We start from the raw sequence: 60,948 nt of genomic DNA on the forward strand, positions 1-60,948 counted from the left end.
ACCGCAGGTGCGAAGAAATCACCGCGGATGCGAAGACCGCAATCTAGTTTGTGATTCGGATTTGAGGACGAGATCCTCGCATTTTTATACGATGTGAATTATTTAAACCGGACTGCAAGCCGCGGTGGAAGTTATGTAAGGACGAGATCCTTGTGGTGAAATATTTATGAGTTTAAAATATCCCTTTGTGAAATTAATTTGTACAATAATATTAATAGGGAGTCATGCCTATTAGGCTTATTTGATAATTTTTGTGTATTTTTCTGTTTATATTCAGCCATTTTCGTGCTGTAAACATTGAGTTTTAGCCTATGAGATGAGTGCCCAGGTGGCGTTAAATGTGACTCATTAATCTGATTAAGTAATCATGAGGTCTTCATGCCTCACGTTATGTTGTCAGTGTTGTGAAAATTCGAAACGAGGTGGTGGTTAATATGAGATTAATTGATGATGCTGGAATTAATTATCAACAACTTTTAAGATGAGTGATGTGGTGATGAGTATACATATGATGTGCTTCATGTCATGATATCATTATGATAAGGCAATGCTGAGATTAATGTTATTGATATATACCCTGTGGTATTTTGTTGGGTTGTGGATATGTTGTTAGGAGTTATTTGGGTGTTACTCTGGCAGGTGGATAGGCCCACTTACAAGGGAGACTCTGCCGAAATTTCTGAAAAATTTGGGAGTTAGTAAAATTTGGAGGATTGAGAATTTGCAAAAAGAGAGTTAAATATGTTATGTATTTGAGGGCGAATGATCCTAAGCGGGGAATAATATAACACCCAGAGAAAGTTTTGAGTTGCTTCAACACTATTGAGAAAATTTATATGTGCATAGGCACGAGTTGCTATAGCCAGTTGAGACTAATATTGTGCATTGTTGTGAGAATTCAGGCATTTTTGGAAATGATTGGAGAATTAGAGATTTTTGCTTTAAAGCTTATAAGAATGGAGAAAAGAAATAATCTCAATTGAGATAGTGTTGTCGGACCCGTATTAAATTGCGGGAATGTAAAATCACTCACAAGTATATGTGCAAGAATATACTCAGTAATTTAAAGTCCTCAGAAAGATTCTTAGCACGTTCGAGGACGAACGTTTGTTTAAGAGGTGGAGAATGTAACGACCCGATTTATCGTTTTAAGAATTAACGCCCCGTTCAGTGACTTAAGGTCTCGAGCAGCTTCGCAATATGTATTATGACCCGCGGGTGTGGTCGAGTTTGATTTACTAAAGATTCGGAATTAAATTAAAAGAACAATCCTTATTTAGAAGCTTAAATGGAAAGAGTTGACTGGAGAGTTGACTTTTGAGTAAACGACTTCAGAATAGAATTTTGATGATGTCAATAGCTCCGTATGGTAATTTTGGACTTAGGAGCGTGTCCGAAAAGTTATTTGGAGATCCGTAGTGGAAGTAAGCTTGAAATGGCGAAAAAATTAAAATTTGGGAAGTTTGACCGGGGGGAGGTGACTTTTGATATTGGGGTCAAAATATTATTCTGAAAATTTGAATAGCTTCGTTATGTCATTTATGACTTGTGTGCAAAATTTAAAGTCATTCCGGATTGATTTGATATGTTTCGGCACAAGATATAGAATTTGAAAGTTCAAAGTTCATAGATTTTGATTTGAGGTGCGATTCATCGTTTTGATGTTGTTTGATATGATTTGAGGTCTCAAGTAGGTCCGTGTTATGTTATGGAACTTGTTGGTATATTCGGATGGGGTCCTGAGGGCCTCGGGTGAGTTTCGGATGCTTAACAGATCAAATTTGGATTTGGAGGAGGAGCTGAAGCAGCTGGGCTGCTGGTGTGAATGTGATCGCACCTGCGCGGAAAAGGGCTGCAGGTGCGAGCTCACGGATACGAGGAATGATTCGCAGAAGCGAAAATGCATGGGCTGTCCAGGCACCGCGGGTGCAAAAAAAAAAATCACCGCGGGTGCGAAGACCGCAAGTGCGAAGAAATCACCGCGGATGCGAAGACCGCAGGTGCGAAGAAATCACCGCGGATGCGAAGACTGCAGGTGCGAAGAAATCACCGCGGATGCGAAAATCCTGAACAGAATGTTAAAAATAGAGGGGGTTCCGAGTTTTGCCATTTTGGACCTTCAAGTACGATATTTGGGGCGATTTTGAGAGAGAATTCAAGTGAAACTTGAGGTAAGTCACTTGTGATCATTTCTACTCCATAATATTGAATTATCATCGACTAATCCGACTAGATTACATGTTTTTGAGGTGTAAATCTGGGGTTTGAACTTAGGGATTTGAAAATAAGATTTGAAGATTTGGAGGTCGAGTTGAGGTCGGATTTTGGTAAAAATGGTATGGTTAGACTCGTGGTTGAATGGGCTTTCGGATTTTGTAACTTTTGTCGGGTTCCGAGATGTGGGCCCCACGGTCGGTTTTTGAGCTAATTTCGGATTTTTTGTTTGAAAACTAGTATTTTCTTATGGAATTAATTCCAATAAATTTTATTGAATGAATCGAATTATTTGTGGCTAGATTCGAGATGTTTGGAAGTCAAATTCAAGCAAGAAGGCGATTATGGAATATTAGCATAACTTCAAAAAGGTAAGTGTCTTGCTTAACATCGAGTGGGGGAAATTCCCCTTAGGCATTGAGTTTTATGTGCAACTTGGGTAATTGAAAACCATGTACGCGAGGTGACGAGTACGTACTTGGTCTATATGTGCAAATTTTATTGGGTTAAAGTCTTGAGCATATTGTGTAGTAAATTGGATAATTGTTGGCATATATTTAATCATCTACTTGTCGTGCCTAAACCCTTGTTGTTGACTCTGTTGTTATATGACAATGTGATGTGATTGTTCTTTGATTATTTATGAAATTTTGTGAATTTGCTGGTTGATAATTATTGGAATTTAATTTCATTTTGGATTTTTCCCTCTGCAAATAATTAATTAAATGAGCTTAAGAAGAGGTATTTATATAATTATTGAAAATTTGAATTTACTGAAGACTTTGCTTTATGTCGAGTAATTTCTATCTCTATTGACTGTTTTTGGGTGTTGTGCACCTTATGGCCGAGCCATGGGCTCCTTATTGTGGGAAATAATGTATTGTTAATTTCTATGAAAAGTTATAATATTTGAGCACTTGATGTGCAATTTGTGATATGTTGTAAGATTTGACCACCTGATGTGTAATTTGTAATATGTTGTAAGATTTGAGCACTTGATATGCAATCTGTGATATGTTATAAGATTGAGCACTTGATGTGCAATCTGTGATATGTTGTAAGATTTGAGCACTTGATGTGCAATTTGTGAAATGATGTAATATTTGGCACTTGAGTACAAGCTATATTATGCTATGATATTTGGGCACTTGATGTGCGATTTGTGAAATATTGTGATATTGATACGCATGCGGTGAGATAAGGGTGGCTTGAAACGCGTGGCTAGTAAGGGAACCACTAGAAGTCATGCGGTAATATAAGGTCAGGGTGTTGAAACGCATGCGGTGAGATAAGGGTGGCTTCAAACGCGTGGCTAGTAGGGGAACTACTAGAAGCCATGCGGTGTGATAAGGGTGGCTAAAAATGCGGGATGCTATTTCGGAAAAAAAAATAATTTCTTTAAAATTAAATGTGAAGGCTCCCGCGGTGATATAAGGAAATGAGATATTGTGAATTTATTTATGATTTGGGACTACGAGGCGGTACCTCGGGAGTGTCCTTTTATTGATATTTCTCTATGGCTGCACTTGCCTTTGATTATTTTATTTTTCCGAAATTTATAAATTCTTGTGTTTTTCGTGATGTATTATTTCACCTAATATTAAGTATTTTTTATTTTTTGAGGTACTGTATTGACCTCGACTTTTTCGTACAAGATGTATTTTTGGGTTATACTTGTTTTGATGATTGACTTGTTTTTAAATAAAAGAAAAAATTCTAATATGTTTTAAATTTAATAAATTTTTTATCCAAATCAGTAGTTTATCTGATGTTTCATTTTATTTGAAATGTTATTTTCTCCACCCAAATGATTCTAAAATAAATTCATTCATTTATTGATTTCTTACTTGATTTAAAAATTTTCTAACCTTACTTTATTGTAAAATAAATTGATCATGTGGATCTTATATACATTGAGGTTATTGGCACGTGAGTTGTCCATGCAGTTGAGATATGAAATGAGGGCATGAGGTGCCGGAAAAATATGATGATTTAATTATGGGCACGAAGTGCCGTGGAGATATGAAAAATGGGCTGAGACCCGTGTTTATGAAAAACATGAAAATGGGAGACCCGTATTTTTATGATTTTGAAATAAGGTGTCACATGGTGACTTTTTAATCGAAAGAATTATATTTAAAATATTTATTTGAAATGATTTTTATTCGTAAGAATTATATGTGAAAGATAATTAATTGATGAACTTGATTTAACTGGGTGTAATTGTATTTATTAATTGTTGAGCGATATTAAATGGTAATCTTATTGTCTTACTGTGCATATCATTGTTTGTTTTATGTTGCCTTATTGTGATATCACTGGTTGAGTTGTTGTTATCATTGTTAGTTATTTTCCAGTACTATTGTATACTGCTATATTGCACAGAGTATTAGACTAGTGAGTGTCTTGATTGTAAATCGTCTTTACTACATTGAGGTTAGTCTTGATACTTACTAGGCACCGTTGTGGTGTGCTCACTCTACACTTCTGCATATTTTGTGCAGAGCCAGGTATTGAAGATAACGGACTTGAATAGAGTTAAAGCGACATCGTAAGGATTCAAGGTAGAGCTGCTTGGTCGTCACAGTCCCTTGGAGTCCTTTCATTCCATTGTACTGTTAACTTGTAATCAAACAGTATTTTATATTCGGTCCTCGTGATCATTCTATATATTCAGTTAGAGTTTGTGACTCAGTACTACCAGTCTTGGGAGGTTGTATATTGTAATTATTTCTGCTGTTAGTTTTGATTATTTATTTACTTAAAAAAAATGGCTTCAAAAATGCAATGGAAATCGGCTTACCTAGTTTTAGAGACTAGGTGCCATCACGACTCCTGTGGTGGGATTTTAGATCGTGACATGGATGGATTTGGTTTGTCTATGGCGTAGACGATTCGAATGTCCTCAAGTTGTGGTTGAACTATTTTGTGGTAAAACACCAAGATTTGTGTATAAACCTTGTATTCTCTTTACTTGCTATAATATTTTAAAATATCATGATATTTTATTTTTTTTGTCTTCAATTTATATCGTTGTATTCGTGTTATATCAAGTATTATAAGATATTCGCTAAATCGCCCAATCGTACGGATTTGCTTGATTATTTTGCCTTCTTGTTAGGACTTTGTCCTTCATATGGAAGTGACTTTTTCACTCATCTTGGCATGCCTCATGATTTGGATCTTTTGTCATCTTGACTTTAGATTTGTAGTTCGTCTTAAATTATGGAACTTGTCCATGTTAAATACGAACTAGGAAGCCATTTTTATTATGGTTCTTGATTCTCTTGACTATTGGGTTTTGACCCTACTTGATTTGGGACTTCAGTCCATCTTGATATCTGATTTTGCTTAGTGTGATGGCATGACGTACATATTGGGCGAAAAATGAATATTTGATAAGCTTTCTTGGATTGATAGTATATGCTTTCTCAACTCTTGAATCTTGAACATTGTTATTGATATTTGAAAACACTTCAAGGAGCAATATTTGATACTTTTGATATATTTATTTACTTGTTTTAAATTATGTTTTATTTGAGCTACCTATGACTGAAAATGAGAATTGGAGAAGTTAATAAATCCAAGCCTAAAGTTTGTACAACACTAAGCTTTATGCTTAGCAATAGTTGTTTTCTATCGTAGGTAATGTACGAGATGAAATTTGAAAATGGCCTTTTGAAGTAGTCTTTGTGGGAGCACTTATGGAGATCATATTTGCATATGCACCATGGTTTTGTATAGTTTTGGGACATGTACATGATATATATATGTCACACTTATGTATGTTATTTGGAGGTTTGGATATTAAGACCAAAATCTTGTAACTTGAATTTGGTAACTTATTTTGCTGTTTTAAGGTGTGTTAATAACTCAAGTCTTGTAATATATTGAATTTACACTTTGTCTTATATATATGTACAAAGGAGAAAACTAGTTTTCCTTTTTATACCCGATAGTTTGAAATTTATGTACAATACAAACTTGCAGTGATGTTGATTATTCAAGAAGGGTTATATCACCTTATGTTGATATTTTGACATTGTATTTTATTTTTAAAAATAAAATAAAATTATGAAGAGTGTTTTCAAAAAAATAAATTGCACTTTGGACCTCATCGCATGGGCCTATTTCCGCTACTAAATTATTCTGAATATTTTTTTTAATTAATGTCTTCTTAATGTTGTAAGTAATAAATTAGATTTGTTTCGTAAGTAGCACCCCCCTCCCCTCCAAATGGGTTGCTACAGCTGCGGTAGATGATTTCTTCGCATCTATCCATGCTTTAGTAGACAGAATCATTAGTACGAGTGCTGGTGTGAGTTAGAAAGTACATGAGCAGGGGCGGAGCTAGAGCTTCGAACGCGGGTTAGGCTAAACCCAGTAGCTTTGGTCTAAACTCTATATTTGTCTTTAAAATGTATTGAATATGTATGAATTATTAATTTAGAACTTAGTAACTTAGAAAGAAAAAAAATTCGAACCCATTACCTTCAAATCTTGGCCCCGCCTCTGTACCTGTAGTATTAGTCGAGGTGCGCTTTAGATGTCTCGAACGCACGGTTATAAAAAATACGTCATAAATATTTGTATGCTATAAATTATCCATTAAAGTTAAAACGAAAAGTTTAAAGTTTAGTTATTTTTAAATATAGTATCATTCTTTTTTAGATATACTAAAAAGGAAAACGCATCATATAAATTGAGACAACGTCACATTACACTAATGTTTAAACTGGCATTAGAATTATGGAAGAACTACACAATAGATCACTTCATAAGCTGACCTTGGAGTATTTTAGCATAGTTACAAATTTGTAAATGTGTAGCCAAATATCAATACACTCAGATCCGAAAAAAGTTTTTTTTATTCTCCAGATCTTCAGGCGTGAAATATCCTTGAGTTTTCATTTGCCTTTTTCCTCAAGTTTATACATACCTATTCAAGCTAAAAAAACGCAAAAACAGACACGAAAAACCTAAAATCTCATCTTCTTCAATGCTAATCTTGTTAAATTTTAAATATGATTTTGTGAGAAATTTGGAGTGGGTATTGTTTGAACTTATTAGAAATAGGTTAAGTAGGCTGTATACAAAGTTTGAAGTCGTTTGATGAAAATTTGGACTAGTTTTGAATAAGAGTTGCAAGTGAAAATCGTACAAGAAGTTCGTCAGAGATGCTTATATACTTTTATACAACGTTATACACTTTTATACAAAGAGGTACATTATGTATATAGTTATATAAAAGTGTATAAAGATGTATAAGCATTGTAAAAAATATTGGTGATATATATGTATATACGTGTAGAAGAAGAAGAATATGTGAGAAATTTACCAAATACATGTAAATAATATTTTATTGCGTATGAGAGTTGTTTATACACTATTATATACTATTTATACAATTTTATACATTATTATACACTATTATATAAATGAATCAGATCAATAGAGCTTCACAAATTTTTCTTCTTCCTTGGGGATCTTCTGAAAATTAACTCAAATTTAGCCTAAATCTACTCAAAATCACTTCAAATTTAAGTTTTGAACTTCTCTTGATGATTCCAATCAATTGGGACAATACCCAATCCAAAAAACTAACAAATCAGAAAAGGCAATTTCTGAAATCGAAGCTTTAATTTGAACGACCTTTAATGGAGACTTCTATTTTTAAGTTTTTAATCAACCACTAGGATTAAAATTATAAGTGGAATGAGGATAAGACTAGGACCATGCCAATACCTTTCTAGTTCGGTGATCCAACAACCTACCAAGTTAACTTCTTTAGTGCAAACATAATTCTTTCAATTCCAATGGAGGAAATGATCTTCATATGACTCCAAAAAACTAATTCTTTTACGTATTAGTTCTTCTTCTTCATCCAAATAGCGATTATTAGTTGAATCTGGAAGGAGAGTTGAAGGAAAATAATAATGATAGAGAAAGTTTGGGTGCAAAGTCGGGATACGAGGAGAAGAAGAATGAAGAAAAGGAAAAAATAATTAAAAGGGGTGGGCTAACGGGTGAAAAGTAATTTTCAGATTATATGTAACATGGATAATTTTGCGATGGGCTATTGAGCCACGTGATAAGGAATGTAATTCTCCCTTAGAATTATAGCCTAATGATTACAACTTCACACTTCACTAAGGTCGGGTTAACTTTGTAATTACTCAACTTTTATTTTATTACACCAAAGTTATTAAACTATATTTTGTAATAAAAAAGATTACTCAATATCACATAAGTATCACAAATATCACTAAACTATTTTGTTGTAGCCAAAAAGTCACTCAATTTTCCCTAAATATCACACGAAATTATTAAAAGGATACAAAGAAATATTTGACATATTCCCTCCGGTCCATAATAAGTGACCAATTTGCTTTTTTATTTTTGTCCAAAATAAGTGTCCATTTATGTAATCAAGAAAAAATTCAATTTGTTTTTACTCTTTTACCCTTACGTGCATATCCCTAAAAAGTTTTCTTACTCCTCACATTAATATTTAATTAAAGGTAGTTTAGTCGTACTGCATATATTTAAGCACAATTGAGTGACTTTTTACTGTAACAAATAGTTTAATAACTTTGATGCAATAAAATATAGGTTGAGTGATTATTGGTGAAATTACTCCTATCAAGGTGATGTCTCGTCGTTTTCTATTTTCTGGACAATGTGTTGTCTTCTAATCCCATAAAAAGTTCACTCAAACTCTATATTCTTATCTCCAACTATTTACTGGCTCATCCAACTTAAAAAATGCAAGAGAAAACTATTTTTTAGATTGAACAAGTTAATCATTTCTTTCTGATTTGAACGATAGCGTTGTCTATTTATACAATCTCCACATTAATATGTTAAAAATAAAACACAAACTGCATTGTAATGCGTTAAAAATCCTAACGAACTTTAACAAAGGTATTTTATGTTCGAGTTAAAAGTGTAATTATGACCAATATTTTCGCTAGTGAAATTCATCTCATAAGCTTATTTGTAAAGTAGACTTTGTTGGCAATATATTTTGGGACCCAAAAATATTACATTGTGTGGTGGATATCATTTGCACAAGTTGTATCTTTTCTTTTACAACTAAGAGACCAAGACTTTTTTGCCTATAAAAGGAAAGACCATTAATTCATTTTAAACACACCAACAAGACTTGAGTCTTCATTTCTTGTTTCTTCTCCTCCTTTAGTAATTGAGAGTATTTTGTAAGAGAGTTGAGTGTTGGGAAACACTTGTGTGATCCCCTTTCTTTGGAGTGATCTTGTGAGGTTATTCTCTCGGGGGATATTTGGGATTAATTAGAGTATTTACTCTAATTTTGTACGCTCTTTTGTACTCTTGTGTTGCTATAATGAATTTACTATCTCCGTTTGTAGACGTAGGTCACACTGACCGAACCACGTTAAATTGATGTCTTTTTTATATGCTTTAATTATCGTTGTTATCAACTTGTATTGTCTTTGTTATTATCATTATAACATTATTTGGTTAAATTCCGCACTACCCGAGTTCCCGATCCTAAGTATACAGATCGGCTAAGGTCTAAATGAAAGATATATTCGAATAAAAATTTCAAAAGCACGAATTGTGGGGTGCCTAAAAAGAATATTCTTCTGACTGCCAAAATACAAATTTTGTATTTGCGTCTCTACCAAATCTTCTTGTGGTCAATTCGACAATCGACTAATAAATATGTAAAAGACTTGTTAATGATTAAAGAATAGGAAAGAGGTTGCTTGGTACAAGTCGTCAAGAGACCTTTCGTTAGATATTGAAACTCGAAACAGAGTTGATGAAACTAGAAATGTCCTTAACTAAATCATTCAAATGAGATCTAAATTGTGATCTATTAACCACTGTAATTTGAATTATAATCTCTTAATTATTTGATTCGAATTATGGTTTTTTTATAGGGGCAGTGAGGAAGATAATTTAAAAGTTAATTTCGAAGCTAGTAAGTTTTGCTCTGTGTGCATGCGCTAAAAGATCCACAAAAAAGTATAAATAATAAATTTCAAACCTGATAAATAAAATAATGAAATAGATAGTAGTAGAATCTCAAATTCAAATACTTAATGTTCAAATTCTTGATCCGAAACTGAACCAGACAAAGGCCCTTCTCTCCGTGATCAACTTCCTTTCGTAGTACCTATACCCCCCAAGGGAATTCGAATCCCCGCCGCCGATCCTTGTGCCAGTGAAGATTGCTTCCAATGATCGGGAAATAAAAAATACAAAAAATATTGCTATATTTCCAACACTCCGGATAGGCGGAAGGTAGCTTCCAGAAAGATAGAGTTATCACACAAAGGCGAAATGACTAAGATCTTGCTTAATCAGAAGATAGAATCTTATTGTTGAACTGGGGAGGCAGAAGGAAAGACCAAGAGCCGAACGAGAATGTATACCACACAGAAGAGTCAAGACCAGGCTCCCTAATGGAATGTTTAACCGATCCATTCCGGATCGACCGAATTGATACGGAAGTTGTAACATGGGAAAACCACGGAAAACACGACTTATTTGAATAACCCGGTGACCTACCAATTGTAGAAGTAGGATTTTTGGCAAGCTTGACTGTGATGAATTGGGAGTGTGGGTTCTAAAACATATATGTTACTCTCCTATACTTGGTTCCCACACAAATACGCACACTTATCAGATTCTGGTACTCCATGACTTATTCTTTCGTTAGGCTATAGGGTGTTTTGCTTAGGCAGTTGTATATTCGTTGCCGACTATTTGCATTATACTGGGATAATATTCAACTGAATATGAATTATACATCTTAACAAAATAAAATAGAGGTGCTCTCACAAGTCTTCTTCTGCAACTAAGAGCAGAAGCGAAGACCAACACCTATATAACTCAATCCACCACAGAATTACAGCAAGGTGGTTTACTTTCTTGATGGAGCAAAGAGCAGCACCATAGCCACCAACACCAGCTTGAATAATAACCAAATCATAATCAAAAGCTTTTGAAGAAGCTCCTACATGCATAAAAAAAGAAAGTAAAAAGCTGCACAAAGTACTCATCCCATTTTACCTGTCAAAGATAACATAAACACTATGAAAAAATTTGGTGAACTTTACTATTTTTCTGTCTCTAACATCATATGCAAAAGGAAAAATATACATGCTTTTGACATTCATACCTCTTAGTTTTCTAACAAAATTCCAGATAGCACTATAACAAGTTAGAACTTATTTGAAACACTTAGATTTCCGTCGTGCTATGAATTGTATTTTACATAGAAAATTTTGGAGATATGGGGTTAAGCAAGAATCGACTTGACAAAGAGAATTTTCAGCAAGCACCAAGTTTTTTAATCACATCAACATCAACAAGCAAATGAACTTCATCGAGAAGAGAAGCACATGAAGAACTGGGAAGCAATCAGGGATTAAATGACTCCCATTATCTATATAATGTAAATGCACTTGCACCTTGAGGTCCGAAATCTATATCGAGTATTCTAACAATGTATACCATAGAGTAGTATGAACCAAGGAAACCTATATTGGAATTCCTTAAGGTCATGAAATAATACTTTTTTGTAGCCTAAACTCATATTAGTTACCATTAAATTACTTTCTAATGGGTTTTCCGGAAAGAGTTGTCAGTTTTGAATAGTTTTTGTAGATAAGCAGTATGACTACCTATACAATACAAATTTAAGGGAGGTTGCATGACTTGGCTTTTTAGGCGGTAGCTGATGATGTTGCAGTTGCTTTTGAAAGGTGTTGAAGCATTTTTGTAACTTCAACTATATCATTAAGATAATATTAGGCCATACTTGGTTTCTGATCAACATTGGATGCAAACACTTGTACTTTATCAAGCAAAAAGAGGTTTGATAGATGACTTGCAATTCTCTCAAACATGTCTTTGTCGGATATGCCATCGCTTATGCATAGAAAAAAGTGGTGGCTACCCTCTGCTCTTCATTGACGCCATTAGACTCCGAACAACTATGCCTCGGCTTAATCCTGCAATAAATGAATAAGGTTAGTATCCACTTTAGTTCATCGAGTTTGAAATATTATTCAACCATCATCCTTTTTCTCATACATGTGGTTTCACCTCCACCATGTGTTGACAAGCTCATTATCCAGTACACTCTCCAAATGATCAAGAAGCTCTTTTGCTTGCCATACACCAAAGTTAGGATCGGGTTCTTGATGATGCTTTGCCAGAGCACTTTCCTTTTGATCTATTGACTAACCATCTCTTGCTTCTGTATAAAGCTCCATAATAGGTAATGTTGCTCTTTTCAGTCCATGTCTGCAGCTGTTGGGCGTGATTCCCATTGTAAATCCTATTCCACATATATAAAGGATTAAATTAAAGAGATACAAACAGTTAGTTGAAAAAGACAGAAGAAGATAATAATCTAATCTGTGTTAATGAAACCAAAGTAGCAACAATGTCAAACCTTTTAAAATAACCATGTTCAGCTGATAGCCGAGTCTTGGACATGGAGATAACCAGTGGCTCAAAGAATCCTTACCCCTGCCACTCACTGTAAAATCCCTACCCACATCCACCAAATTATATGAAAACTATCTATTGTAGAAGCTCTAGGACCCATGGTACTGTACCAATTCCCATTATTTTTGCTTACTTTCGTGTTCTTTCAATAGTATACATTCCTCTTTAAGTATTGTAAAACCAGTTGCATTTGTTTTACATTTTTCAACGCTACAAAAACATAGGATGCTTTTGAAATATTTTCTGGAATCGAAATTAAACAAAATGACATAAAATTTGAAACTAATGGTAGAACGATATATTGTGTATAATAACCATTCAAAACTGAGATGAATTCTTTACCAAGGAATTTTTTCACCTTATCCTCAGGCATCTTAGTACCATCGTAGTCAAGAAAGATAGGCCTATTATTTGTCTTGTTATAAGCAAAGCAATGTGTTACACCCGAAAGCTTCCTGAAATTAGGACAAAAGGCAACAAGTATTTCTTAAATCTATCCCTTTCTAGAATTAATTCATTTCAATATTCCTAAGTAAGTTCAAGTGGATTAGCTTAATCTCTTCCTAACATAATGCTAAATATTTTGCGAATTGGCACGGTCTTCCAAGTTGTTCTTCCTCTTAGAAGTCTCATTACAACAACAACAACAACAACAACAACCCAGTATAATCCACTAGTGGGGTCTGTGGAGGGTAGTGTGTACGCAGACCTTACCCCTACCCTGGGGTAGAGAGGCTGTTTCCAATAGACCCTCGACATCCTTCCCTCCAAGAGCTCCCCACCTTGCTCTTGGGGTGACTCGAACTCACAACCTCTTGGTTGAAAGTGGAGGGTGCTTACCATCAGAGCAACCCACACAATCTATTAGAAGTTTCATTCTTTGGTTAATTTGCCCTTTCATTTGAAGCAGATCATTTATATAGCTAAATGCTTGTTGCTTTACTGACAAAGCAGTCCATCCAAGGGAAGACCGGTAAAACATAATCCATAATGATGTGAACCATTTGGAGAAGGTAGTTCAATAAGAAGATCTGAAGATAGTTAAGGCACATGTGGAACGCCAACAACAACAAAATATAATTCTCTTATAGCATGATTAGCGAAAGCCATCTCTTCCCCTGGCCCTATCAGATTTACTATTATGTTAACATGTGTCAATGTGCAATAACCAACAAAAGTGTTCATCACAGTAATCCAATTTTCCCTCCGTCTTGGAAATGAGTGCATTCTAAAGCTTCATTATTTAAAACTTAGATTTAGAGGTTTGCCCTACCAATGCATTACCACTAAAGTTGAAAAAATTGTACCAAAAATTAGAGATTGAAACACACTGTTTTAATGCAAATACCAGAAAATCTTCAACACACAGAGTCCTAAGAACGCAACTAACCTCCCCTCCTGACACAAAGAATAATAAAAACAATTTCTACATACCAATTTTCACAATAAAATTTATGTAAAAATCCTTAAATCCACACCAATATTCACAATAAATTTCCGTAAAAATACTAAAATTTAAAGCAAGCACCGTTGTGAATTCCCCCGCCCCCTTCTTCAGTTCCAACGAAGCAACAAAAACCCATTTATTCAGAGTTTCGACAACTATGCAAATTCAAAATAGGGGAAAGTCAAATAATTTTTTTCTCTAAAATGAAAATTCCTACCAGATGAAGAGCGGAGATGAAATAGTACAAATCAGTGAAGTAAATTGAAACGAAGTGATTACCTTGATGCAACAAAGTTAGAGCAGCGAAGAAGTCCAAACCCCAATTTATCTTGTGAAGAAGATGGTAGAGCATCCACAAATGGAAGTTGAATTAATTTAAGCTATGAATGCGAAAGTACGGCAAAATCCATGGAGGAACGGGGTTGCAACTTGTATCGCAGATAATAAGTTGAGAATACTGAAGAGAGAGAATCACATGAGCTGTGGAGCGGTGCTGTCAGGTTGTATAGGTATAAAATGACTATGTAACCCTCGTTAATTTAAGTAGCATGCGTTATAAGATATAAGGACATAGTAATAGAGAATTCAACACAAAATTAGACTAAAATGACTAAAATACCCCTTGGTCGGCAAGTAGGGATGTCGACGGAGAGCTGCTTCTGCGCTCTACTGTATAAGTATATACTAGATGGATGTGCGGACGCACTAAGCTAGATAAGATTAGAAATAAAATATTTAGGTGAAAGTTGTGACCACCTAATTTTTGATTATATTTGAATTTTTATCACCTTCTACTATATAAATATTTTCAAAAATTTAATATATATATATTTTTAGCTTTGTTTTACATTTTTTTTATATAGGATAAAAATTAATAATAATTTAAAAGGTCAATTATTACTATTAGTATTATTTTTATTATTATTTTTATCTTTATTTTTAAATAAAATGAATTAAAAATCGAAAATAAATAAAAATTAATTATTATTATTTTTTAAAATAAATTTCGGATGGGAATTAAAAAATAGGAAAAGTAGAAATATAAAATTAAAAAGTAAAAGTAAAAGTAGGTGGAAATTGTTTAATAAAAAAGTAAAAGAAAGTGAAAAATTAAAAAAATAAAAGTAAAAGAATGTGAAAATTTAAAAAAATGAAAAGTAAAATAAAGTTGAAATTAAAAAATAAAAGTAAGGGTATCTGATTTTTTTTTTAATAAAAGTAAAAGTAAGTAAAAGTTAAAAAAAAAAAGAAGTAAAATAAGTGGGAAATAAAAAAAGAAAAGTAAAAAAAGTGAGATTTTAAATATATTAAAAGTAAAAAAAAGTAAAAAATTAAAAAATAAAAGTAAATAACGGTGGAGAATTATTTTTTTAAAAAAATAAGAAAAATAGGAAGTGAAAATTCTTTTTAATTAAAAATAAAAAATAAATAAAAAATCTGAAAATTCCGATTTTTTTCTCTATAAATAGAAGAAAAATGTGAGGAAAAAAAGGAGGGAGAGAAAGGAGAAAAAAAGAGAGAGGAGGGAATTGAGAGAAATTTATTTTTCTTCTTCTACGTTAAGAGAATTTTTACTCGTGCCATTCTTTCTTCGTCTTTCTTTCGAAAAATTCAGCAATTCATCACCCAAAATCCAACAAAAATACTTCATAACATCCTTTTTTACACGCCAAACAGTAGAGTCAACAGTCGAGTTCGAGTTTGTCGGCGAGATCTTGGTTCGAAACTCCGATCGGGTCTTTGGTTTGAGTACTCATTACTACTGTACCGACAACTTTCAAATGTAAGGAGAAGATCTTTTTTACTAAATTCTTATGAGGTCCATTTCTATCCTCATTTTTTTTCGATTTATTCGAGTGAATTCAAACCGTGTTGTGTTGGTTCCTTATGAATGGTTCACTGTTACGATATATTTGGTCTATTTGAGCATATGTCATTGAGGTGTTATTTTTCTCATTAAATTTGTCTTGTTATTTTGTTTATTTTGTGTGAATAATCAGGAATAAAAACTGATGTTCGTTTGTTGATGATTAAGATTCTAGTACTGACATTACTGTTCCTCATTTAGTCATAGGAATTAATAGGTTTTTAAAAATGAAGTGATTATGGTTTTGAAATAATAGAAGCTACATTTATAATACAATAAAAATGGCCAAAATCAGAATTCTTAAGTCAGAGGACTTGCCTACTTTCTTAACAATAAATTGCCGATTTTTTTTAGAAGTGTAATTAGCCCAATTCTTATAACTAAGTGATATTAATATAATTTTGAGATATAGAATGATAATAATTTGGTCATTGTAAATAGTTTTCACAAGTTAGTAATAATTTGGCCTTGTAAATAATTTAAGTGGGAATCTTACACTCTTTCCACATTCTTTACTCCATAAATTCATGACGTTACGATAATCTCAAACCTTAGAAAAAATAAATAAACAAACATCGTGGCTTATTTTAGGCGCGGTTAATAATGAATGACTATGGGTACGGTTCTCGTGGCATGGTCACAATACATAAATCCTAACTCGAGTGCGCGTTTCACGCGATTTGACCATAACTTCAAATAATTAATAATAAACATGTTGTAAATCGCGGATGCGTTTCATGTGACGCGATTCGCAATGTGTACAAAAAACAATAAGTGCGCGACATCGCGGCTTATTTAAATAAATTCCATAAATTCTAAAAAGTAATTAAAATAAATTAAAAGCGGTTAGAAAGTAAAAAAATGCACAATAGGTTTTCAAACATATAATAAATCAGGTAATTAAGCCAAGTGTGATTATTAAGCGACCGTACTAAAATCACGGAATCCGGGAGTGCCTCATACCTTCTCCCGTGTTAACAGAATTCCTTACTCGGACTTCTGGTTTTCGCAGACCTTAAAACAGAGTCAAATTTTCTCGATTTGGGATTTAAAATAAATCGGTGACTTGGGACACAATAAATTATTCCAAGTGGCGACTCTGATTAATTAAATAATCCAATTTCGAACAATGTCCTTAAATTGGAAAAACTCCCTTATCCCTCGGAAAAAAGAAGGTGTGACAAAGGTAGGCGTGGCTCCCATGGAAGACAAGATGCGGGAAACTAGGCTTAGATGGTTCGGGCACGTGGGGAGGAGAAACCTGGACGCACTAGTAAGGAGGTGTGAACGACTGGCCTTGACGGGTATGAGAAGAGGTAGAGGGCGACCTAAGAAATATTGAGAAGAGGTGATCAGACAGGACATGATGCGGACGCAGATTTCCGAGGACATGGCCCTTGACAGGAAGTTATGGAGGTCAAGCATTACAGTTATAGGTTAGGAGATAAGAAGCTAGTATGTTAGTGTTTTGTTTTAAGCTGCTAGTGGCTCCAGTTATGTTCTTAATACTTCATTAAGGTCGTAAGTTAGGTTGTAGTATGTTTAGTGGCCCTTTGTGTACATATTATTCCTTGCGTTTGTAGTACTGTGCCTTTGTTACTGCTTAGTGTTACTATTTTGCTCTCTATTTTCTGATTATTGTGTCGCTGGTGTTATCTTTCTGGATTCCGTTGTTGTTACTGATACACTATCTCTTTCCTTCTTGTGTCGATGGTCTACCGGAAACAGCCTCTCTACTCCTCCGAAGTAGGGGTAAGATCTGCGTACACACTACTCTCCCCGAACCCCACTTGTGGGATCTCACTGGGTTGTTGTTGTTGTTGATATTTTTCCGCCTTAGATTTGAGTCCATAAGAACTATTCCCCCTCCTCCCCCCAATCCATAAATAAGAATGATGAAGTGTGGTATACATTCTAACATTGAAAACAATCTCAAGCATTCTTACCCTAGATAGTGATATGGACATACCGTGTATAGTTAATTAAGATTACGTCGTTAATTTGTCAAATAAATGTTCTTGAGTCAAGCGCTCACTTGAATATTTTGGCACCATTTTGGTGTATAACTAATGAAATAATATAGAAAATCGGTATTGAAGTGAGTGGTCACTTCAAAAGTGGTTAAGTCATCAAATGGCAGTACTCTCCTTCGAGGCATACATTATTCTCAACACTGTCATGACATGAACCTCAGACAAAAAGATATAGACCAGCCTTCATATACTATTTTTAAGAAGGGGAAAAAAGGACCAACCCATAATTAATGGTCATTGACCATTTCGTAAAGACATATAAATGATGCGTGTGGTCATATTGATGCATAACTCATGCTATCTTCAGAGTCATTTGAATAACAATCAAATTCTGCTTTGTTATCAGTGAGCAGATCCTATACAAAAAATCAAGACGCATCCGACCCCTGAAAAAATCACCGCTTTGTCAATTTTGACATCATGATAGTAATTCAAGGCCGCTCCTGTCATAATCAAAAGAAGAGTTCCAAATGAAACAAACTATGGTACTACGAATTACCTTTCACACAGGACAACTGTGACTTAGCTATTTCAAAAAAGTTTATAAACCTGTGAAGTTGAGTCTACTAACATCATAAAGATCAATCAGAACAAAGTACAACACAGTCTAATTTCTATCCATTCTCAAAGAGACTTTACATTAGCATGCAATGGAGGCAAGCAAATGCCTAAAAATTGAGCTTCGGCGAAATACAAACAGGCAGCCAACTTAGTATACATGTTTAAGGAAAAGGAAATCAAGAATCTTCTCTTGACTACATTTCCTGCTTTACAACTTACAACCAAACTAAATATTGACTAATAACTATAGTACTCCCAGTTGAATATGATGCAACAAAAAGAGTATACAACACAGATATTGAGCAATATATTGTGAGAAGCTGAAGGTTCTGCAGAGAAAAAGTATTAAGCAAGCAGAACTCAATATTGAGCACGAATTGAGTAAAATCCCGAGCTTTAACGGAAAACAGTAATTCAGTTATAATTTTAAAAATCAAATAAAGTTAAACCTATTTATGGTCTAACTTTATGCAAAGGAAAAAAGGAAATATTATATAGCACAATATCGGATTATACTTTCCTTTTCTCTTTTCGATACCATGGAATCAAAGGCCAGGATCACAAAATTTCCTCGACCTCAAAAAGGCTTACAAGAATTTTTTAAGATCGAAGTTTCTCAAACTTAGTGTCTAAATTCAAAGCTTTTCCCCAATCAAACTATTACGGTTTATGCGAAACAAATTTGCCATCGGTCATAAAAAGGAAAACAAATATGTATTTCGTGAAACCAGCATACAGTGTAAAGTGTAACCCTGGGTTAACAAACGCTTTGTTCCTCAGAGAAAGCAGCGGCAAAAACTAATCAAAATACCCAAAAAAGGACCTCTTTAAACCGGCAAACGTTGCAACCCTCGATTAGTTTTTTTACTTTGAGATTTTAGAAATCCAACTCTTTGAATTTTGCTGGAAAATAAAGTAAAAGGATAAAGCAAAATCTGAATCGGCAATCCCCAACGCGGGTAACTACAAATTACCATGACATCCATTTCTGAAGAGCAGAAATTATGCTTCACTCGATTTGCCACTTCTCATACAGTAGATAGGTGCACTTTTACCACACGGAATAATTAAAAAATGTGTCACCACCCAACTGATTCATTCAAGAATTTTCTCAAACACATAAAGAACAAAGTCTTAGAGTGCAGTAAAAGATGAAACAGAGAAATACAAGATGAGAAGAAGATAGCTGACAGGAAAACAAAGATCCGGATGGGAAAATTCACCAAAGTGTAAAGATAAGAATAGGAAAGTGAGGACAGAGAAGGTGAAACCGGAAATTTGCAGACGGTAAAGCTTTTCTGATATAACTCGGGTGTTAACATTTTGATCAGTGAACCTCCATCTGCCAGGTTTCTGAAAGACCTGTGTGCCTGGTACCGATAAGAACAAGAAGAGTGAGATGAGAGAAGTTAAAGTCCCTCTTATAAGATAGTAGAATATATATAGAATAGAAAATGAAACATATTTAGTATTACTATTATCTTGTTTATTTCCTTGCGCGGTTCGTCCATTAAGCTAACTCGATCGTTGGAAATGATATTCTTTCCGTAATCAATACGGAGGTTGTTGTGGAAGTTGTTTGACGTGCATAGGGTGGCACGTGGGCCGGTTAGGTCCGAGACCGGTCCAGGATCACAAGCCCAAATGGATGGTGGGCCTAAACGGTCCTAACCGGATAGGACCGAAACCGTGGTGAGGTGGGCTGGGTAGTGAGCCGGTCCTATAGGGGAGGCTCGCGAAACCTGGACCGTTTGGGACCGGGACCGGCTGAGAAGTGGGCCGGTTCAAGCGGTCCTAAACGGTCCTATCCGGGCCCAACGGATAATTTTTTTTTAAAAAAATTTAACCGTTTGGCCATTTAAAAACTAGCCGTTTGGTCTGCCAAAATAGTCGTTGGCTATTTGTAAAATAGCCATTTAACCCCCCAAATTTTTTATAATTATACTTTTTCCCTATTTTCAACTATAAATACCCCCTCATTCTTTCATTTTCCTCACAAAATCATCAATCTCTCTCTAATATTCTTCTATAATTGCTTACTTAATTATTACATTTTGTGCAAAATTGTGAATTTGGTGAATTGAAGTCTTCAACGATAATTAATTTTCAACAAGTTGTTCGTCAATTCGGTAAACTCGTTCTAACTCTTAAATTTTAATATTATAGTTTTGCTTGTTTTATTTACTTTGCTTGATTAATTAAGATGGCTTATTCCTTAAAAAAATGTTTAGTAAAAATAAGGAAAAATCCAAGAGTGGTGAATCTAGTGGCCAATCTGTTCCTCCTCCACTTCCCTCGGCTCCCCGACCCAAACCTGTTACCCGTCCTACGCCTCCTATTCTTGATAGCGATAATAGTTTATTACAATTTATCGAGAGTCAATTTTTCCATAATATTGCACCCGGTGAATAATTAAACCATGAATATATGAATGCTCTTTATGGTAATCCAACTATTGATGAAGAAATAGATTTTGATGAAACGCAACCGGATGACGATACACCAACTAGTCCTGCTCCTGAAGTTAACCCAACTAATAATAATCCAAATGATGCCCCGTCTGACCCTCTTGTTACTGCCCCTACTTTTTCTAGACAACCTTCTAAACGGGCAGAAACATCTCTTGTTTGGCCATTTTATACTCAGTTAAGAGAAAAAAAAGGGCTAAGTGTAAAACTTGTGGCAAAGAGTTAGTTTTTAAATATGTTGGAAGTCGGGGGGGAGTTTGACTAGACACATATTGCTAGACCCTCAAGATAAAGCTAGATCTTTTCGTATGAAAGCTTTGGCCGAGGGAACAAGTACACCTACTCAGGCTGACCTTAGTACCGGGTCAAATCAATTTCAACCGGGAATTAACACTGTTACCGGTGGTATTTTATATTATGATCCAAAAAAAGATCAGGAAGAATTGGCAAAAATGGTTACTGTTATGTGCTTACCCTATAGTTTTTCTTCTAACCCTCACTTTGTGCATCATATTAGAAAATTTTATAATCCTACTTATAAAGGTTTTCCTCGCACAACCGTAAAGAGCGATATTTATAAATATAAACATGAAAATGAACAATATTTGCGCTATTTATTTACTCATATAAATTGTCATGTTGCTCTTACAACTGATATTGGTAGAAGTGGTAATGACTGTGATTACCTTACTGTTACCAGTCATTGGATTGATGAGGATTGGATAATGCAAAAGCGCATTATTGCTTATAGAATAATTAATTCACGTCACACAAAGCAGTTTATTTCTAGCACGATTACAGATATTTGTAGATATTTTTGCATTAGTGATAAAATAATGTCAGTTTCAATGGATAATGCTACCAGTAACACAAATGTTGTAGCCTTGTTTACCACTACATTAAGTCCTGCATTTAGTAACATCTTTCATGTTAGATGTATTTGTCATATTTACCATTTAAATGTGGGTGATGGTATGCGAATTTTAAATGTTGAAATTGAAAAGGTTAAAATGGCTCTTAATTGGCTTTTTTATTCATACCGTAGAAGTAGACTTAGAGAATATTTTAAAAGATGAGATGAATTTGGCCTAAGAGAAAGAAAGGTTCCTAAACCTTGTCCAACTAGATAGAATTACATGTATGAAAGTTTAGTTATTGCATATGAATATAGAAACCCCATAAACTCAACGTTTAATGCTCATGTAAGTGATGATGATGAGCACCTTACAAATGCGGATTGGGCTAATGTTAAAATGCTTGTAGATTTTTTAGAAAAATTTTATATTGCTACAAATAAATTTTCTGGGCAATATTATCCTACTATTTCTAACTGTTTAGTTTATATTGCAGAACTTGCAAATTTATTTGATCATTTTTCAGAGGGTGGGGAAATTTATCAACTTGTTATTGATTTCCCCTATTTACGGTGTTGCTGTATTGTTAAATACTACTATGAAATTATGAGGTCCTCAATTTTGGTATGAAACTGTTTATAATGGTTTAGCACTTGAAGATGAGTTGTCTAAACTTCCGGACGCAATAACCTCAATTAAAATAAATGTTCAAACAATTTATAATGCTTATCAAGTTGCATTAGATCATGCTAGACCAAATGTTCCAACTCCTTCTTCTTCTGGATCTCAATCATCTAAAAGAACTGCGGGAGTAAGAGCACTTAGTGCTTGGGCAGGGTTCAGGGGTTCTCAAGGTTCTAGTACTAGTGATTTTTCACAACTAAATGAGCTTGAAGTTTATTTGTCACAGGGAATTGAGGAAGTGAATCCCGACGGCTCCTTTAATATTTTGGAATGGTGGAAGGACAAAGAAAAATACTTTCCGATTCTTTCAAGGATGGCCCGAGATATTTTAACTATTCAAGCTTCAACAGTGGCATCAGAGAGCGCTTTCAGTCAAGCAAGACTTCAACTCGGTGATTATAGAGCGTCTATGAGGGAGAGCTTGGAAAAATTAGTACTTTTCAGATATTGGATCCGTTCGGAAAGAAGAAATTTTGGACTTGCTGAATCACAACCAGAGGTAAACGAAACTTACAAAGAAATGCTAGTTGAACTTGCGGAGGATGACGCTTCGCCTGGAAGCGGTGATGACCAAGCTTCTTTTCCGCCACCACCAACGGAAATTCCTCCGGACCTTGAAGGATTTATGAAATTTGTAAGAGATACCATGTAAATTAATATGTAACTTGTATTTTGGTACATCTTGATTAGTTTCTTTTTCTTCTCAATGATGGTATTAGCACCTTGTTGTGCTCATTCCACAGGGGGGAGGAAGACTAAGAAAGATATTGCCATAATTTTTTAATGCTATAATAAAATTATAACGCATTGCTTTGAATATCTCTTTAAAATATTTTTGTCTTTTTTAATGCTAATTCTCAATGGTGATATAAATCGAATATAGCTTATGTTCTCGTGATTAAAATATCAGAAAGGAATTTATATATATATATATATATATATATATATATATATATATATATATCTTAAGATGTATATATAGTATATAAATTATGTGTGTGTGTGTGTGTGTGTGTGACAATTCTATAATATAATTTACAAATTGCCTTAGATATTTTTATTACCATTTTTTTCTCTAACTTGTATAAAAAAAAATTAAAAAATAGAAAGTATCCATTGGGCCCATTTAGGCCCGCTTGGTCTCGCTTGGTCCCGCTTAGGCCCGGAACCGGCCCACTTAACCCGGGACCGTTAGTTCGTGGTCCCGATCCCGGACCGGTTCCAACAAGAAGCCCGCGAATTTCGGAGCCGCTTAGTACCGGCTCGCCTAGGATCGGCCCACTTAGGACCGGGCCCGGCCCACATGCCACCCCTAGACATGCAACTTATCCCTTTGGACTTGGTCAAAGGCAGTTAGGGTGAATCGAGATGCGACTGGCAAGGCTGAGGCATGACCTGCGTGAGACTGACATGCGGGGTAGAAATGACACCATTTAGCCATTCTATAGGGTTGCTATTTAGGAATTAGATAGTGCGTCCTAAATTTCAGTTTTTAAGTTTAATTTTTCGGGACAAAAATATTTTGAATTGTCCTGAAATTGAGATTTTTAGTTTTAAATTTCAGAACAAAGTTGGTACTCTCCCCCGTTCCAATTTATGTGAACTTGTTTGACTGGGCATGGAATTTAAGAAAAAATGAAGACTTTTGGAATTTGTGGTCCTAAACAAGTCAAAAAAGGGGCTCAGAGTATTTGTGTAGTTATAAAAGCTTTTCATTAAGGGTAGAATTGTAAGTTTAAGCTAAATTATTACCAAATTTAGAAAAGGGGTCATTCTTTTTGGAATAGACCAAAAAGAAAATAGGTTCACATAAACTATAACAAAGTGAGTACTTGTTAATCTCTAAACAACATCCCTGAGAATGACTATCTGTGCACTTGCCCCACATGTGGGAGCAATGACCCGTGTACCACATTACTTAGGGCCAAATCGATCGCAGGGCAAATTAAGACCAAGGTAGGTATGGGTGTTCATAAAAACCCAAAAAATCGAACCAAACCGACCAAAAAAATCAATATTTTTTAGGTTCGGTTTTGGTTTTGAATTTTAAAAATCGATTAAATTTGGTTTGGTTTTGAGTTTAATAAAAAATAACCGAAAAAACCGAACCAAACCGACTCTAGAAATAGCTATTTAAATTTATTATTATACCTATATATGTATATTTTTATATAAAGTTATATCATATTTTATGGTACATATTAGTCGTTTATATTTTTAGTCTAATTCTTTGCCTTTACATTCTAGTTTGATTGGTAGTTTTCTTTTGCTAAGCACAAAAATTTATTCCATGTTAAAAATAATCGATTTTTAATTGAGTACTTAAATTATTCTTCACTATTTGATTCAATTATCATCAATATATCTTGGTAAATAATAGATTTCTCATATTGAGAAAAAAACCGATAAAAAACCGAAAAACTAACAAAAAATCGACAAAAATCGAATCGATAAAAAACTGACTTAATTAGTTTGATTTGGTTCCAATATTTGAAGAACCGACTTACTTGATTTGATTTCTTTTTAGGTAAAAATCGATCCAAACCGAACCATGAACACCTCTATAGGTAGGGCCGTGGGCTGGGGGTCGCTCTGCGTGTTAATTAGACGCGCCTATTCGTTATGGTCAATGGTTGCGGGAATTGAAGATGTACATGTGTTCCTGTTGTAGCTGCCTCTTGTTCATGGTAGCCTTAAATTTATAAAAAGCTCTGTTTATGTACTATTCAAACAGACTATATATTTATTTCATTCCGCTCTGTAAACTATATTCTTAGAAACTCATGATTTGTACTACCGGTTCTTGGGGAATGTATAAGATTAAGATTGTTCTTTACTTAAATTTCCTTAAAAATTGTTAATGGAACTGGATAGTGATAATTGGCTTACCTAGCGGGTTAGGTTAGGTGCCATCACGACTAGTTGGATTTTGGGTCGTGACAAGGTGGTAGTAGAGCTCTAGGTTCATAGGTTCTACAAGTCATGAGCAATTGTCTAGTAGAGTCTTGCGGATCGATATGATGACGTCAATACTTATCTTCGAGAGGCTACAGAGCATTTAGGATATATACTTCCCATCTTTCTTTCCTTAACGTGCGGGATTGATTCAACTTGAGACATAACTCTTTGAATTCCTTCCACGTATTCGTATGCGCACATGAGCACTCAGTATCAGTTGTGCATCGCCGGCTTGTGATTCTATGAACGAGGTTCGAGATGTATATTATGTGTTTTGGTGATGGGCCAGTCTGGAGGACTTGAGGCCAGGTTTAAATCGCAGCTTAAGCTCGGTAGCTTCAGTTGTAACTTGTACAATTACCCATATGTCCGGTGATGTCCCTACATGTGGAATTTGTAGATCGATGAGCGGTGGAATGGCCTTGTGATGAGTACGATGTAATGTGTTAAGACGCATTGAATGTGACGAGAAGTGTTTCCGTAAAATATAAAGGAAAGGCCATTGGGTGCTTGATTTTCGTTTTGATGTGACGTAGAGTCTCGAGTATGAATATTTTGAAGGATCTTTTACACTGTTAAATTTTGGGTAATCCTCAGAACATATTGACTCAATCTGTTAGAGAGATCTTGAATGTATTTATTTGAGAGTTCTGTATACCAATATATAAACCAGCAAAGCTAATGCTTCTTACAGTTCATTGACTAGCTAAACTTTCTACTCTCTTTTCTTACTATTAGTTCCAACTTCCAACAAGAATGACCCTTTTATATTTTTAAAACAACTAAATTTTAAGCTTTACAGTATATAAAATGGAAGAAACCCATTCTTTGCATTCTACTAGAAAAAATGTATTTAAAATGGAAGAAACCCATCCATCTGCTATGATTCTAATCTTGATTTAGACAACAGTTACATTTTTGTCAACCTTTAATAACAAAATATCACCAAACAAACACTAGAAATAATGCAGAAAATGTTATCCCAAAGTAATTATATTGTCAACGCAGAACATATATGGAGCTTGTTATCCATAAATACTTGAATATAAAATAATTCTGGGACAAAAAAACAGATTTAAAAATCACGTAGACGTTTGAAGAAGGAAAAGCTATTTGTATCTCCATGCTTGATCTTGTTCTTTTCAAATTCGTTAGGTACAATTCTCAGAGAAGCTCACGAGCTTTCAAAATAATCAGAGTAGCATTTTGAGGACTAAGGCCTCTTCCCAATAGGAAAAAGTCTAGCCAGTTTACACAAAAAGATGTTGTTTGTGAGGTACAAAAAGCAACTGACAGTCGTCAAAAGGAAGAGATTGGATTTGAATGACCTTATATACAATCTCAAATTTACACCCTAGAACAATATCGTTTATTGCAGAGGAAACCTTGAACGCAGTCCATGATGAACTAGATAGCAAGATTATCCTTGAGCAAACGAATAAGTGAAGTGCTGCCCTGAGTTCTGTTCTTACCAGAAGTTCCTTTCTTTTCTGCCTTGACTCCCTGCAATAAGTTGCTAAGTCAAATGTGTTTGTACAACAAAAGAGCTCGAGTGCAAATATTGAATCTCAAACCGGGGGAAAGGAATTCCGTCATGAGAATTTATACATCCTACCAAACATGGAGACACTAAGTCGAATTATTTAAAACTGGATACAGATAATGGTGAATAAAAGGAAAAGGAAAGCAATGACAACAGTGGCTGCAACAAAAACTGAAAATGATAAGCACCAGGAATTCACCTTTGGTTTCTCATTCTCGTCCTTGAAGTCTATATTGCCTATATCTTTTAATAAGATGGACGAAACTGGTAGAAGTCTCCTGGATAAATTATTGAATGAAGATGAATAAGCAAGCAGACAATACTATTAGGAGCTGATGTAAGCAAACTAAACGCGTGACATACCTTTTTGGCCTATCTGCATTCTGAAGTTTAGTGCAGGAACCATGTTTGGTAACTGCTTCAGGTGTGTTGTTATCATGGCATCCTAGAGCATGTACAACTTCCTCGGGCATTAACATTGTCGATGGACCCAATGGTTTCTGAATCATATAAGAAGATACCTATATTATTTCGGAAGAACTCTGGAAGATATAAACTTCAAAACAGTTCAGATGAAACAGGTGACGCTGCAGTATTTTACGCCACTTTGTAAAGGTGGCCCTTGCTTCCTCAAGAAATCATAGAATTAACGTATAGGCCTCTCTAAGTAAGACGAGTTGCAATAAGTAATTATCTCTATATATTTGTTGTACAGTAAACCAGTTTTCTTTAGAATAAACTATCTTATTCTCAAATTTATTCAGAAGGCTTATCTTAAACTAAGCTACCATGTTTTCGTACTGCTTAATTTAATATTAAAATATATATTTTAGATTCAGACAGAAGAGAAGCCTTGACGTAACTGGTAAAGTTGTTGTCATGTGACCAGGAGGTCATGGGTTCGAGCCGTGGAAACAACCTCTTGCAGAAATGCAGGGTAAGGTTACGTACAATAGACCCTTATGGTCCGGACCTTCCCCCAACCCCGCGCATAGCGTGAGCTTAGTGCACCGGACTGCCCAAAGAAATTCAGACAAAACTAATGTAGTTGATAATAGCTGAAGTTATAAACAAACATGGCGTTGATTATGAGCAAACATGGTGTTTGAATTTAAGGACATATCTATTGCAAACAAACATGATTTCTTGGTTTATTACAAGCCAGTTATTGAGCAGAAAAAAAATGTTATGGTCAATTGCAAGGTATGGGATTTGAATTCCACATCGGTATTATAATGTGCTGATGTGGGTTTTATATAGCTTTAGGCTCTCCATCTTAATGGCTAGCTTTTAGGGGTGTGGTTCTCCCCAGGTTGTATCAATTATACCAGAGCCACCCACCATCCTCCGTGCTCATCGTGTCATCGATGGTGACGCCGATATTGCGGTGTTCGCCAGGGGCTAGAAATGTCTAGCACACATCTAACCGTCGAGGACGATGGATGCCGAGCGTGATGGTTTGTTATGGTCCATTGCAAGGTATGAGACTTGAATTCCACATCGGTATTGTAATGTGCATGTGAGGTTTATATAGCCTTGAACTCTTCCAGCTCAATAGTTAGCTTTTGGGGTGTGGTTCTACTTGGGTTGTATCAAAAAACTAATGCAACGATCAGCTTCCTCCGCAATTCTTAAAAAAATTTTATACCAAAACCAATGATACAATAAAATTCTTTTGCGGGGTAGACACTTTGATCTTCTTGTCGGATGCTAAAAGTTCCTACTCCTATGTGCATAATATACTTAACTTTTGGGTTTTTATATCATAACACATTTTTGCAAAATTCTACTACACACTTCATGCAAATTGAGGCCGAATTTAGCCTTAATGAAAGACAGCTGTAACTTAGCGTGAAACACTTTTTCTTTCCTTAAGTAATTATTAGTAGTACTCACATCTCTCTACACTAACTGTTGAAGGGTCCCTCATCGGCTTTATAAGGGACAGGTGGACTCTTTATATGGTTGGACAATCCTCACCTCTTGAGCTAGCTTTTGGGGTTGAGCTACCCAAGGTCCATTTCTTTAACATGGTATCAGAGTAGAACCCATCCTAATTCTCGTTTCCCTATGTTGAGCCCTCATATTGAATTGTCCACGCTCCAGATATCTAGCCCCGTGCATGAGAGGGGGTGTTGAAGAGTCCCACATTGGCTCTATAAGGGATGGGTGGTCTCTTTATATAGCTTGGGCAATCCTCACCTCTTGAGCTAGTTTTTTGGGTTGAGTTAGGCCCAAGTTCAATTTCCTCAACACTAACAAATGGCAATTCTGGTGATACTGGATTCTCAAGGTATTTGTAATTGCCAACCAGTAAATATATTATGGAAAGACAAGGGATGCAAGAACCAATAGTCAGTACAAAGCTTAGACGCTCAAGAGAGATCTAACAACTAAAGAATATTAGACTTTCTTTCCATATTTCGAATTCATAGTGAAGGGACTTTAAGATGTCAAATTTTAGGGAAATTGGTTGTAGAACGTGGAAAAGATAAACTACATTTTATGAAATTTCACAACAAATACTGCAACCAACAAGGCCATGCTTAAACACTAATAGCAACATCATTGATTTCACATGCACTTTGGTAGGATGCTGGTAATCTGTTCTAGAGTCTTATATAGTTCAAAATATGCGTAATAGTAACAAAGAACATGATTGCAAGATAGAAATGAAGGGTGGCAAAAATCAAATTAGCTGCAAGTTCCATTTAAATAACTAGTCCCTTAAGCAATGTGGAATAACTTGATGAGGATAAAAAATAACAGCAAAACTATTACACCTTTCTGATAAATGGAGCAGAAGAAAAATCTCGAAAATATCTTCCATGCACATACTGGTAAGGGGAGGCATATTAGTCGCTGTTACACAGCAAAGACATCAAACCAACAACATTAATTTTAATTTACTGTTATTCTTGAATAACATAAATACTAGCCCGAGAACATTGCATTGTTAGAACTAATGCATTTTAAGATTAAACATAAGCAGGAGTGATAGCTACCAGCCTACCATAAAGGATACAACATGTGAATTACTTGTGAAATAGAAATTTAGAATAAAGGTGTGGTTTGACTAATAATATAACTCAACTGACCTTGTCCTCTTCATTTTGTGATTGGTTCTGCACCACTGGAAAAGAGCTGTTATATTCAACGAAGAGAGATGACTCGGAAGAGCTGACTGTACATTCTGCAAGTACTGGATCAAAAAGCGCATGATCCTCTTCCAACAGGCTGGCCCCGTCTCTGTTTATGAAAGTTGCTTGGGAAGTGCAGACTACAAATTCTCCACACATGAAACAGAGATTGGCAATTAGTGCACTCGAGTCAAACATCAAAGAGGATGTGACAAACAGAAGAATGTTACTCATGCTGTCCCATTTTTACGTGACACACTTTCCTTCCCACTTTGCTCCCGCAACCTTAAGGTTGGAGGTGGAGGGGTGCTTACCACTTGAACAATCCTTTGTCCCAAACGGAATGGCATATTTCTATATTTGGAAACAAATTAACTGTAAACTTCCCACTTTACCTATAACATGTGATTTTATAGCCACACAGATTTTTATGGCATGTTTTAAACCACAGGTTTCAAAAGTCTTTTTTAAACAACTTTCCCAGTCAAACAAAGCCATATAAAATGGAGCGGAGGGAGTAATAGATATGGTACAGATCAAAGAGAGGAGAGGTAGTATCAAAAAGATTTATTTACAAGAACTATTGAAGCAGAATAGGATTCAGAACTTCACTATTACCAGAACTTTCCATTTCTTGCCCGTCCTCCTGATCAGTACAAGAGCGTGACCCAGTTAATACAGCAGTTGCTTTGCCATTCAAACGTGTAATCTCTGCTTTCATTTCATTTGGTTTCATCAGATCTTCAACACCAGTAGCATCTTCAATAGAACTTTCAAGCTTCTGAGCAGTCTATAACAGATTGCATTGTTAGAACTAAAGCACTTCAGATTAGACATAAGCATGAGTGATAATTAGCATAAAGGATACAAAATGTGGATTACTTGTGAAATAGAAATTTAGAATAAGTGTGTGACTAATAACATAACTGAACTGACCTTATCCTCTTTGTTGTGTGTTTGGTCCTCCAGCACTGGAAAAGAGCAGTTATTTTCAATGAAGAGAGATGACTCAGAAGAGTTGACTGTACATTCAGGAAGTACTGAATCAAAAAGCGTGTGGTCCTCTTCCAGCAGGCTGGCCTCGTCTCTGTTTATGGAAGTCGCTTGAGAAGTGCTTACTACAGAATCTCCGCACATGAAACAGAGATTGGTAATTAGTGCACTTCAGTCAAACATCAAAGAGGATGTGACAAGCAGAAGAATGTTACGAGATATGGTAGAGATCACAGAGAGAAGTAGTATCAGAAAGATTTTTATACAATCACTGTTGAATAGGAATAGGAGATTCAGAATTTCACTATTACCAAAAAAATTCTCTTCTCGCTCGTACTCCTGATCAGGGAAAGAGGGTGACCCACTTAACAAAGCATTTGCTTTGCCATTCAAATCTGTACTCTCTGCTTTCATTCCATCTGGAATCTTCTGATCTTCAACACCAGTAGCATCTTCAGTAGAACTTTCGAGCGTCTTAGCAGTCTATAACAGGTCAAATTAGTTGCTTACACAGCAAAGACATCTATCCAAGAACATTAATTTTAATGTACTACTATTCTTGAGGAACATAAATAATAGCTCGAGAACATTGCATTGTTAAAACTAATGCATTTAGACTAAACATAAGCATCAGTGATAATTAGCATAAAGGATACAAAATGTGAATTACTTTTGAAATAAAAATTCAGAATAAAGGTGAGGTGTGACTAAATAATATAACTGAAATGACCTTGTCCTCTTCGTTTTGTGTTTGGTCCTCAACCACTGGAAAAGAGCTGTTATTTTCAACGAGGAGCGATGACTCAGAAGAGTTGATTGTACATTCTGGAAGTACTGAATCAAAAAGCATGTGGTCCTCTTCCAACAGGTCGTTCTCGTCTCTGCTTATTGAAGTCGCTTGGGAAGTGCAGACTACAGAATATCCGCCGATAAAACAGAGATTGGTAATTAGTGCACTTGAGTTAATGAAAGAGGATGTGACACGCAAAAGAATGTTAACAGATATGGTAGAGACCATAGAGAGGAGAAGTAGCATCAGAAAGATTTTCATACAATTACTGCTGAAGACGAATAGGAGATTCAGAATTTTACTATTACCAAAACTTTCCTCTTCTTGCTCGTACTCCTGATCAGTGCAAGAGGGTGACCCACTTAACAGAGCATTTTCTTTGCCTTTCAAATTTATACTCTCTGCTTTCATTCCATCTGGAATCTTCGGAACTTCAACACCAGTAATATCTTCTATAGATCTTTCGAACTTCTGGGCAGTCTATAACAGGTTAAGCTCAAAGTTATAACACGTAAACAATGTCATTCCAGGTTTTACATACCCATAATTTTCATAAACACCCTGTGGAAATATTTTTGATGTTTTCAACTTCGTTCCATGAATAACAACTAATTGCCTAATTACTTAGAAGAAGAAAATATTGGCAGTATTCTCAGAATGAAAAGACCAGAAGAAAGGATAACATATGTCCTACAGTGGAGTCAAGCCGCTCCTCAGTTCTCGTATGTGCATCTGACTTCACCTGAAACATAGTTATAACCACAAAATAAGCAGCCTTCTTCCAACAAAAGACAATACCAGTTTTCAAATGGAGAGATCTGAAAGCTGTAAAAGGAAAAAAACTAAATAACATGAAAGAGACTAATTCATATTTGACAGGGTATATGGAAAACATGCTTTCAGTGTCAAGCAGCTTTTCTGCTGCACTTTTTCCACAAAGATATGAAGACCTTGTGCAGCTTTATTAGTGCACTCGAACAAATTTCAACAGCTAAAACAATTCAATCTTCCTTTCACCCTCAAAATCACACCAGACAACCACCCCCCCCCCCCCCCAAAAAAAAAAACAAGTAACCTAGTTTCTAAATTATATATCCACTATCAAATGGATGAAAGTGCCGGGTCTATTTACTAGCTATCGCTTTTGCTTTGCATTTATTTTCTGGTTTTCATGATGTTATTTTTCTTATGGTATCTGTTGGTGGTACTGGCATTGTCTTTTTTCGTCTTCTTGAGCCGAGAGTCTTTCGGAAACAGCCTCTCTACCCCTCAGAGTAGGGGTAACGTCTGCGCACACACTACCCTCCCCATACCCCACTAGTGGGATTTTACTGGGTCGTTGTTGTTGTTGTTGTATCAAATGGATGAAAGAAAACCACTCTCAATCAACTTCTAGTTATGCAGGATTCTCAAGGAATTTGTAATTTCCAAACACTAAAATAAAATTTAAGTAAAAAGGGACGCTAGAACCAATTATCACTACAAAGATTAGAGGCACATGAGAGTTCTAACAACTTTGAGTAGTAAACTTTCTTTCCATATTTTGAGTTCACAGTGAAGAGATTTTTAAGATATCAAATTTGAGGAAGGATTATTGATTGCAAAACATGGAAAGATAAGCTACATTCTATGAAATTTCACAACACATACTGCAACCAACAAGGACATGCTTAAACTACTAATAGCAACATCATTGGCTTCACATGCACTTTGGTAGGATGTTCGTAATCTGTTCCGGTGTCTGGTATAGTCTAAAATTTGAGTAATAGTAACAACAACAACAACAACAACGACCCAGTGAAATCCCACTAGTGGAGTCTGGGGAATAGTAACAATAAACAAGATTGCAAAATAGGTCTAAAGGTGTCAAATATCAAATAAGCTGCAAATTCCATTTAAATAACTAATCCCTTAACTAATGTAGAACTAACTTGATGAGTATAAGAAATAGCAGCAAAACTATCACAGCTTCCGCAGATAAATGGAGCAGAAGAATATCTTCTATGCACATACTGGTAAGGGAAGGCAAATTAGCAGGTGTTACACAGCAAAGACATCAAACCAAGAACATTAATTTTAATGTACTGCTATTCTTGAAGAACAATAACTTGAGAACATTGCATGTTAGAACTAGTGCATTTTAAATTAAAAATAAGCAGAAGGAATAATTAGCATAATTAATACAATAAGTGAATTGGTTTATCGGAAACAGACTCTCTACCTCCATAATGTAGGAGTAAGGTCTGCGTACACACTACTATCCCCAAACACCACAAGGAGGGAATACACCGGGTATGTTGTTGTTGGTATTATGTAAGTGAATTACTTGTTAAATAGAAATTTAGAATAAAGGTGTGACTAATAATATAACTGAACAGACCTTGTCCTCTTCGTTTTGTGTTTGGTCCTCCCACACTTGAAAAGGGCTCTTATTTTCAACGAAGAGAGATGACTTAGAAGAGCTGACTGAACAATCTGGAAGTACTGAATCAAAAAGTGTGTGGTCCTCTTCCAACAGGTCGTTCTCGTCTCTGTTTATGAAAGTCGCTTTGGAAGTGCGGACTACAGAATCTCCACAGGCAAAACGAAGATTGGTAATTAGTGCACTTGAGTCAAACATCAAAAGGATGCAACAAAGAGAAGATCCTTAAGAGAAATGGTACAGCTGAAAGAGAGTAGTAGTGTCAGAAAGATTTTTATAGAAGTACTATTGAAAAAGAATAGGATTCAGAATTCTACTATTACCAGAACTTTCTTCTTCTTGCCCGTACTCCTGATCAGTGCAAGAGTGTGACCCGCTTAATACAGCAGTTGCTTTGCCATTCAAATCTGTAATCTCTGCTTTCATTTCAATTAGTTTCATCAGATCTTCAACACCAGTAGCATCTTCAATAGAACTTTCGAGCTGCTGAGCAATCTATAACAAATTATCCTCAAAGTTATAACATGTAAAGAATGTCACTCCAGGGTTTACATATCCAGAATTTCATTAAACAATGACAATTAATTACCTAATTATTTAGAAGAACAAATATCTTTAGGAGGCCAAAAGTGTTCTCAGAAAGAAAAGACCAGAAGAAAGGAAAACATGTCTTACAGTGGAGTCAAGCCGCTCATCATTTCTCGCATGCGCAGACCCTTCCAAATGACAAGAATAAGCTTCAGATGTCACCTAAAAAGATAATTATAACCACAAAATAAGCAGCCTTCTTCCAACAAAAAGAAAGAGAATACCAGATTTCAAGTGGAAAGAGATGAAAGTTGTAATAGGAAAAAAGTAAGAACCACAAAATAGAGTAATTCTTTTTTGACAGTGTATATGGAAAAAATGCTTCCAGTCTCAAGCAGCTTTTCTACCTTACTTTTTCCACAAAGATGTGAAGACAAATTACACGGGCTTTATTAGAGTACCAGATAATTCAAATTTCAAACAGCCAAACAATTCAATATTCCATTTTAGTACTCTGTACAAGCCAACAACCACCACTACCACCCCACTCCCCCCCCCCCCAAAAAAAAAAAGGAGAAAGTAGTTTCTCATGTAACTACCAATTATCAAATGGATGGAAGAAAACCACTCTCAATCTACTTCTAATCTCGTCATGAAATGGAAGAGAAGAACCAGATTAGATGTATGGTGGAAAACAAGAAAGAGATAGGTATTAAGAATTCAAAAATATATTCTCCAAGATGATTCTTGCTTATTTACCTCATTGCAACCAATGGATTGATGATCCTCAAAATCTAAAGAGATTTTTCTTCTGAGTTCATCCACTTCTCTGGAGGAAACCTCACTTGAAACCCCCTTCCTGCAGCGGCAGTTACTTTGCCAATCCATCAGTTCATTCTCTAGTTCAGCCCATCTTGTTTTCTTGATGATTATGCAGTCTCTGGGAGTGCAGGTTACATTTTCGTCCACCTGTTACGTGAAAGCTACTACTTAGTATAAACAATTATAGTTCCTAAATGGTAAAGCCCAAGAATGAACCCTTTAGGACTTTAGTTAAGAAAATTTTAAGCAAAGAGTATATAGTTAAGAAAACCACTCTCTGTCTGCTTCAAAATCTCATCATGAAATGGAAGAGAAGAACCGAACTAAACAAAAAATAGTGGACAAGAAAAAGGCAAGTAACAGACAATACCAAAAATACATCTCCAAAATAACTCTTGCTCATGTACCTCATTCTGATCAGTGGATTGACGCGCCTCACAATCTAATGAACCTTTTCCTCTGAATTCATCCTCTTCTCTGGAGGATTCCTCACTTGAAACTCCTTTCCTGCAGCAGCAGTTACTTTGCCAATCCCTCAGTTGATTCTCTAGTTCAGCGGATCTAGTTTTCTCACAACTTAAGCAATCTCTGAGGGTGCAAATTTCATTTTCAGCCACCTTTACATGAACACAACTACTCAGTATAACCAAACGTAGTCCCTAAATGGTCAAGCCTAATAATGGATGCTTAAGTATATTAAAATCCAATAGTAACAATGTTATGGAAAGAGTATATTATCAGCATACTATACCTCAAGTTTTCTCTTGTATTCTTTCAAGACTTTCCACAAAGCCTTTCCAAAATTTTGCAGAATCTGATGATTTCTCTCTTTTCTTTCCAATTCAACGTGATCAACTCTGAGAATATTCCTCTCATTTGCTTCAATAGTGATGATTTCCTCAGACTGAACAAGAACGCCTGTCAAGCTGTCATCCTTCACTCCTTCCACAGCAGCTTCTATCCAACAGAAGCAATTAACTTTAAACACGATCCACTATTGGACATATTTTATGGTCCAATCTACAGAAAAAAATGGAGAAAGAATGAAAGAGATGGAAGAAAAGAACTTGAATACCTTCATTCGGAAGTTCAGGACGTTCAATGCTTCTTTGATTGATCTGCAAGAAAATTACAGTTGACATGAATAAATACAGCTATGAATCTTGTGAAGGCTGAGAGTTGTTGGGTAAGGAAAATCTACACCCAGAGGCGGATCCGGAACTTTAGCTCTATGGGTTCAAACATTTAAGATTTTTAGTATTGAACCCATTATATTTTAAAAGTTATGGTTTATATCTACTATTTATTGCAATTTCATTGTATTTTTACACATAAATTTAAATTGTGCATGAAAAGTACTGGGTTCAGATAAACTCGTGACCCGAAAGCTGCATCCGCCCCTGTCTACACCAAAATGACCGGAAGAAATAGCTGCCTAAAAGTTGTTGCTTGAATTATTATGAACAATTCATGATAATTTGGCACATCTTCTGAAGGCAAGGCTGAGATGGTTCAGGCATGATAAGAGGAGAAACACAGATGCCCCAGTCAGGAGGTGTGAGAGGTTGGCCTTGGGGGTAAGAGGAGGGGTAGAGGTAGGCCAAAGAAGTCTTGGGGAGAGGTGATCAGGCAGGACATGGCGCAGCTTGAGCTAACCGAGGACATGACCCTGGATTGATGAGTGTGGAGGTTGAAGATTAGGGTAGAAGGTTAGTAGGTAGTCGTGTGTTTCCCTTTGTCTTCCCTAGTTCGATACTATTAATGTTAGTACGGTACCCTTTTATCCTTAGTTTGCTACTATCGCATTTCTTGTTACGTTATTACTTGCCATCGGTACTTCCGTAGTTTGCTAGCAGTACTTCGTTCATATTCTCGTTTTCTACCTTGGATTTAGTTTTCTAAATATATTGTCTTACTATTACTTGTTATCAGCACCTCTTTCATATTCTCTTTTGCTATCTTCGATTTAGTCTTCTAATTATATTGTCTTGCTACTACTTGCTATCAAGGCTTCTTTCATCTTCTTTAGCCAAGGGTCTATCGGAAATAGTCTCTTTGCCCTTCCAGGGTGGGTAAGGCTGCGTACATCCTACCCTCCCCAGACCCCACCAGTGGTATTACACTGGGTTGTTGTTGTTGTTGTTGTTGTTTGAGTCACATGTAGTTAATGGTATTGACAAGTTTGTCTTATTCCATAACGAGCCATTATCAAAAAAATAAAGTTTGTCTTCTTCAATAATGATTACTCCATATTTTATTTAATTTTGTTTCTTAGTCTGTAATTAACAATATATTTAGTTCAGTACAACTCCCAAGTTGTGATTGTAGTGCTCTTATTTTTAATACTACAACAACAACAACAACAACAACAAACCCAGTGTAATCCCACAATAGCGTTTTATATTTAACCATAATAGGTGAATGAACGAAAGAAATAGACTTTCAAAATTTTGGAATAGAATTGACTAAGGAAATATGTGCACATCATCCTAATGAAAGAGGACTAGAACAAAAATTTGTTTCTTATCTTTTCATAATCGAGAAATCCTTAGGGCCAGTGGCTTACGGTTTGAAACCTGGTGGATTAATGGGTTTACCTTTTATCCTTCTCCTCTTAAATACTAGGCTTTTATCTGTGGCAGGGTTCGAGCCCGTGATATGCACCTAACCGGCTAACCCACTCCTGCCACTAGACCAATTCCCTGGGAGCAGAACATAATTTTTGTTTCCCAACCAGTATGAATGTTTTGTTAGTTTGATTCTTTAAAGTTGAGACCCAAGACATCGTCAATAAATGTAATCTTACAAGAGTCACTTTACAGTATAAAAGGACCAGACTGGTTTTTCTTTCTGGGTTGAAAGTTAAAGGATATTCTTGAGAGATTAACTGAAACTGGTAATTCAGTAAGCAACTTCCATATGGAGGAGCAGAGCCATTGGATTGTAAATAGAGGCACTACGCATCTCGATGTCAAAAGGGAAAAGGATACAATGTCATTTAACAGGATGAGATGCATCTGCACGTCAAAGCCTAAACTATTAAAACATGCTCCCTCCGTTTCAAATTAGATGAGGTGCTTTCCTTTTTAGTCTGTTCCAAAATAAATGACACATTTCTAAATTTGGAAATAATTCAACTTTAAATTCTTCATTTTACCCATTTTACCCTTAATGAGAAGCTTTTATAACCACACAAATGTCATGGCCCCACAAAGCTTTTACCCCTTAAGCTTTTAAGACTACAAGTTTCAAAAGTCTTCTTTTTTTTTTCTTAAAGTCCGTGCCAAGTCAAACTACCTCATCTAAATTGAAATAGAGGGAGTACAAGTTTGGTCGCGGAGGAAGAAATAAGCTTTCACCACCAACTTAAACAGAGAAAATATTGTGTTAGACAACTACCTCACGCGAACCTCTGGTGAATCATATATTAAAGCAAAAAGCCTAAGGTGCGGGATGTAAAATAAAAATGGGCCAAATAAGATATACCTCACAATTTTCAGTTTGGTTCAACTTCATTCTTTTAAGCTTCCCCATGCTAGGCGTTGTTTGCACAGGCCTCTTATTGTGGTTTAAAATCCCATGTTCTTCAACGATGTCAAACCTACATCAACAAGTTCTTCATTCATATGGTGATTTTTGTTACAGAAGGGTCATTGCTAAACCAATTGTTACAACGGCCATCATACTTGATTTTTGTATATGGTGAAGCCTGCCTTAGCAGAAAAGAAGTATCAAGGTAGTCTTCTTCCCCAGGTCTAACAGTTAAAAGCTGCAGCAGGGACATAGAAAGCCACAAAGAATACAATGTTAAGAAACCTACAGTTTTTGTGAAGCAGAAAAGTTTGATGGACTGCTAATATTTTAAGCAGTAAATGACAGTTTTAAATATCAAAATTTATTTCTGCAGAAGTAAATGCATACCAGTGCCATCCGCTTCTTCCCTTCCAAATAATCTCGTAAGTATCTGGTCAACTATGCAAAAGAAGAACGCGAAAAATTACTAAGCAAATGAAGTATTTTCTAACTGAGAAAAAAATAGCTATCGAGAGCTGAGTATGCACCTTCAACGAATATAACCATTTCATAAACAGCCTCAACATTGACTTAGGGCTCAAAGACTCAGAAGGAAAAAGAAAAGAAAAAACGAGCAGTACAGAACATATTTACCTATAATGTTGGTCCCTAGTTAACTGTGCAGTGATCTCGATAAACCAAATCTAGCAGTACAATCGCATTTTTGTTCAAGCTATTTATTAACGTAAATTTGTCTGAAGATGACTTGCCAAAGTAATAGCATATTATTCTAATAGCTCTACTCTGTGAAACATTAATTACACCTTCATCTGCATTTTATTAGGAATTCTGTAAGGTAAAATTGGGATAGAAGCAAAAAGGATTTATTTTCAACAAGTAGAAGTAAATATAAAGGTAACAAGCAGTTACTATAGACCAATAAAATTTCCTGGAAAAGTGACAGAGAAGGATAACTAAGGAAGACATTACCAGAGAGTTTTGAAAGTGTTTCTGCATAGGTTTTCTGGGGTTCTTCTGATGCTCCAGTAATGACTGCACAGAACTATCAGTAGATGAGGACCAAAGAAAGAGTGTCATACCTCGACATTCATGAAACGGAAGTCATAAAACCAGATTGATGCTGCATACCCTTAAGCACAGGCCAAACACCATCGAAGTGTTGTTGATAAAATTACTTTCGAGCAATCTAACCCCCTAAACATGAGTAATATTTTTAGTGAGATGCCGCAAGCCAGAGAAATACATTAACCACCAAATTTGCAACATAGCACTTAAGGTCTAAGAAAGAGTCACAATCTTCTTCTTGTCGTCTGAAGATCAAGGTCTAACCTAGACGGTCTTGACAATAAAATCAAAGATACTAATGGCAATGGATCTTTTACAATTCAACAAAATATCTTCTACATAATGGTATGATTTCAGTGGCCACGGACAATTTGTTACCTGATTTCCAGTCTTCTTTTCCCTCTCAGCTCCAGCAAGGTCAACTATAGTCAGCACAGCACTGTTTGAGTTATCACCAACTTTTCCACCTGCCCTCGTATATTCACAGCGGATATTTATGATGCACTGTGAACGACTGCAAGGGTATTAAAACTGTCATCATAATAACTACAATTGCAACATGACTATGTAGACGTAACATATCCTTCATGTCCGTAAACTAGAAATTATTTCAAAGATTCCATACTTGCCAATACAGAGAATAAAAACATAGAGATCTCATGAAATGTCCCATCAATCATTTCAAGTCTGAGAAGTAGAAGAAGTACTATTACAGTTTGGTGTCAAAGAAAAGTCACTTAAGCAAGAAATCCAACGTTTGAAGAAGACAAAACAACTAACACTGGATATACTTAGGGAGAGACACTAGCAAAGGTTTCTCAATCATTTCAAACCAGAGCATAAAGCAAAGGAACAGCCACAGACCAACATAAGCATTTATATCCAACTCACCTGGATTGACTGTTTGAATTCGTCATAGCTGTCGCACGTTTTAAAAGTCCACATGCAATTAACGATTCAGCTTGCTGAGCATCATAAAGTACGGCCTATTCAGAAGTACCAGAGTGGACGCTTATTATTTGATCTCTTTGAACCACAGAAATTATAGGCTGAAAAAACCACACAACAAAGAGAAGCTATACAGCAATTCAAAGGACAACCTGTTGCACGCCTTTAATAGATGATTGTTGGATGCATAAATCAGCCCCATCTTGAGATAAATCAAATATCTTTTCAGATTTTCCTTTCTCAGAAGAGATCTCAAACATGGACAAATAAAATATCCTGCACGTGATAAATCATGAAGAAAAGAGTTATTCAATGCAGGCATTTGAAGAAGGACTTACATAGAACTGCAACTGTTTATCCATAGTTAAGAATGCAATGACTGTTTTAAGACAGTTCGAAATCTCATGACCCAAGAAACTGCTAAAACAAATATATCCAGCCAAACATTATAAGTAAAATAAACAGTAGAAATTAAAGCACCTTCGTGACTTCTTCTTCTCTCCTTCTTCCTGTGATAAAATTCGACGAAGAGCGAGAGGCACCATACCAGGGTCCCTTCCACAGCCAAAGATGGTATGAGTCTTCCCAGAACCACTTGGTCCCAATGCAGCTAACATTCCACTCTTACCCTTCAGAAAATCCTCAACTAAAGGATTCACCATTTCTTCGTAAACTTCCCTCTGCAACAAAAATGCCAATATCAATCAACACCAGCAACTACTGCTGCTGCTGTTTCTAAATCCTAAATTAGTGAATCCTCGATATATTTCAACTTAATACTAAAAATTCCTTTCGCAATGATGTCGATTTATTACTCTCATCCCAATTTATGTAATAATCTTTACTTTTTAGTCTGTACCAAAAAGAATGATACATTTCAATATTAAAAATAATTTAACTTTAAATTTCTCATTTTGCCCTTAAATGAGATAGATTTATAGTCACACAAATATGAAATATATATGGCTTGTTTTTAGACCACAAGTTTCAAAAGTTTTTTTTCACTTAAACACTGTGTAGTCAGACAACATGACATAAATTGGGACGGACATAGTAGTAAGAATACAAAGAAATGAAATAACCTGAGATGCTTGTGACGAGAAGACATGTGAAAAACCTTCATAAACTTCTGATTTAATACGTTTGGCGTCTTGTAAGCTCTGCGGAGGCAATAGGGTAACGGAATGTGCATCATTCACTGTCACACAGACTTCATAGCTCTTTTTGAGCTTCTTCGGCAACGCATTGGTGGACTTAGGGTTTTTAGGCCAAGCATTTTTTGTTGTTTTCTTCATTTCAGCAGCTGTTTTTTCTATTTTCGCTGTTTCTCGTTGAGAAATTAACGGTCGGACTCTCAGAAATACCTTGAGATTCTCCGATGATGATGGATGCTCCGTAAGAAGTTGTTTTTCAGGGACTTCTATTGATAGAATATCCTCAATGGGGAATGAAGAGATGTTTCGCGGCGGCGATCGGGGAAGCGAATTAGGAACAGCGGAGGATGGTGTCGGTCTTGCTCTCCGGGGAGGGTTCCGGCGAACGGTCACCGTGTACGGCGGACACGGCGATTTCGTCTCCATTTCTTCTTTTGATGAAAAGTAGTAGCAGTAGTAGTACTACTAGTGTATTAGTACATCAAAAAGGGCGGAAGTATTTGAATTAGAAGGAGTGACGTAAGCTTTTAATTACGAGAACCTTTGAATTTCTAGGCCCAACCAACTTCCTAAATGGACCAACCCATAATTAAAAGTCTAACTGTCATAGTTTAAAAGAAATATAACAAATTCTTAACATGAAATTTAATATTACAGTTGTGATAGAAAAAATATTTATATTTATAGCACATAGTTCCATTAAAATAAGAATATTAATTATTAATCCGTAAACATAAACAATTTGAATGGAAAGTCAATAATTCTTTGTACAAAAATTATGCCTTTTTTTCTCTTTATCTATTAGCTTTTCTTCTTTTTCTTCATTTTCTTAATTTTGTTTTCTGCTGAAGCCAATATATTTTCTAAATTAGTTCCATTCGTTTTCTTTTTAATTATCTTTCTTAAGTTTTTCTCTTCCTTCTTTCTTCCTTTCTTAACATAAAGATCTTACTTCGATAATAATATATGTTAATATATACAAAACGTATATATAAAAATATATATATTGAATTAACACATATGAAATATATAAAATATATACATAAAAAATACATCTTCAAATAAGATGACACATAGACATGTAAAATATACATAAAAATATATATCTTAAATTTAATTAAGATGGCATATAAATATACAAAAAAATATACATAAAAACTACATCCTGAATTAAAATGGCACTTGACATATAAAATATATTTGAAATATACATTAAAAATATATCTTAAAATAAGATGGTACTTCACAAGTAAATATACAAAAATTATATACATAAAAATATATTTTGAATTAAAGTGATACTTGATATACAAAGTATAAAAGACGTATAAATCAATACATCTTGAATTTAGGTGGTATTCACATATGTATCAAATTTTCAAAAATGGAGTGAAGAAGATGAATGTTGGAAAGGGAGAATGGAGATGGACAAAAAAAGTATTTCCTCTGATTAGTAGTCGGTTAACTTATTAAATATTGAGCTTAATTTTTATAATATGCTAATAATGAAAAAAAGTGCTCTTTATAAAATAAATAATAAATGATGCTATTTTTTTAAATAATAGTTAGAAAGGGATCAAGCGTATAAAAAACTCATTTGTGTTTTTATTTAATTTTGTTGGTACGCATTTTAATGAAATATATTTACTTTTTTAACCATACCATATATCATTAAAATGAAAAAAATTACTTTCGCTAATCTTTACTATTATGTTTAGGAGAAACATAAATATATTAAAGATCTTTAAAAATGTATAATCGTTCAAAAGCAAAATGCCAATAACGAGAAGGTGTAACACTATGAGACATGAGAGTAAGACTCGTTTCAACCATGTTTATAAGGTATTTTCTTTCAATGTTCTTCATTTTTTTTTTCCGTTGCATAAAAGAAATCCCTTCCCCTCGCTTTCAAAAATGATGAATATGAAATCTGGGAGGCTGCATGTACTATGGATCCTCTGACACCCAATCGGGTTGCCTTCCCGGGTCTCGCTGGTGGCGATGCGAAGACTTGTGAGTGCAAGTAAAGAGTGCGAGAACATGGTATTTTATGAATGATGCCATGTTTCGGCAAAGAGTGGTAATAGAGGGCGAAATTTGCCACCTTAGTCTGTTTGCATGACTTTAAATAGTGGTGTTAAATTGTCTTTCAACTAAAGCCTTGAATTGATGAAGTGTAGGCAAGACAACAGATTTTTAAAACAAAGGATATCCCCTAATGAAAGTAGTGTAATCATCCACACAAAGACTAAAAAAATATACCAACGACCGTCTGCAGATAAAAATAGGAATGGACCAAAACATCAGCATATACAACTTGTAAAATGGAAGAGCTTTTATTTGGACTGAGAAGAAGATACAGGCCAAGCTGACAAGCGGTACATATAGTATTTGATTTAGAAATACTACCAATCGAAAGTCTATGCCTTCGCAAGAATTGCCTGTTGTAAATACACTTCTTAACCCTTTTATTAAAAGGGCAAAGGGTCAAATATACCTCTGTACTTTCGAAAATGGTTTAAGAATAACCATCGTTATACTATTGGGTTATCTATATCCCTGCAATCATACTTTGGGTTCAAATATACCCTTCATTTAAACGGAGGGACACGTGTCATTGTCCTGTTGGCCAATTCTAAATATCTCCTAATTAATTAAAAAGACACATTACCTATACCCGAAAAGCAAATTTTCAAAGTAATTTTTTGTAAAAACTTAAAAAACTGAATTTTTTTTTTATTACTAAAAACTGAAAAAAACGAAAATATTTTTTTCTGGTTTTTACAAAAAAACTGCTTTAAAAAAAACTGAAAAATATTTTCTAAAACAATATTTTTATAAAAACTGGAAAAAAAAAACTGAAAAGCAATTTTCTAAAACAATATTTTTGTAAAAACTGGAAAAAAATATTTTCGATTTTTTTAGTTTTTAAAGCAATGTTTTTAAAACAAACTGAAAAATAATTTCTAAAGCAATTTTTTTTGCAAAAACTGAAAAAAAAACTGAAGAGCAATTTTCTAAAGCAATATTTTTGTAAAAATTGAAAAAACAAATATTTTCTTTTTTTCAGTTTTTAATTGCTTTAGAAAATTGCTTCAGTTTTTTTTTTCTAGTTTTTACAAAAACATTGTTTTAGAAAATATTTTTCAGTTTTTTTTAAAGCAGTTTTTTTGTAAAAACTGGAAAAAAAATATTTTCGTTTTTTCAGTTTTTAGTAAAAAAAAAATCAGTTTTTTCCAATTTTTACAAAAAAAATGCTTTAGAAAATTGTTTTTCGGGTATGGGTAATGGTTTTTTTTAATTAATTAGGACACGTGTCCCTCCGTTTAAATGAGGGGTATATTTGAACCCAAAGTATGACTGAAGAGGTATAAATAACCCAATAGTATAACAAGTGATATTCTTAGACCATTTTCGAAAGTACAGAAGTATATTTGAACCTTCGCCGTTATTAAAAATATAGACATTTTTATTAGGTCTTAAAGCTTTGCCAGAGCAATTCATAGAAGAATTCTGTGCATGTTGACATTTTGATAAGGTCTTAAATCTTAGCCAGAGCAATTTATAGAAGAATTCTATGCATGTTTCACATTGGTTCTAAAGTTCTTTCTTATATGCTCGTTACAAATCAACCTAAAAGGATCATATAGTTAAAGCAAGGAAAACTAAGTTCTATTTCCAGAACTCCTAGACAACATAGGAGGTTTACATGTGTTTTCATGTATACATGCAATATTGTAAGAGCTATAGAATATTCAAATGGCCCCGCAGATGCTTAAACAGCTCCATTCGCCATTAAAACCGACAGAGGTGTTTTATGAGTTCTCAGTTTGTTTATTTCCACAAACAGGACACGTATAGAAGATAGTCTGGCCTTCATCAGCAGATCTAATCTGTTCAGAGAAGCAAGTTGTGTTAGGATAACATGAAAGGCTTAGCAGCAAAAGGCAAAGTCTAAGAAAAATATGGATAAAAAGCAGGAAGAGTACCTGTCTGGCTACATATGACATGCCTAGATGCTGACAAGTTTTACATTTTGCATTATAATCCTGTAAACCATATGAACAGCAATTAACAGAAAGAACATGTAAACATAAGGAATGTTTTTCATGAAGGTAAACATAAGGATTGTTATTGGACACAGCAAACGGCACTAACCATTTGCTTTAGCTCCTTCTCTTCTTCAAGATCATCAAATGAAGATATGCCCAATTCCCTTCTAATAGCCTACAAAAACAACTATTATATGCTTAGAAGAAACATGTCAGCGCAAAGATGACAAAGAACATACACGAGCTTCCTGCCACCGAGAATATTTCCCAAGGGATTAGTATATTGAAAATACTGCTAAGTCTATTGTAGTTTACTCTATGTATTTTGCATTCCTTATTTTCACCTAATGTTTCTCGTCCTCCCTTTCACCATTTTTTCGTTCTTCCACATCAGATTTAAAGTTTATTTTTCATCTAGGCAATGATAAAGGAAGTTGCTTTGCATTTTTGGTACATGGAGAATGCCCCTAATTTCCTTGATGGAGCATAATATTCTCTTTTTTTAACGAAAACTAGAGCATAACTTAAACCATTTAAAGAACGCATGAGCTTATCTGAGTGAGAGAGATCCAGAGGTGATACCATATGTAAAATATCTCCTTAACAGTTAGGGATGCTAACACACAACCATGATGGAATTGTTCTAATTCATCTTTTGCCAAATAACTATTTGTGTAAATTATCAAACTCACCTTACTCACCCCTTCCCTGCGGCCCGCCAACTGAAATAGGCTACGAATGCCTCAATGCAGTTCTTACTACAACAGGGCGAATCTTTTTTTACAAAATAAGAAGTAGAGTGAACTAACACAATCCTCTCTCACCGCTTAAAAGTTCAGAGTTCCTGTGAAATGACAAACCATCCCAAATATAACAACAACAATCACGCCACAATACCAAACAAGCTAGAGTTTGCTATATGAATCCTCAATATCCGTCCCGCTCCCACATATAACACCTCAAATCCATTGGGGAAATATGTGTATACATTCTCCTGATCTGCTGGCAACTTTTCAGCATTGAACTCTGAAATCTCCTCTTACAATTTAGGGCTTTCCATCATTTTCCAGGAATTTCAATGCCGTTCAATGTGTTAATATGCCAATAAACTAGCAGAGTAGTAAAGCTTATCATTCACTACTAGAAGCTCGTAATGCACAATACATATTAAATGATTCATTTCTCGAAGTGGAGTAGCATTACTTTTATGTAGCAAGTGTCCGGAATCATTTCTATTTCTAAAATTCAAAATGAGTTTATTAAGTTAAAGGCCAACATCTTAAACCAACATTGAGGAAATGACCATTCTAGCAAATGATTTATACTGACACCAGTAACGAGCACTCAAAAACATGCCATCAAAACTCAACCAACTCTCAGCAATCCAATGTACCCACAGAAACCCAAAAACTTAAAACATTCAAGTTTAGAACTACAACTAGAATATAGATGGTAGAACAACTTGAATCCCAATGGGCACTCCCTAATAATTTCAAACCAGCTTTTGCATACTATTGGGAACCTTAGAGTACCAAAGACACTACAAGTTTAAGCAACAACAACAGAAGGTAAGAATATGGAAAACAACAATTGTTAGAGAAAACACGATCAGATAGGAGGCGGCAAGTTTTGGGTACCCAAAATATTAACAAGTTCAAGCGACGCGATTAGAAGGGAAGAACAAGGAAAACAAGAACATTTTAGTGAAAACTATGAAATAGGAGGCGACAAGACGAGCAGATGCCTTCTTAAACAATAGAAATTCAATCTCAGGTGACTGTATTGATTAGTTCTTTTATTTCTCATTTCTGTTTACTTCTGGGTGATTTCTGCGGAGTTTAGCTTAAAGCTTTCGGTGGGTCCAAGACAAGGCACATAATTATGTAATTTTACTAACATCGAGACAAAAGTATTCTCAATCACTTGGCACCTGGTGAATAGATGTTACGAACAACCTAAGAAAAGTGATTCTGATGTGTAAATTATTATAAAGTAACATTTTAAAGTTTTCGATATCCTCAAACAAATGAGCTTCATTCTTGTCGAGACAAGTGTTTTTGAGAGCGAGAAGCGCAAAAAAGCGACAGGGGCTCGCCTCGCTTCAAAAGTGAAGCGCGAAGCGAAGCGCACACTTCATTGAAGTGAAGCGCAATTCTTAAAAAACATAATGTAAACCTTGCAAGAGACAATATAGATAATGAAAAAGCATATATATATATATATATATATATATATATATATATATATATATATATATATATATATATATATATATATATATATATATATATATAATCAGCAATTAAATTAAATTAAATTTAATAACTGAAATCAGTAACATTTCAAATAAAAAGGAAAAAAATTGGAAACAAAAATAATTATGATGTTTAATATACCAAAATCAGCAAAGAAGCAACATTTCAAAATATAATAATTAAGTTTATAAACTGAAATTTAAGCAAAAAATAATAATAAAGGCTAAATAAGAAGAATAAAAGGAAAAAAAGGACGTCTGCCTGCCCTAGCACTTAGCAGCAGTCGACGGGAAGAAGAAGAAAGAAGAGAGAAAAAATGGAGAAGAAAGAAGGAGAAGAAGAAGAAAGAAGAAAACAAGAAGAAGAAATTACCTGGAGGATGGACGGACTTTTGGAACCCTAACAGCAGCATCGATGCTCGATGGAATAGAAGAGAAGAAAGGTCTTCACTTTGGGGTCTATGTTTTGTATAATATAAAAAAGACCCAATCTTTTTTTTTTAAAAAAAAATTGACCCCTTTTGACTGAAGCCGTCGTTTTTTCGCTTCTCGCTTATGCATCACTTCTCGCTTCAGGTGTTGAAGCGATCGCTTTTGATGGTCGAGTCACCTCAGCTTCAGAAAAGAGATGAGATGTCGCTTCGCTTCTCGCTTAAAGCGACGAAGCGATCGCTTTTTTAAACACTGGTCGAGACCATCAATTCCTACGTAATACTCCTTCACTTCTTAAGATCAGAAGGAATACTTACACTACTACATAGCTATGCTGAGTATAATATGGACTTTCCACTACATGGCTTTTTAAATGCACCGAACTTATTTTTGAATAAAGATAGGATAAACATTTATAGAACTTTAAATACCAGAGTATCGTTAGGTTAAAACGTTTTGAACAGCCTCTTTATCAATTTATGTAATTACAACTTGCTTTCTCGTTCTCATCTCAAATTCTCAATACATGTATCAGTGCTGCCTAGAATTCTAAATAAAGCATACCTCAGCAGAAATGGTATAGTGTATCTCGTTTCCAGCAATCTCTAGAAAAATTGAACAAGAGAAAAAACTGTTGTCAATGTTAGAATATTTAATTCCGGTGCAAAGAAGCATAAAACATACAATGACAATCCCAACAAATTCGTCAACCTGAGGTGGAAATTAAGAGCTATATCCTTCAAAGAAATATCCAGATGATTCGTTATCACTATGGAAGCATTATTCAACCTATTGTGTCTTTCTAGAAGTCCACATATTGTCTCTATCTATTCTTTGCTTCTCTTTCTTTCTTTTTTGGGTATCCCATCCAACAAACTGAGTCCACCCTTGCCACAGTCATTATAAAAAGAAGCTATTAACAATTTCCCCGGTTTGATATACACTGCTTCTTTTCCTCGGGGTGAAGGACATTAAAATTGAATGTTAACAATGACTAACCGTTCAATTCAGCACAACTAAACAAATAAAAAGTGGGCAAAAAGGTAAAGACTTGAAGGCATATGCTCTATATGCTAGTTCAATCCATTAGTTTAACATTTTTCGCAAATTTCCCTAGTTTGCTCCAGAATTGCTTCCTAGTCCAAAAAACAGTGTGGAACTTTCGACAGGTGAAATTACACAGACAAGTGAAGTTGAAGATACAGCGAAAGACAAAAAAAAAAAATCTATTACATTAAAGGGTTGGAAAATGCGAAACCTTTGACGCGTTTCTTGAATTTGCATAAGGGACAGCGAGCATACTTTGGTGAATCAAACGTAAGCATTGTTCCACACATTTCACAGAACATGAAATCCCGTTGTCGAAAGTATGCCATCTCTATATATTTTGCCGGCAACTTGGATGGTAAAGAATGACAATTTTTACGGAAGCCTATTTGCTTTCTCTTCAGACTGTATCACAGGAAGTTCAGCTGAGGCGCACCCTTAGAACTCAGGGTTTTAGGGTTTTAGTTGTACAAAGAGCCGTGAACCTTAGACTCTAGTGCATTCTATTGGCCCTAATTGCATGACAAATTTTTTTTATTTTTTTTCCAAAAAAAAAAAAGCGTTTTTTTCTCAATTTGAGATGTTTGGCCTAACTCAATTTTGAATAATAAGAAAAAAAAATAGCTTATCTCCAAAATCTAAAGTAGAAACAGTTCTCACTTTTCTTTCTATCAAAAATATCTTTTGTAAAATATTATATATACCAAAATAATCTTATTTAGTTTAAACTATTAAGTAATATAAAATGACTTTTTGGATGAACTTTCATAGTTATTGAATAATTTTTTAATATATTTAATTTATTTTGAAAGAATAAAGTATTTATTTTATTTTATTTTTATATTTTAGTTAAATAAAATAAAAAACTTAATTATTATCTTTAATAATAAATATTTATAATTATTTATCTACTTATATAATATTAACTATTAAACAAATCTCTTTATGTCCTTATTTGTAATTTGACACATAAAAGTACTTTTTGAAAAGTGTGGTCAAACACAAATTATTGTTCAAAAGTGCATTTCAAATTTATTAGCCATCACAAGCTATTTTTCCCCGAAAGTACTTTTTTGAAAACTACTTTTGAAAAAAATATTTCTCAAAATAAAATAATTTTTTCAGGTTTGTCAAACAGGTTAGTATAGGCTTAATTAGCATTGTGAAAAAGGTTTAATTTACCCTTAACTTATGTAATGGTTCAAATGCGCTCCTTAACTTTGCAAAATGATTAAATGTGTCTTGAACTTTGCAAATTAGTTCAAATTTGCTTTCCGATATTAATTGGGGTCAGATCTGGTGTGTAAATTTCAACCAAGTATAATCCACTAGTGGGGTGTGATGAGGGTAGTGTGTACGCAGATTTTACCCCTACCCTAGGGTAGAGAGGCTGTTTTCGATAGACCCTCGACTCCCTCCCTCCAAGAACTCCCCACCTTGCTCTTGGGGTGACTCGAACTCACAACCTCTTGGTTGGAAGTAGAAGGTGCTTACCACTAGAGTAACCCACTTTTGTCTAAATTTCGATTTAACCAAAAAAGTATTATTGATTTGTTAGTATCGGGTTATCGATTTAATGCTTTGTATACATTTGTATTTTATGTTATTGGCCTATCAGTTCGGTTAACAATTGTAAGTTTCCTTTAAGTGTGGCAATATCTCTTAGGTTTGTTATGCCTTGAGAATAGTTAGTACTATGATTGTGACACTTAGACTTGGTTTTTGACTCTAGTATAGATACCTGAAATCGTAGATTCTTAATTTTGCTTAATTGTTTTGACTGGAGTGTCGTGATGAAACCAATCCTGAGTGAATTATGTGTCATGTCTGTGTGAGGTTTTGTATCTATTCTATGTATTGCATTTGATGTCTAGAACTTGCCATGTGTGTGTACGAAGCGAAATAATAGTATTGTTCAGTCTAGGAAATGATATAGGCGTTTCTTTGTTAAGCAATATATATAAAGTTTACACACCTGAATGTTATGTATCGTAGTTAACCCCGTTGGGCCTATAATCTTATTTCTTTGTTAATCACATTACAAGTCGTACCCCTTTATTTTAATCGACCATATATTTAAACCTTGTCACCTCTCATGAGCACTTGAATTGTGAGGAATTATGAAAAAGTCAAAGTGTGTGGTGGTGGATTGGCTTTTGAGTGGAACAATTGAAATAAGGAGAAATGTGCATTAAAAAAAGAGTTGTCAATCGAAGCCACTTGAAGAAAAAAAAAATGAATGACAATAGTATATTGTATGAATAATAAGTATTGATTATGGTGGCTAGTGATATACGTGTGCTTAAAGAAATATGGGGTAATATAAATTGAAGTAAAGGTGGAATGTTGGGTTTGACATAAGTATGGGTTGTGTATTAAAGTATATGTATTAAAGTGCTTAAGGGAGGTGTAGTCACTCATATCCAAATGTATCATACCCGAGCGCAACCTACATTACAACCAATGAAAGTCCTACTTGATCTTAGATTGAATGAACTCGATTAGTAGAGTAGTACACTACGGGCAAGCCTATGGTGCATCATTTGTGGCATATGAATGTTATTTCTGAGAGCGAGTAAATTCTGTCTATCTAGAGTTCCTATGTTCTTAAAATTTATTGTGTGTGGAACTAAGCTCTTTGATTGGGTGAGGGCACATGATTCATAAAAGAAAGGTAATGTTGTTAACTTCTATGTAGAGTAAGTAAGTGAATTGTGAATAAGGCATGGTATTTGTGAGTCGAATCTTGAGGCGAGGATGTCACACCTTTGTGCTTAAACTATTTTAAAGATTCTTAGTATAATGAGTTAAGGGAATTGCTTAATAGGTTGTGTCTATGAGTGTAGTTTGATCACTCGAGGACGAGCAATATTTAAGTGTGGGGTATTGATGTGTGGCTATAATTCATGGTTTAGCACATTATTCGCGTTGCATTTTTATACGCTTTAATGGTAAAGTACACCTTATTTGTGCGTGTAATAGGGTCCATTTTATGTGTAGGTGAATTGTAGATGAAACTAGAAGAAGAAGGAGACCTGCAAGTCGAAAGCGTGCGCGAGAGCAGTGAATGAGAGAACCTAGCGACGCCAGGCTTGAAGTTGGCGTTTGGCTGGCGTTGCAAGGCAAAGACTAGGCTTGAAGCTGACGTTAGGCTGGCGACGCAAGGAAAAGGACAAGCAGAACCAAGCGTTAGGCTGGCGACGCCAGGCCTGGAGCCAGGTTCATCAGGCGTTAGGCTGGCGACGCCAGGCCTGTGGCCAGGTCCAATCCGAGTTTTGATGACTTAATTCATTTTCGGGTTTGACTAGGACTTGGCCTACATATTTAGGTCTTTTCCTACACATATAAAATAGACCTAAAAAGGCCACTTGGAAGGACTTTTGCAAGGGGAGGCAAGGATAGCTCATAGAACAACCACCGGGAGTTAGAGTCAACAATTTCTACATCACTTTATCTTTATCTTGTACTTTAATTATGCAACATACTTTGGATATTGTTACTTTGATCATGAGTAGCTAAATTCATAGTCCAAGGTTTTGATGGAACCCATTGAAGGATGATTTTCTTGTTACGTTACTATAAATTTGTTGTAGTATTTTCTCTATTTGTTCAACTATATTATTTTTGTGGTTGATTGAAGGGCCCTCAATTAGCTGTGCCTATTTAATATGTATTACTCAGAAGAGAGTACATATTTAGGTAGTTGTTAAACAACATCATTCCTAAACGTATATGAGGGATCAATACGGAGGTTTAAAGGTGGGATTAAGGATAACGAAACCTTGATGCGATCTGAGTGAGCTGCACTTAATGCCAGCTAGCGTAATTCGGGAGAATATATCTAGTAAATTGTGGTAATTACTCGGGAGAGAGTTACGACAATTAGAGTGCTCATGGTCGATAGAGAAGACTTAGGCAAATTTGTAGAAAACGTAGCGGAAAAGATTTCGACAATAAGGAAAATCACAACCTTAGATCATTCCAATTCTTGTTTACAACCCGTTCGTAGTTAGTTATTAATTATTGCATTTTCATTACGTAATATTTAGTTAATAAAAACCCAAATTATTACTTAAATATTTCTGAAGATTGATTGCGTGAATTTGTGCGAGTCTAGTAGCTGTGTTTGATAGGTTAATTCCCTGTGGGATTCGACTCCGGGCTTATTAGCTGAAATATATTTGCAACGACCGCTAAGTCCTTTTTATAAGGCATAGTTGGACGTGCTCAATATCGTTGTGTAATACTAAGTTTCTTTAGCTCTAAAGCTAAGCAACACGTGCTTAGCGTCCTAGTGCAATCAAATTGATTCTTGAGCATCTACTGAGAGCTTGTACTCTATTATGGAAATTGAAAACACTCAAAACAATGGTAATAATCTATGCAACTACATCTCTAAATATCGCTGGAGAGACATCTTTTACTCTGTGTAAGGACTCCGAAAGAAGACATGAAAATACACAAGAAATAATCTCCATGACTCAATAGATAATACTTCTATTACTTTAGGCTCAGGAAGAACTGATTATAGGCATACTACCTCGTTGTTTAATAAATGACTTATCTAGAGCACACAGAGCTCTTGAATCAGTGGTCTTATGATTGTTCCTTCATATAAAAGAGGTCACTAAAGGGAAGAAAGAGAGAAGGAAAATAAGGACTGTGCCTTATGACAAAAGGAAGTAAGGAATGAAGCTTGTTATAACATATAACTTATGCATTTTCACCTCTATCACCTCAAAAAGTCGCCGACCATGCAATTCTGTAGTTCCATTTAACCAACAGCCCACCAAGAGTATTATATTTTTACAGTGAGTCCAATGACTCCCCTCTCAAAGAAAAACACACACACACACAAAAAAAAATGTATGATTTGGTGGATCTTTAATATCTCTAATAATTAATCTTCAATAGATGACATTCTTCTTGGATTTATCTGTTTATACATTGACTTTCTAGAAATTAATTTGGATAGTGCTATGTGGAAAAATAAAGTGACATATTTTAGTATATGGAAACAGAGATGGTAAATAGTGATTTGAAAAAAAGCACATTAAAGTGATAGTGCAATGGAAATGGTGGATGACGCTGCACGGACAGCATCTTAGGCAGATGTTTAACAGACTGGTTCCAATATGTTTGTGCTTGCGTCAAACTAAGTCCTATGCCATTGAGTTGAGAGTTTCATAGAACATTTAACTTGATGATATTCAGTTTTCTTTCTTTTTCTGATCGATGGTTAAATAATATCTAACCTTATTGGGCAGATGAACTTGTGAAGCTGATCATATGACACAAGTAGTTGTTAGTCTATGATTCTGTAAATTTTTCGGGACAAGTTCCATTAGATACATGTGGAATGTGTGTTTCTTTATTGTTCTGGAATAAATATTATATATGGGAAATCACATTGCTGTTGATCTAATATACGGTCTTTGATATACTTTTAACCACAGTAACTGCCAAATAGGATTTGTTGTGCAAGAAGAGATGACAAGTGATGCTCTCTACTGTTGTTGAGTTATATGTCCAGAGGAAATAATGTTGCCGACTTGGTTAACTTATACAATTAGAATTTTGGTCAATGATCCTCTTCTATTTTAAGACAGAAAATGTGTAATTTGTCATGGTATTGGTGTCAAAATCACCTAAGCCATATGTTGCTTAGTGAGTGATAGGAATCATACTAGGAAGAGAGTGGAAGGGCTTTCAAGAAAGAGCTAACAAGTGATGATTCCTTAGTTGGTCTTCATTGGTTCTTATTAATTTACAAATATTACAAATAAAGCCAATTGCTTTTCTTTTGGGGGGCAAAAATGACACTTTTAATTGTTTAATCAGAAAATAACTTACGTAATCTAACTCCAGCATATTATGCCGAAATATTTCCGGATTTTTAAAGGGTGTTTTTGTTCAGATTTTATCTTTACAAGAAAAAGTGGCTAAATTTCGATTACTTTTAAAAGTGTGGCTATTTTTCAATTACCAGTTGTAAATTTGGCTATTTTTTAATTTTTGCCCTTTTTGTTTGGAATTTTTACCTTCATATACACTATTTGAAACTTTATTACCCTCCATACTCAAGTTTCAATTTAATTATATGGTCATATACAATTTACTAATTATATACAAATAAGTTTTAAATGAGTATCCCTTTACATTATGAATTGAATAAGGAATATCATTATTTTCTTATGCCTTTGACAAGAGTGAGTTGCTCTAGTGGTTAACACCCTCCACTTTCAACCAAGAGGTTGTGAGTTCGAGTCACCCCAAGAGCAAGGTAGAGAGTTCTTGGAGGGAGGGAGCCGAGAGTCTATCGGAAACAGCCTCTCTACCTCAGGGTAGGGGTAAGGTCTGCGTACACACTACCCTCCCCAGACCCCACTAGTGGGATTATACTGGGTTGTTGTTGTTGTTGTTGCTCTCTATATGTAGTGAAAATGGTCAGGCATCGGGTGAGGGGAAGAGAATTGGAGAGCAAGTAATACGTGAGAGTGTATCTCCTCCTCTCTTCATCTCTCTACTCTCCTTCTCTGTCCCCCCTCCCAGTTTTTCTTCATTTGATGTTCTCTGTTTTTTATGCTTTCTTGTTGTATAGAGTTTTAATGGAATTCATCAATGGATTTCAATCGTTTTAACTTAGTAATTTCCTTTCATGTTGCACAATTGATGTTCAAATTGAAATTGTCAATCAATAAATTCTGAAGGTGTTTGACTCTCCACCATTGACGGCCATTAAAAAACTTTGAAGCTTTGAAATCGAATTTGAGTTTTCAAAAACCATTATTTGTTTGGAATGAGTGTTGTTGCAAACAATTAGGAATATTGTTTGGAATTTATATCTCAATTTTGAGGGTGTTTTGGTGAAGATTAGACTTGATTTTGACTGAATTTCAGATTGAAACTCGAAGAAGAAGAGGAGGAGGAGGAGGAGGAGGAGGAGGAGGAGGAGGAGGAGGAGCAGGAGCAGAATAGTTGTATAATGTAAGAATCGTTGTATAAAATTTGTATTTAAGTTATTAATACAATCTTTTTACATAAATTTGTTGATATGTATCAAAATTGTATTAAGAGAGTAAATTTTGATTGAAATTTTAGAGAGGAAGAAACACACACCACAGACCACAGACCACAGACAAAATATATACAAATCAGATACAGAATATATACAAAAGATATATTGTATAAAATTTGTATTTAAGTTGTATGATATTGTAGTTGTATTTAACTGGGTAGAAATAATATATGAAAGTTGTAGCAAGTTGTAAATAAGTTGTATAATATATAATTAGTTGTATGAAATTTATTTTTACTATGTATGTTGTTGTAGATCAAATTTGTATTAAATTTGTACGAAATTTAATTTTAATTTGTATGTTGATGTATCATATATTGTTCTTTTCTTAGTTAATTTTATCTTCTCTGAAGTTCGAGGAGATACTAAATTTTGTTCAGGTGCAACATTCGATGTAGGTTTTTCGTCGCCTGTTTTTAGAGACATTGCCATCTTACTATGCTTATTATGCCTCGTTTACACTATGCTTATGTGTGACAGTGCCCCTATTATTTCTGGTAAAATTATTGACTAAATTGATGGTTCATCTTAATCCCATATTGACAGTCGTTTGTTGAAGACGTTTAAACTTACGCGAATTTGTGTATTCTGTCAATATATGAACAGAATTATCCCTTTTTATGTTGATCGGCAGATCTGCACCCGATTAATCAAATTTAGAACAATCTTTAATTGACGAGACATGCCTTTTATGTTCAGTAGTATGTATGTGAAACTATTTTGATGTTATAGCATTGGTTTTCCTTGTTTTGATGGATATCTGTTAGTTTTTTTTTATAGGATTGTTATTTGTGACCTAGCTAGGATTTCTTCAATCAAATTGAATTAGATCCTACTTTCATGACAATAACAGGGACCGTTGGGAGCTGAGACCAAATGAGGAATCTTCTCATCCAAATAGACCATTTTCATAATTAAATATAAGTTCGATATGGAGAGAAGAGGGGAAAGAGGAGAGAAAAAAGGGAAAAAGTGTAACTAAATCCCTTGATTGAAGGCACTAATAATGAATTGGGAGCCTTTTAAGGTGTAATGTATATAATTTGTAAGTAATCCTTGTTTAGGGCGGGTAATATACTCCGTCCGAACTCATTTGACTGAGCACGAAGTTTAAGAAAAAAGAAAAGACTTTTGAACTTGTGATATAAAATGGGGCACATATATTTTGTGTGGCTATAAATATTGCATAAAGGTAAATTATTTTCAAAAAGGGAAATGTGTCATTCTTTTTTGCACGGACTAAAAATGAAATATGTTCACATAAATTGAAACGGAGTGATTACAAAATTATAACAATTTTGATAAAAAAGTTTCAAATAGGGTATAGAAACCAAAACAATCCCTTTTTGTTTTGACAAGGAAGTTCAGAATGGATTCGCAGTATCTTAATCCTTATGAATGCCAAATTAAGTACGCTTTCTTTTCTTTTACTTTTTGAATCAATCAAGGAGTTAACTACATTTCAATTCCAAACTAATCAGAGTCAGTATATGAATATTCTGTTATCACTTTGCTTAATCAGGTCATTAAAAGGATTCGCCATGGCTAGAGCTAAGTACTGATCTTACTTTGGCCGTTAATTTACTGCAATTCTTTTCTTTTCTCCTATCCTAGTTTGAAACCACAACATATTGCCAAGGTCACACCTGTTCCAAGAGAAACCTAATAATTTAAAGCTACATTAAATTGACATTCTTGTCCCCTTTCAAGATATAAATTAAACTAATTATCAAATACTAATAATTGAAGAAACTGTGTCACAGGTGAGCAGTAGAACAGTTTAATTAAAGGCATAAAGCTAAGTTGTTGGTGCGTCTGCCTGAAAATATTGTATAAATTTCTCAGCTGTGTTAGCACAATAAATTTTCAATATATAATAAATAGGATATATATATATATATATATATATATATATATATATATATATATATATATATATATATATAGTTGCAACAAACAGCTATGTCGATGAAGACATTTTATTTTAAAGCATATCCTTTCATTCCTACACATAATTATGGGTGGTTGTAAACGAGTTACGCACCGTCATAAGAATGAACTTAACTGTTTTCTGTGAGACTAATCAATTTATATATTTTATTATCAAGATAGCAAAGATAATATAATGCTATGACACTTTCACAAATTTATGATAAGAATGAGGATGTGCGTGGATGAATTATTTGATAACTTTTAGGGACCAAAAATTTGACTTTTAGGGACTCCATTTTTCCGATCATTAAAAGCCATTTTTCTTGTATTAATTTTCCTAATTAAGTTAATCACATCAAGTCAGTGAGCGAGTAACTGAATGAGAATGAGAGACATGTTTAATAGGACCATGAAGGGAATTTGACTGATAATTCATAACAAAAAATTGACTTACCGTTTCAAGTGCGATTATTAGGTTGAAAACTAAGCCGGTGCTTGAAATAAATTTATTTAAAATTTGCTTTTCGTAATTAGCAGTTTGGCTAAAAAGCCATCAGCTTATATTCGTTTTTATTTCTTTTGCTCTTCCTCCCATACATAAATTACACTTTCAAGAAAAATTTATATATATATATATATATATATATATATATATATATATATATATATATATATAATAGTTTTCGGCCGCGAGTTAAACAAAATCTTTGCCCTTAAAATATCAAAAAAAGCTTTTAATTCAACATTGGGCGGGGGAGGAGCGGGGTAAACAAAGTCTTTACTACGAACCCTATGAATTGACCTAAATAGTTATCCATTCAACATACTAAAAATAGTCTGGCGTATGTATATATATATATATATATATATATATATATATATATATATATATATATATATATATAGTCAAAGACTTATACAGACCTCTATCCCTATATAACACTTCACTATAAAAGCCAAACTTTTTCCGGAACCAATTTTTATGTTATGTTATAATATATGTTCTCTATAACAGCACTTCGCTATAACATCTAAAAATATTCGGAACAAACGAGGTTGTTATAGAGAGGTTTGACTGTGTGTGTGTATATATATATAATCATATATAATTAATGTATAATATATGTATACCAACTAGGAAAAGTAAACAATAAATTCGGCAGACTATTTGTGTAAAGACCTCCGATATCCAGCCCAACAGTCATTCACATGCTGCGAGTCCATGTAAGTGCAAAAGAAGAAAGAAAGATCTATGACTCTCTCTCGAATGCTTTGCAGATTACAAAAAATTTGTCTAACCAATCAGAAAAAGAAAATGAGAAACATATATCATACATGAATTATATATATATTATATAGTACCAGCCATTAGTGGTTGGGTCGACGGCTATTTACATCAATTCTTAGAATTTTTAATAATTCAGAACATGTTTACTCCGATTCTTAGTTGTTCAGTGAATATGAACTAGTATGTTAAGTATTGATGTTTTGATGATTAATAAAGTTTATTTAGAGAAAATGCTCTAAGAACTAGGTCCTCAATGTAGTTGATGAAATGCTCTAAGAACCAGGTTCTCAAGGTCGCTGTTGAAGGTTCTTACAAGGCAGTAACGTTTTCACAA

At 34.7% G+C, this 60,948-nt stretch overlaps 2 protein-coding genes and 2 long non-coding RNA genes across 25 annotated transcripts; all 4 read right to left on the reverse strand.

Annotated features, from left to right (window-relative positions):
* Nucleotides 1-10,953: 10,953 nt before the first annotated feature.
* LOC107827748 (uncharacterized) lies at nucleotides 10,954-14,706 on the reverse strand. Of its 4 annotated transcripts, none has more exons than XR_012706022.1 (4): nucleotides 14,447-14,696; nucleotides 12,301-12,547; nucleotides 11,889-12,218; nucleotides 10,954-11,218 (listed from the first exon to the last, which is right to left on the reverse strand). It is a non-coding gene; the product is annotated as an uncharacterized LOC107827748 (long non-coding RNA). The 4 variants fall into 4 exon arrangements; XR_001657595.2 differs by lacking the exon at nucleotides 10,954-11,218 and adding an exon at nucleotides 12,665-13,175 and having other exon boundaries at nucleotides 11,766-12,218; nucleotides 14,447-14,706; XR_001657590.2 differs by lacking the exon at nucleotides 10,954-11,218 and adding an exon at nucleotides 12,665-12,741 and having other exon boundaries at nucleotides 11,766-12,218; nucleotides 14,447-14,698.
* Nucleotides 14,707-18,109: 3,403 nt separating this feature from the next.
* Nucleotides 18,110-20,092, reverse strand: LOC142177591 (uncharacterized). Its single transcript, XR_012706130.1, has 2 exons — nucleotides 19,603-20,092; nucleotides 18,110-18,510 (listed from the first exon to the last, which is right to left on the reverse strand). It is a non-coding gene; the product is annotated as an uncharacterized LOC142177591 (long non-coding RNA).
* A 6,593-nt stretch (nucleotides 20,093-26,685) lies between these two features.
* Nucleotides 26,686-43,009, reverse strand: LOC107816679 (uncharacterized). Of its 19 annotated transcripts, none has more exons than XM_075246112.1 (27): nucleotides 42,460-43,009; nucleotides 41,858-42,057; nucleotides 41,530-41,653; nucleotides 41,321-41,415; nucleotides 40,808-40,943; nucleotides 40,493-40,558; nucleotides 40,334-40,396; nucleotides 39,752-39,802; nucleotides 39,517-39,599; nucleotides 39,317-39,431; nucleotides 36,906-36,948; nucleotides 36,582-36,784; nucleotides 36,238-36,447; nucleotides 35,768-35,977; nucleotides 35,156-35,230; nucleotides 34,804-34,975; nucleotides 34,439-34,620; nucleotides 32,741-32,800; nucleotides 32,322-32,538; nucleotides 31,999-32,180; nucleotides 31,580-31,751; nucleotides 31,212-31,402; nucleotides 30,894-31,065; nucleotides 30,234-30,424; nucleotides 27,499-27,635; nucleotides 27,335-27,413; nucleotides 26,686-27,095 (listed from the first exon to the last, which is right to left on the reverse strand). In XM_075246112.1, the coding sequence occupies exons 1-27, from the start codon at nucleotides 42,955-42,957 to the stop codon at nucleotides 27,000-27,002; spliced, it is 4,023 nt and encodes a 1,340-aa protein (XP_075102213.1). In that variant the 5' UTR covers nucleotides 42,958-43,009; the 3' UTR covers nucleotides 26,686-26,999. The 19 variants fall into 19 exon arrangements, with proteins under 19 accessions (XP_075102213.1, XP_075102208.1, XP_075102212.1 ...); XM_075246107.1 differs by having other exon boundaries at nucleotides 34,439-34,629; XM_075246111.1 differs by having other exon boundaries at nucleotides 32,753-32,800; nucleotides 34,439-34,629; nucleotides 36,582-36,787.
* A 3,059-nt stretch (nucleotides 43,010-46,068) lies between these two features.
* On the reverse strand, nucleotides 46,069-50,787 carry LOC107816681 (uncharacterized). Its single transcript, XM_016642419.2, has 5 exons — nucleotides 50,528-50,787; nucleotides 49,834-49,874; nucleotides 46,690-46,758; nucleotides 46,521-46,580; nucleotides 46,069-46,424 (listed from the first exon to the last, which is right to left on the reverse strand). Exons 1-5 carry the CDS (start codon nucleotides 50,643-50,645, stop codon nucleotides 46,347-46,349), a joined length of 366 nt encoding a protein of 121 aa, XP_016497905.1. The 5' UTR covers nucleotides 50,646-50,787; the 3' UTR covers nucleotides 46,069-46,346.
* Nucleotides 50,788-60,948: the final 10,161 nt, after the last annotated feature.

Source organism: Nicotiana tabacum, chromosome 23 (genome assembly GCF_000715075.1).
Source record: "Nicotiana tabacum cultivar K326 chromosome 23, ASM71507v2, whole genome shotgun sequence".
Classification (NCBI taxonomy): domain Eukaryota; kingdom Viridiplantae; phylum Streptophyta; class Magnoliopsida; order Solanales; family Solanaceae; genus Nicotiana; species Nicotiana tabacum.

Excerpts from the sequence above, each read along its gene's own strand:
- LOC107816681 (XM_016642419.2), bottom strand. The coding sequence starts at position 50,645 with ATGGCATACTTTCGACAACGGGATTTCATGTTCTGTGAAATGTGTGGA. Across the intron at positions 46,581-46,689 it reads AGAAGGAGCTAAAGCAAATG|GATTATAATGCAAAATGTAA; the intron begins GTTAGTGCCGTT and ends TATGGTTTACAG. Across the intron at positions 46,425-46,520 it reads TGTCATATGTAGCCAGACAG|ATTAGATCTGCTGATGAAGG; the intron begins GTACTCTTCCTG and ends TTCTCTGAACAG.
- LOC107816679 (XM_075246106.1), bottom strand. The coding sequence starts at position 42,957 with ATGGAGACGAAATCGCCGTGTCCGCCGTACACGGTGACCGTTCGCCGG. Across the intron at positions 42,058-42,459 it reads TCTCGTCACAAGCATCTCAG|AGGGAAGTTTACGAAGAAAT; the intron begins GTTATTTCATTT and ends TTTTTGTTGCAG. Across the intron at positions 31,403-31,579 it reads GCGAGAAGAGAATTTTTTTG|ATTCTGTAGTAAGCACTTCT; the intron begins GTAATAGTGAAA and ends TCATGTGCGGAG.